We start from the raw sequence: 72,089 nt of genomic DNA on the forward strand, positions 1-72,089 counted from the left end.
AGGTAAAGAAACACACTTTACCTAACTCTATACTAGACCAAGTTGTACTTAACTATTTCCTATGTGTCGGAATATCCTAACATCCCCCCTTAAGAACAACTTGGGATAGGATTGAAGGATTTACAAATATGACACAATAGGAGAAGGAAGGAGGCACTAGAGCCTATCCCCCCTTAGTGACAACTTCCTGAACTCCAACCATAAATCGAAGTTTAGTGAACTTCACCTCTGTGAGAGCCTTTGTAAAGATGTCTGCAACTTGATCATCTGTTGAACAATATTGCACTTCAAGAACACGGTCATGAATGAGCTTTCTGATGAAGTGCATGTGCAGTTCAATGTGTTTGCTGCGCTGATGTTGGACTGGATCTTTGCATAGCTGAATGGCACTTTGATTATCACACCAAAGTGTAGTCGGATGCTGCTGCTGAAAGCCAAACTCTGACAGGATCTGACAAAGCCACAAGGCTTCCTTACTAGCTTCTACGGCACCACGATATTCTGCTTTTGCTGAAGAAAGAGAAATGGCACCTTGTTTCTTGCAAGCCCATGTAATAGGTCCTGAACCAAGAGTGAAGACATAACCTGCAGTAGACTTCCGATCATCAGGGTCACCAGCCCAATCGGAATCAGTGAAACCAACCAATAGAGGAGCTACTTCGGCACTGTAATGGATCCCAATCTGAACTGTACCTCAAACATAACGAAGTATTCTTTTAGCTGCTTTCCAATGACTTTCACGTGGGTTTTGCATAAACCGAGCAACAAGGCCAACGGCAAAGGAAAGGTCAGGACGAGTATGGGTTAGATACAAAAGTTTTCCTACAAGTTGACGATATAAGGTAGCATCAACTTCAGGAGAAGTACAAGTGACTGAAAGTTTGACTCCAGACTGGAAGGGAGAAGGGGCTGGCTTACAGTCTTCCATGTGAAAATGGCGTAGAATATCACAAGCATACTTGGACTGGGAAAGGGAAATACCCTCCTTGGATTGCAAGGCTTGAAGACCGAGAAAATAATGTAAGTGTCCTAAGTCTGTCATTTCAAATTTCTTTTTAAGGCTGGACTTCACATGGTTTATAAGGTTGGGATCACTACCAGTCAGGATAAGATCATCAACATAAAGAACAAGAATGATAAGAGACTTGCCCACTTTCTTGGTGTAGACAGTATTGTCAGAATGACACCTAGAGAAGCCAGATTCTAAAAGAAAGTTATCCATTTTGGCATACCAAGCTCGAGGAGCTTGCTTGAGACCATAAAGGGATTTCTTAAGCCGACATACAAGGTTGGAGTCTGTTTTTATGAAGCCAATGGATTGTTCCATGTAGATTTCTTCATGCAAGTCCCCATGTAAGAAGGCAAATTTAACATCCATCTGATGGACTTCCCATTTGAACGAGGCAGCAAGGGAAAGAACAAGGTGGATAGAGTTCATTTTGGTAACAGGGGAGAAGGTTTCAGTGTATTCAATGCCTTCAACCTGTGAAAAACCTTTAGCAACAAGACGAGCTTTATGTTTATCAACTTTCCCATCTGGTCCATACTTGGTTCTGTAAACCCATTTGCATCTAACAAGTTTTCGTCCCTTTGGTAGAGGAACAAGATCCCATGTATCATTTGCCAATAATGAATGATATTCTTCATTCATAGTTGCTTCCCAATCTGGATGGCCTGAAGCTTCTGCAAAGGTGTCAGGATCATAATTTACTGGAGCTTGAGCCAGTAAAGAAGAGGCTCTGTCAAACTGAGAACGTGTGCGTCACTGATCTGTAGGATCACCGGCAAGATCACCTGCTGCATCTCGAGTAGCACGAACCCATTTTGGAAGCTGAGGAGCTGAAGGAGGATCCTGAGATGGTGGGGGAGGATTGTCATCCTCACTTTCATCATCTGAAGAAGAAATGTTTTCAAAAGTAGAAGAGATAGGGAGAGGTGGCACATCCGCCGGACTAGGCTCGCAGGCCGATATATTTTCATCAAATTTTACATCTCTTCTAATGATAACATTTTTAGACTTAAATGGAATAATTCTATAGCCTTTGACATCTTCAGAATATCCAACAAAAGTACATTTTTCACTCTTAGGTTCTAAAGCTTTATGCTTTTCATCTGGAATATGGGCCCACGCTTCACTTCCAAAAACACGAAAGTGACTTACATCTGGTTTGATTGAGCTCCATGCTTCTTCTGGAGTGATATTCTTTAAAGCCTTAGTAGGAGTGCGATTTATTATGTAATTTGCATAGTTAATTGCTTCTGCCCAAAAACTAAGACCAAGTCCTTTAGATTGTAGCATACAATTAGCCATTTCCTTTAAGGTGCGATTCTTCCTTTCAGCTACACCATTTTGTTGTGGAGTATATGGAACAGTATGTTGCATTTGAATTCCATTCTCAGTGCAAAAGTTGATGAATGTGTTTTTAACATATTCTTCGCCATTATCAGATCTTAGCTTAAGAATTTGATGTCCAGATTGTTTTTCAACAAAGGCCTTGAAGGCCAAAAATGTGTTAAATACTTCACTCTTGAGTGTTAAGAAGTATACCCAAGTGCGTCTGGAGAAATCATCAATGAAAGTTAAGAAATACTTGCAGCCAGAGAAGGAAACAACTGGAAGTGGACCACATAAATCACTATGCACAAGCTGTAAAGGGGCTGACGCGTGCCAAGAGGCACGTTTTCAAAACTGTCCCGATGATGTTTTCCGAGTACACATCCGGAACAAACACCATCTCTGCAAGATACCATAGGAAGACCTGTCACCATATTTTCTTTACATAGATGCTGAAGGGAGCGATAGTTTAAGTGACCAAATCGCTCATGCCAAAGTTTGCTCACTTCATCGTTATGAGCAACAAATACCGAGGGAAGATTTGATGACCCAAAGTTGTGAAACTTATACAACCTTGTAGAATCATCAGCAATGCCAGTAGCTAAAATCTGTTTAGGATCTCTTAGGTCCTTGATTACAACATCATGAGGTGAAAATTCAACGATTTTACCTTCACCTGAATGAGTTATCTGATATACAGATAGAAGGTTGCAGGATAAGGTTGGAACACATAATACATCATTAAACTGACCATTGTCTGGATGAACAGTTCCAGTCCCTACAACACTAAGAGATCTATCATCACCAACATATATATTTTTGGTGTTACAATCATTTAAAGAAGAAAACATGGCTTTGTTTTTTGCCATGTGATAAGAAGCTCCAGAATCAATGAGCCACTCATGAGAATGAGAAGAAGAAGATACATTTAGTGCATATCCAGACCGAGATGCTTGACAACCACATGCAGAAAGTGCCATTCCTGAAGATGAAGTTGAAGTTGAAGATTGCTCCAAATGGATGTTATGTTTCTTCATCGCTGCTTCCAAGGCTTCCATCTTCTTAAAGCATTTGGATTCTAAGTGGCCATCTCGATTACAAAAGTTGCAATGTCTATCAGTCTTCTTCCATTTGTTTTTATTTGTCTTATCATTTTGTTGAAATGATTTTTCATTTTGAGGCTGAGATTGCTTAGGACTCTTGTTTGGTTTAGGACCATTCTTTTTAGGATATGACTTCTTAGGATTCTTTGAATTTGGTTGCTGCTGGGCGGCTAACGCTTTCTTGGAAGAGTTTCCAGGATTAAGAAGACCAAGGTGTAAGAGTTTTTCTTGTTCTCTTATTAAAGAATCACAAAAAGAGTCAAAGGAAGGGGACTTGTAGTCTGTTCCTTGAGAAATGAAGGCTTCTCTTGTAGAATGGAAGGTGGAAACAAACACAGAGTAGGCTGGTCCCAACTTAGTAAGAATGGAATAGATAAGGTTACTATCTTCTTTCTTAACCTTAACACCTTCCAAGAGATATCTAAGGGTCTTGAACTTAGACAAGAAATCTTCAATGCAAGAAAAATTATTAGGGTCCAATGTAAGCAACTCATTTTCAAGTTGATGGGCTCTAAGTTCATTTTTAATCCCAAAAACTTTATTGATTTGTTTCATTGCTTCATCAGGAGTATCAAGTTCTGCAATATGGAATCTAAGATCTGGAGAAATAGACATCCCTATCAATCCACGTGCTTGATCTTGCCTATTTTCCCATTTAGCAGCCTTATCTTCATCCTTCGGTTTCTTTTCTTGGCCCGAGGCTATTCTGTAGAGACCTTTACTTCTAAGTAAATCCTCAATGTAGGACAACCATTGGAAGTAGTTGGTGCTGTCAAGGGTAACTTGGTATTGACTTTCCATTTCAACGGAAACTGAAGCTAAAGATGCTGAAACTAAGTGTTCCAATGGATAGATCTCGAAAAATTATGCTAGTTTAAAAACAACGGCTCTGAAAACAGCTTCCGGATGAAGAAGTTATGGCTTTTGGAAAAAAAGTTGTTGAAGATGCCGACGAAGTGCGGGAATGTGCGGAAATGAAAAATCCGCCCTCACAAAAAGGAGATTTGAACCCAAGACCTCTACTCTCTTAAAATAGCTTTGAACCAATTGAGCTATACAAAAAATTTGAGAGAGAGAGAGAGAGGGGGGGGGGGTGATGCTTTGGGTTGCGTGCTTGCTTTGAGAAAGCTCTTTTTCCCTACAAAACAAAAAACACAAAACCCAACACGGACATGCAAAGAAAACGAACCTTACGGCTCGAAGTTAGCTTTACCCGAAAAACTAAATATTTTCAAAAATGAACCTTGCGGCTCAAAGTTAGCTTTAGCCAGAAACTAAATATTTTCCTCGATGTTTCTGATTTTCCGAGATCACACTAAGGCGCAGGGAAAAGAGCATACGCATGAGAAAAATCCTTCCTTTCTGTTTCTGATTTGCCCAGATCACATAGAGTCGCAGGGCAAAGAGCATATGCAGAAATGAAAGGTATAGATCCGGTAATAAAAAAAGCTAAATAAACCGAAACCGAAATAAACAGAGAGAAAATAACTGTAAACTACAAATAAACATTGTATACCTCCAGATCTTAAAAATGACGCAGCTAGGGCTACCGGAAACCTTTTCGCGTGAAACGAAAGGGGTTCCTCACTGGAACAGATGCTCCCAACACAATAGAGCAGTCCTCTCGGCCCGAAAGTAGTCAGAAACAATAGATCTGGGAAACAATAGTCGAATGCAGTTCTACCGGCTTAAGATTTGGATCACCAACGGACGCGGCCCTCAAATAGCTCTGATACCATGTAGGAATTTACAGGGTAAGTTCCTCAGACAGAACACCAAAGGACACTGCTCACAACCAGATCGCAGATCAATACACCAATATTTTTGACGTGGTGAAAACCCTCAAAGAGGGAAACAGTCCACGACCCGAGGCAACGCGGCCACTTCAGGCAATTTATTAATAAAAGAATGAAAATTTACATAAGCTTCTCTCATAGACGGATTACACTACAAATGACCCTCCATGCGCTTTAAATAGAAATCATGGACCAATCGGGTGTCAAGCCACGGATCAAGTGTCGGTAATACCGAGTAGAGAATGAACCGTCGGATCACTAGGGACGAAAACTTGTTAGATGCAAATGGGTTTACACGTGGGTTTTGCATAAACCCATTTGTACAAAATGTACAAGGTAAAGAAACACACTTTACCTAACTTTATACTAGACCAAGTTGTACTTAACTATTTCCTATGTGTCGGAATATCCTAGACCAAGAATGACCACATAAAAATGAAATTAAGAAAAATGAAAATGTGCAAAGAAAGCTAAATAAAATTTATCAATACTTGCATGATGGGTGACATATGTGATAAAGTCTGTTGGTGGGAAATATTCATAAATAAATTAACCAACAACATCCTCACTTTCACTAATATTCATAAATAAATTAACCCATGACATCCTCACTTTCACTCGCTCTAATGGGCTTGCACTCGCTAGTCTTCAACTGAATCCTTCTTTTAAAAAAACAAGGAAACTTTAATTAGAATTTTATGTCTTTAAATAGGCTGCATTAAAAAAGAATACCATGGGAAACGCCACAGGTTAAGTTTACCATGAGAAACACCATGGGTTGTCAAAACTTTAAAAACCACTAATGTTTACATAAGAGGGCAGGACAAGCGAAGACATAACAACATCTCTTCTATATTAGACTGAGAAACACCTTTCACACAATAACAATTGTCTAAATTATTAATTAACAAGTAAATTATAATAAGTTTTCACCACTTACTTATATATATATATAATATATCACTCCACCAAATTAATTATAATATATTTATTAAATTTAAAAAATATATTTAAAAAAAAAAACTAAAAAAATAAAAGTAAATAAATACTAAAATCTTCAAAGTTGCCCTTTCATTTTCATATAAATACATTCAAACATTTTTATATTTTTCTTAATAAATTAAAATGGCATAAATAAATGTTTATTTTATTTATGCACCTTTAAACTTTTTGATTACTCGATAAATGACACAAAATATATATATTTTAATGAACTTTAACCGCTACTCATCTATCCTGCAAAACTTTACCATGTCAATCATTTTAAAAAATTGCCTTTAAAGAAAACTAGTATAAACTATTGGCTGGCTAACATCAAACATAACATTAGACATCTTTTAAATTGCCTTTAAAGAAAACTAGTATAAACCATTTGTTGACTAACATCAAACATCACATTAGACATCCAAAAATAACAATGTAGCATTAAAGGAAGATCATCTTTACTGAGGGTTGTTGGCTTCCAATAATTCCAATTCCACCTATGTCAGTAACTATCTGAAAGTATAGGAAAAAAACCACCATATCTAGTCGCAACCTTAACTAACTAAAACACTATTCCCAACACACATACACTTTCAACCGACCCAAGGGTAAAAACATCCCTAAGATCACAAAATCTAAACCTAAGTGTACTAAATAACCCAATATGCAACCAACCATTAAAAGACATGGTCCTCCTAGAATTATTACTATGTAAACGCTAGAATAATTATAGTCCCACAGGAGCCAATCACTCATTCCATGAACTAGTCACTTTGAACACCTCAATCCATGCCATGAAACACTCACTGCAATCATTACCACTTAATCATGAAAGATGGCATGTGGGAATACAATGAACGCCTCACCTCAAATACACACCAACCACTTTTCATGCAATGCAAGAATAACACACTCAAAAGTGGACAGAACATGCAACTTATTTTAAAACACATAAGAAAACAATTGTTCAAATATTCTCAATATTATTCTCTGACAAAGTGCAAGCATAGCCATAAAAAAGGACTCCTCCACATAATTTAAAAACCAAATGCCCATATTTTATTATTATAATAAATTAATATTGATATATAAATGAAATTGTATAATAAAAGTATATTTAATTTACAAGGGCAATGATAAAATATATATAAATTTTATTTGGACAATCTATAAATATAATATATTTAATTTGTGTAGGGTTTAATTTTTATTAGGTTATTGAGTTAAATTTTATGGAGAGGGTTTGAATTTGGGAGTTATATATGGGAGATAAGATTGTTCTATGGGCATCTAGGTTTAATTAGACTTTGCACAACTCTAATGACAATATCTCACAAGTGGGTACATGGTTCTTCTATCTAACATTGAGGCTAAGCGCTATCTAACTAGAAAAAAAAGAAAAATAATAATTTAGAAACACATAATGAGTATATTCTTTAATTTATATAGTATCAACAAAGTGTTAGCTATTTCATTCTCACTTAAATAATTGAGTGTGCGGCAAATTATTTTTGTTGGTGTATTAAAATGGGGTGCAACATAAAAACAAAGAACTCTTCCCTTACCCATTTGGATTTAAATCTCATCAAGATTTGTTTTGACAAGAAAGTTGGGGGAGGAGGTTTGGTTGGGGTGAGGCGGGGAAACATTTCTTTAAATGCATTTAGGAACACATGCAAAGTGCACATAGAAGGGATATATGTCTCATTTTATATGGAGCGGGTAAGGTATTGACAATTTCATTTTCACTTAAGGGCTTAAAGGTGAGATTTAAGTGTTTCAAACATTTTAGTTATTTGGATATATTTTTTGGTGGTTAAGAAGAGAAATTGTTATCCTCTCCAAGATTCAATAAGCTAACTGGCATTCGCTATATACCAATAACCCCACTCTAATCGCTGAAGTGTTTAAAGGTTGGACTAGATATTTTCAAAAATTTGAATTCAAAAGATTAGAGGTAGACCAGATATTTCCAAATAGTTAAATTATATATATGAGGAATTGGCAAGTGGATTGGTTTCCTTCTTGCATGACACAAGGTCGATTCCAATCGCTACCACTATAACCTCTAGGTGCCTATGTATACCCCTTCCATAGGTATATGTGAATTGAGAGGGCGAGGATCAAGGTGTACATTTACAATATATTTTCAAAACAATAGATGACAATATATTTATAAAGCACAATTTTTTAATTTTTATTGATGTATTAAATATTAATGCAACAAATTATATTATATAAAATAATTATTTTATAAAAGATATATAAAATGTTTTTTTTTACGATATATTAAAAATTAAAAATATGTATAAAAAATTTAGAAGACCAGAATATATATATAATTTATTAGAAGACCAGAATATATATATAATTTAAAGAATTTGAATAATCTTATAATTAATATGAAATTAGTCAAAGATTTAACATTGCCAAAAATTTATTGAATTTAAATAGTTTGTGGGATAGCTCAATTGATGATGATTGTAAAAATGAAGTGTTATGTGTGAGATCTTGTAATTTTTTTGTTTCTTTTGTGTATCAATTGCAAAGCTGATGTGTTGAAATGTTTTCGAGCATCTCGAGTATGTAATTTTGTTCTTTGATTTTTAGGTTGAATAAAATTATGACCTTTTTCGTCGGGAAAAAAATTGTACACCCTTGTCTTTATCAATTAAACTTCCAAATGAAAATATGTATTTGTAAGAAATTAAAAATTATACATATAAATTGTATTTTATTATTAATATAAATTTTATAAATTTTATGTTGCAAATTTATTTTGTATTTTATTAGGAACATTTTTTTTTTAATTAGAGAAAATTATGTATAAACTAATGTTTCAAAGTTCAAAAAATGTGGTTTATCATAAAAGGAGTATAAATTTTGGCCTATCAACAAAAAATATTAGGAATTTTATTAATCAACAACAAATTAGCCTAAATTGATAATAACAATAATAACAACAAAGAACATACTTATTCTTTAAAGATTTAGGATGAAAACTTCAGACTTTTTTGGGTTGAGAAGGAGAAAATGTCTCCAATATTGGCATGACTTTCCCTGAGTTCTCCATCTTCTTGGATCAAGGCCTTAAGGATTTTGCGCCCCTTTTTTCTATCCTCCTTGATCATCTTGGGGGGTCTTTGAAAGATTGCGTATGAACTCCTAAATGGGGATTTGAAGAACTTGAACTAGATTGAGCATCATCTAGTTGATGATCTGGAATGGATTGCAAATATTTATTGAGGCAGGATTTTGCCAAAGAAATCATGCGTGAAACATCTAGATCCATGTCTTCTAGGAGGTCTTCAATTTCATATTTTTCCATTATTGAATTAGTTAGCTCCTTTGGTATAGAATTTGTAGATTACCTTCCAGATTTGTTTTCTCAAGCTTTATTATGGGTGACAAAGAATTGGGAATACCTCCAATAACTGGGTGTGGGACTGATTAATTAACTTGTTATTCTCGGGTCTTCTATGAAGAGGAGAGAGACACAGACCTGTTTCCAGATCTGGGTTTTTTACTATAATTGTTGGCTCCTTGAGGTGTTAAATTCCCTATCCTTTGGGGGATTTTCGAAAGCCCTCTTGCACTTTATGACTTGATTGATCTGCTAGTAAATCCTTTGCAATCAACGAACAATCTCTAAAAAGATGTCCATATTCATGACAATGCCTGCATCTAAATGACAATTTTTCATAATCTAGTGTGTGTTTCCAAAGATTATTATGATAATAAACATTTATTAAAGTTGAAAGAGGCTGCAAAATATTCATATATACATTGATCCTTGCATATGATCTATATCTCCATCTCTTAGTTTCCTTAGAAACCATTAATGCCTTCAATGATTTCTTCCTCCCAATATCTCTTTGGAAGATAAAATAGTTGAACCCATATTAGGGTAGCATAGAAGTCTTCATTCTCAAGATTGTACCACTTTTTCCAAAATTCCATGAAAAGCCCAACATGATTAAAAAAATAAGACCCTCCTTCAAAAACCCTCATTCTATCTTCCAAGCTATAAAAAATTAAAATAAAGAACCCTTTTGCTCATAGCTCCATATCTATTTGTCCATTGAGGTACCATTTATTTTGGATCCAACTAATCAAGGACTTTTCAAAGGGCCATAATTTGATGAACTTGCTATTCAGAGCATAATCCTGCATATTTTGGATGTATTTCGCAATTTTGTAAGATCTAACCTCATACTTTGGATCTTGCACTGCTTTTAACATGTAATGCCTTTGAACTTTATCTTTCCAGAATGCTCCAAGCATTGGGTTCTCTGAGCGACCATAATCTCCATTACTTCCAACCAAGGCTTGAAAACGATGCAAATGATGAGGAGATTAGAAGAGATTGTTGGCTCATCCAACATTCTTATGAATTCCAGAGACAATTTAAATAAAGAAGGGGTTAATTTCCCTCTCGCAAAATGAGCCATAAACAATTATATTTTTTTTTTACTCAAAACCCCAAAAAATCCTCTTCTTTCTATTATTAATAGACTTTATATAAACTATAGGTTGCAAGTTTATTTTGAAAAAAAAAACCTTCACATTTTAAACTTTCAAACATCTACTTATAAATTTCTTATATCACATTTTGAACTTTCAAACATCTACTTATAAATTTCTTATATCATTATTTACATCGGATCCCTATTAAGTATTTTATATTTCCATGCTATTATTAAATATTTTATTTTTCATCTTTATAGTATAAAATTAAGTTAATAATATTTTATATTTTCATACTATTATTAAGCATTTTATCTTTTTATTTTCATAATATAAAGATTACGTTAGGTTAATATTAAATATTATATTATATCTAGTTATATTTATTGTTTTATTTTTTTGATTTTAAATGATTGATTCCAAATTTTAATATTAATAGTTTAAAGATTATATATCAACTTTATTACTTTTCACAATTCAGTCATTTTAATGAGTATAAATATGTTTATGTATTGTTTTTTTATTAGTTTAAATTTATATTGATTTTGATTATTTTTCATAGCTAAGTTTATATTAATTAGTTGGGAGAATGACATGTTTTCTAATGTCATTTTATATTAATTAGTCGGGAGAATGACATGTTTTCTAATGTCATTTTCTTTGAACATTTCATAAATAATATGTATTATTTATATTTATATATATATATATATTATTTATGAAATGTTCAAAGAAAATATATATATATAATTAATTTTCATTTAAATAAATTTGAAATTAAGAATATTATTATATTAGAAATTAGGAAAATTTATTATAATTTAATTATTAATAAATAATAAAAACAATTATTATTATGTTTTTTTTGTAATTTGAAAAAAATAATGTCATTTTTTATTTTTATTTTATATATATATATATTTTATTATTATTATTATTTTTTTTCGCGATGTGAGCTAAACTTGCTTTTCTGCCACAAGCTTTTTCTTTGTTTTGGATGGTTAACTTTATTTGAGTTATTTATTTGTTTATAAAAGAATATACATTTAGTTTCTATGAGTACCTTTTGACTTTATAAGATTAACTTGTCTGTTAAGTAAAAGAAAATGAAAATGAGCACTTAACTATATAGACATTTTACTCCAAAATTAAAAAGCAATTTCAATTCAAATAATATTAAGAATATACATTCACTTTCTATGAGTAACTTTGATTTTATAAGGTTAACTTGTTTGTTAATAAAAAAAAAATTGAAAATAAGCACTTAACTATGTAGAAATTTTACTACAAAATGAAAAAGCAATTTCAACTCAAATAATATTAAAAATCGATGTAATTGAAATTATATATATATTTTATTAATATTTAATTTAAATTAAATATTATATTTTAATGTTTTTCTCTTTTAATTATGAAAAACTTATTATAATTATTAAAAATTTATTATAATTTAGTTGTGGACAATCATTTGTAAAATTAGTTTGAGTCATTATTATATTTCAAGAAAAATTAAGCTATTTAGAATTAGGTGATTTCTAAGAAGGTTAAGTCAGCATTATTATTTAAGAAAAATTAAGCTATTTAGAATTATTTTGTTGATGATTTTTAAAGGCCCTAGTCTAATCATACTGCTTTTTTGCCCCGAAAATCATGGAAATTCTAGTCATATTTTGATAAAATCTGCGAGGAATATTTTTTAAATCCAAGTTATAATTGTTAAACTTCAATATTTTGGGTTCTCTAGAGGTTTTTGATGGCGTTGAATTTATTTGCACCATCAAAAACATGATTCAAACACTACTAATCCAAGTTATAATTGTTAAACTTCAATATTTTGGGTACTCTAGAGGTTTTTGATGGTGTTAAATCTATTTCCACTATCAAAAACATGATTCAAACACTGCTATTTTTTTGCCTAGATTCCGACCACTTTTGGCATCTGGCCAATTCCTTCGCCTGGCTAGACAACTCCTTTTTAAAGGGACAAGCTTCACTCATATTAAATGCTTATACTTTTGTGTGGTTACCCTATTTTTTTACCTTGAAAAAATATGCTCGAGAAACAATTTTAAGATATATTTTTTAATACTAAAATAAAATATTATTTACTATTTTATTTAATTTAATTTAAAAATTAAATAATTTGTAAAACAAATAAACAATTTTAAGATATATATTTTGAATACTTTACTTGCAAAGTAAAATATTATTTACTATTTTATTTAATTTAATTTAAAAATTAAATAATGTGTAAAATAAATATTTATAATATATTCATGATTCAAAAATAAATAAATTATATGAATTAAGAGGAAAGAAAATACATAAAATAAACAAATATGACCACCGGATTGGAAGAAGCTGATATCACTTAAGTTAGTGGGAAAGAGGTTCATTCCTTCCTTCGCCCACGGTTAAAAATTTCGAACTCTCGGCAGGTTAAAAATAGAAAGACGAAAAAAGGACGGAAGGAATTCACTGTATAATTATACTAGCTCAGTGGGCAGCTATTGTACAGCACATTTGGTTTCAGCCCACAAAGCCACTCGTTTCTTCACATTCATTTCTGCAATCCAATTTCTCCGAAAACCCATCTCGAAGTTTTCGATAACTCCGGAGTTCTGCGATCCAGGAGACTTCTTCGGCATCAAAAACTTATCTATGTTCGAACTTCTTAACTTGAAATCCATCCTGTGGTGGGTTTTCGGATCGGCCGCGGGATTCGATTTTCCCACTTTTTGAAATCCGCGGCGATTCGAACCGTCGGACTGCAAGATGGACGATCTCCCCAATTTGCTGCAGAGGGACTATGGGCTTAAACCCCAAGGCAAATCGGCGCCAATGTCCACGCAGAGGAGCACCCAGGCGAGGATTTCAGGTGTGCAGACCGTTTATGACGATGTGTTTGGGGGTCCCCCAAAGTTTACAGCGCCATCGTTCGCTTCGCAGAGTCAAGAAGGGTATGATGATATATTCAGGAGCTATTCGACCCCGATCAAGAATTCCTCCGTCCCGGTATTTGATGCGCCTGTGTATGATGATGATATATTCGGGGGTTTGAAGGGCATTAGGAACTCTGCGGTTCCTTATGATGATGTTTTTAGCGGGGGATCTACCGGCGGGGGCCTGAACTCTGCGCCATTTGAGGATCTATTGGGGCCGAAGAATTCAAATTTACAGCGATCTGGTGGCAATCAGGGGGGTTCAGGTTTTGAAGATTTGATTCCGGGGTTTAACAACAGCGAGTCCGCAAACAAGACACGGTATGGTGTTTTGTTGAATTCTGTTCTTTGTCATTTTGATCCATCCGACGTTTTTAGGATTTAGGTTTTGTTGTTTTGAAATTGGGCGGCCCTTGATTGTGAATTGAGTTTGATATTTGTGTTTGGGAATTGAGTCTATAGGAGAACCAAGCGCTTCCCCCTTCTTTTTATCTGCTTCTGTTGCAATGTGAGTGACAATGCAGATATTTGAACTTGTGTCCCCTTGCTGGTAATTGCTGCCCAATTGCTATCGCGTCAAATCCTACGTTTGCCTCCATGCTTTGACTGCAACTCAGTTTACAGTTGCAACTCACAAACGCTTAGGTCAACGCTGCCTTGTTTGTGGGCAATAACCACACAATACCTTTGTCGATCATCAAAACATATTGTTATATATCGAGGGTTTCTGCCCAATTTTCCTTTGCAACTGCCTGCCAATTGTCTTTGAAAATTGCTCTTTTCTATCTGCTACGTCAACCGTGCTTGTTTATGAGATATTGCTATACACTCTGCTGACATTTCCTGTAATTCATTTATATTTGTCAACCTATTTCGAAAAATCAGAAATTGAAATTGAGATTTTATTATTGTCCATGAATGACCATAAAAGTTAATGGGACTGCAGAGGAAGTGAATAAAACATCTCCCAGCAAGAGAACAAAATAGAAGTTGACTCTAAATTAAGTAACAGTAAAGCATAGTTAGCTCAATGCGCTAGACCAAAGCAATAAGAAGCCTCCCACAAAGTAAATGGGAGGTAATCGCTCACTTCTTCATTGCCTGTAATAGAGATGTCAACACCAGAGGTCTGTGGAATAATGTACTCAGGTGAGTAGACTGGGCTGTTGGAGTCCTGTCATGTAACCCTTGGTGGACTCTGGCCGGTGCTTGAGAAAGATGTCAAGGACAAAGCAGATATATTCAGGGAAACTGGCAACTATTTGATGAGAACATCTGTAAGGAGGACATGAATTTCTATGTCTGTGCACTATGATTTAGAATTTCAAAGGTTAGAGGACTTTTAAGTTTGCTAACAAATATTCAAAATTTTCAGGCTACACATCACAATCTTCGGTGCAACTGCTTCCTACTAGTATCACAAAAAAATAACATGTGCATGAACTGGGAGTGATTCAAACGAGGCCTTGGCATTGCTAGGCAGTTGCCATTGATGAATCCATAGAGGAAACCCACAGAAGAGCAGAAGTATTATCTGATATCGAGTTTCTACTGTTTTTAGATGTCTGGGAATGTGTTTTATGACATTTTGCAAATTGCGAGAAGAAATACAGGTTTCCATCTTGTTGCCTATGCATTACAACTTCAGTTTCAACTACTTTCCACTAGATCCAATATGCACATTCTGTGCACTTAAAGTAATTAGAATGAGGTGTTGACATTGATTGTGTTACTGCCTCCTGCTAATCCATAGATCAAACCCATGTTCATCAATATGTAGCACGTTTCTGTTTGACATTAAAATTTGTCGCTTAAATTATCGTATGAGACTTGAGTTTTGGTTAATATCAGAATATTGCCCATTCAAAATATGTGTTACATGTTTTATGTTTCTTGCAAATGTTGGTCGACTATGCTGCTTCTGAATATATAATGTTTTACATGGGAAAATTTGATAAAAATGAGAAGCCAGGTTAACAACAATAATCCTGCAAACTCAGTTTTCGGAACCTCCACTACAAACACATATACCCATATCTGATGCACATATTCTCTTTAGAAATTCAGATAAATTTCCTTTTTGTCTCCCCAATTATATATTCATAGAACTTGTAGAAATTTCACCGTAGATTACCTGATAATGTAATATACTAAAGCAAAATACTTAATCTACTTCGACAATCAAACTTGCGGAAGCTTAATCGATTTTGAGCAAGATCAAATAGAACACATATAACAGAGAAGAAGATTCAATCACACATGAAACACATAAGAATACTCTGGGGAAAGCCTTAGCGAAAAACCCCGATCTCTGTATTATCATACAAGTGGAAATATGTCCGGATTACACAAAGCTTTAGCTCACAAGCTATCCAGCTCTCAATGCAATCCCTCAATACAGTTCACAGACTGAACAGACACAACATATGTCTTCCTCCAATCCTCCAAGTCTCCTATTTCCTTGTGCAGTTTCTCTTGGGTCCTCCAGCTGCAACCTGTGTGATTCTCATCTTACACACCACACTGACCTATGAAATAACTGTGCAATCCTGAAGGAGTGAATTCCTTTTGCATGGATGTGTTTCCTTTATAGGAAAATTCTTCCAACTGATAGTACACTGTCCTTTCCTTTAATCTCAACTGGGTCTTTCTCTAAACTAACATGCATGAGTTATTTATGAGAGAATATTTAGTTATCTGGAGAACACTAGTTGCATGCATGAATGCATTAACTGACTGAACTTACAATTAGTTCCTCCAACTGTTTGGAACTAATTTAACTGGACTTAACTCAGTTAACTGAGCTAACTAATTACAACTCAAATACAACTCATCCTTATCTCCTTAATTAAGGGATAACTTCCTCAATCAAAGGGATAATTGTTGCATGTCTTCACAAAGACTTCATGTTTGATTTTCTCCAACTAATTAACTCAAGATGAATTAATTAATTATTTTTCAAACAACTGCTGAGACCAAATTTGAATTTGAATTTAGGGATTAATTAAAATTGGAATATATCCTGAAATGCTATTTATAGCAATGCCATTTTTAACATTTCTATTTTATCATTCCTTATTGCTATTTTCCACATTGGTACTTGAAATGCTATTTATAGCATTTCTTGTTGCTATTTTCAACATAACTAAAATTTTGTATGCTCATCTCAACAACAATTGTACTTCAATTTCTTTTCTTGGGCAAGGGAGTTATCATCTTCTATTTTGGCCTTAATGCTGTAATCCATACTTTACCCTTTTTCATTTCTAATAGTTTTGGATGTTAAATTTTTTTACTTTTTATTTATTTTTTATTTATTTTTTATTTTACTTTAACATTTTTGGGGTAGATTTGCTACATGCTTATAGTAGATATACAGATACAGTAAATACTGACATTTGCTCGCACTTACATAGAGACTTTTTTTTTCTCCTGGCTTAAATTTTTTCGTATTTGGTCTCCCTGCTACATGTTAATATTCACATATAGTTTATGTATTCACACGTACACACAAGATATGGCACACATTCCCCTGAATTAGAAACATAAATATCTAAAAAGCTTTATGTTATTCCCACAAAACAGATTTCAAAACCTACAGCTACATATGCAGACACATCCATGGATAAACCTGGGTTGTCCAAGGCTTTGGCATGGAATCAGAGCAACTTGGCATTCTTCATAGCAGAAGGATGTGCAATTGAAAAAGATTGTTTAGTGATGGTGGTTTTACTCCTTTCCAATTAAAGTATTTGGCCCAACATTCAATTGGCATTCAATATTGTGAGGTAAACGTACTGGAGTATTCTGCTCACTCCATGTGGGCATCAGTTATTCTTCTTCATTCTTGTTGTGGCAAGTTACATTATCCTTTAAAAAATATGACCTGTTGTTGCTCTTGAAATGCTTTCTAAAGCCATGATCAATTCACAAGACAGGAAAAATTTGTGCAGTTCTTTTAAAAATATGACCTGTTGTTGCTCTTGAGATGCTCTCTAAAGCCATGATCAATTCACAAGACAGGAAAATTATGTGCAGTGTATCAAGTTGGTCTCTCTTTCTCTCTCTCAGCAAAAATAGGTAAACTGCAGCAAGCTTAAAAAAATATAAAATAAATATGCTGTTTTCAATTTTTAAACATATAAACTAACAACAACATCGAATAAACACATTGGCACAGAAATATGGGAAAACATCGATATATATGATGCTGTGGATGCCGAAAGAAATGATATATCAAAGTAGATACTGAATCTTGAACCCTGATTACTGTCCAATCAAGTACTCAAAGTGGGCAACTTACAATTAATACATAATGACATCAAATATATAAATGTATCTCATCATCATGAGTCATGTACAATGTCAAATGTAGCAACTAGCTATCTAGTATCAAATCACTGACCCCCTTCTATGAGAAAAGGTCATGGCTTGTTTGCCACTAGTAAGGTCTTGCATCATATTCTTGACATCAATTGGTGGATGTAGCTGTATCGATTTATGTAGAAGGTGGTGTTGATGTTGCCACATCACCTTTCGTGATGTCAAAGGGGTCCCTTTACCTCTCACACTTGTTGCTTCTCCCAAGCCCCATGTGCCTGTTGTTGTTGCTCTTGCCTAGCCCCTTGCGCTTGTTGCTGTTGCTCCTTCTGTAGCCACAGAAGTGCCTCCTCCATAATAAGTACCTCATACTCTATTGAAATTAAGTAGCATTGGGAGGTACTCCCACAAGCTCTTGGTGCTATGCTTGTGAGGGGAAAACCCACAAAATGAAGAGTTTGTGGGCGAGGCACCCAAGTTTGGGGTTTTGACCCAAAGTGGGTGGGCTTGGAACCTAAGAAAAGCAATTTAATATTTTAATTAATGATAGGGTTGAGTTGGCAACACCTTAATGGACCAAGGGGTTCCCTAAGTGACCTATGGACAACTATAAGTAGCCAAAGGATAGGCTAGTCGCATGATGTGGAAAGAGACACACTTGTGTACATAGGACAGCCTCCAAGAGGGTCGTAGGCCTTAGACAAAAGCCGTAGCATCAAAGAGAACAGTAGCAAAGGAAGAACTTTGTTTTAGGAGGCCGAGTGGATTATCTAGCAAAGCAAGTAGAAGCCGCAGCTAGCTAGAGTAGGCCGAGGGTGCTGTAGCAAGGGAGGGTTGCAGGCTGTGGGCTGCAGGGTCACAAGCATGTCGTAGGGCAGAGTAGCTTGGCTGAAGGCTAAAGACAGTGCTGAGGGCCTGTACTTGGGCTGTAGTCTATTAGCAAGCAGGCCGAGGTTGTTGGAAGTAGGTTCAGTAACTGTGACAACAAGGAAAGGGGCTGCTAAAGAGAACTGACAGGGGCTGCTGGCTGTGGAAATTTGGAAAGCAAGGAGTAGGGCTGTGTAACAGAGATTGCAGAAGGACTGGTAACAGCCTAAAGGAAAGGGCTGCAGTATGGCTATTGTTGACAGCTGTAAGAAAGGATTATATAAGGTTTGGTTGCTAAGGACAGCAACAACAAGTAAGTACAGTTGTATACTTCTTGTATTTTTTTCGGTAGATGAGAGCCTAAGGATTTGGCCTCAACCCTTGGTTATTGGATAAATGATTGACTTGGATTTTGGCATTGCATTGGGGATTCTAAAGGGCCATGATCCATGGTACGAGAGCCCTATGGTTTTCTTATTAAATGACTGATAAGGAATAAGAATTGAGCATTAAACTCATGTATACTATCATTGATCTGCTTGCTGTTATATTTTCGTTGTGCAAGTTGTTTTGAAGTTAGGCACTCCTAGTGTGTTTATGTTTTCTAGCTAAAGCATAGATCAGACTTGGGGTGTGTGGAAATTCTAACATACTCTCCTCTCAAACAATATGTTAATATTGTCCAAGGAATGGTGTCTCAATTAGGTATATTCTCCAGCTCCCTCATCCATAGTCAGAGAATGTAGTGGACATATAACAAATCATTAAGACATGGGAAATCCAACCTATAAGAGGGTTATAATAAATTTAGTGAGTCTTGAGGGTAAAAAATTATAACAATTGTAATTGCTTAGTTGAAGTTCTAACTTGTTGCACTTCTTTGAGTGTATTTTTTCAAACACACTCCAATTACGTTCACATATTGAAGTGCTACAAGTTTGATTAAGGACCTGTTAATTTTTGGTATGTTCTATGCTTAAGAGCAATGTACTTCAATTTCTTAATTAGCCCAATATCAATATCTAGTTTAGCAACCACATCAGCATGATAGTAAAATGCAGATAGAACATAAACCGTAGAAGACAAGTCAAGACAAGAGGACACACGACGTGGCACCAGCCAGGGACAAACCCCAATGTGGGGAAACCTTTGATCAATTCTTCTTATATTCTTCAATAGTTCAGAAGAGAGAGATAATACAAAATTTACAAATCTGATAATTTATGACAGCAGCAGTAAAACCCTAACCAGAAAGTCAATGTTGGTCAAACAGGTCATATTTGACCTCCAAATCAGCTTGGTCAAAGCCCAGTCAACTCGGCCTCCAACAACAAGATGAATCAGCCCAAAACAGTCTGAAAAGTCCAGTCAAATGCTGGTCAACGAAAGTCAAACTGCAGCCAGCAACTAGGGCAGTCAACGCTGGTCAAACCAAAGGTCAGATCACCTCGGTTTTTGTGCCCAGATCTGCGGCCTGCCAAGGAGAAGACCCTCACCCAAATCCGCAGTCAAGAGGAGGTCAACGCTGGTCAATGCAACCCAAAACAACAACTTTGAAATTCGGTCAAACTGGTCAACACTGCCCAAATAGAAATCTTCCTTCTTCCTTTGCACGTGTGAGAGATGCTGCCCATATTAGTGTACCCAATCAAGTGAGGAGAGAGAGATGAGTGAATATGAGATGATGGAATAATGACTTGAGGTCTCCTCCTTTTATATGCAACGTTGAGGATGAACTGGGGGTAAAAATCTTTGTTTTGATTGCTGGCTGACCTTGACAATTTGTCAATAATACAAATAAATTCATATCTTCATTTTTACATGTCGGAATTGGATGATCTTTAGATCAATCCTACACCTCTCGGAGAGAGGAATCCAAGAAAAATATCAGCTGTCATAAATAAGGTGACCCATATGGAGTTTGGCCCTAGTTGCCAATTTTAACAGGACCCCATTGGAATTTTTTCAAAAATTGGTGCTTTTGCGCTGTAATTTCACCACCAAACATCTACAACAATTAAGAAAGAAAAAGCTTAAATACCTTAAATTATAATGAAAAATATGAAATAAAGAAAATATAATTCAACTAAAACATATTTAATTAAACTCTGATGGCTTATGTGTCATCAAAATACTCCTTTCATGGACAACATCGGTAAAGCCAAATAGTTTGCTAGGTTTCAATACATTTCAATCTTGTGATTAACTATTCCGTGAGCATTGACATTCGGTGCCATTCTTTAGACACATGTTAGGAGTAAGGTTGCGAGGGAGCCCCCCCCGCCCCCACAAATTGCTCCTGAAGTGTGCGCCTTAAAATATTTGCGCTCCTTTTTTTTGGGGGTGAACGAGGGAGAGGTTGGGAGCATTTGATCCCTGATCGCTCCTGAAGCGATTTTTTAAAGGCGGGAGTGGTCTGGGAACGAACGCTCCCCCGCCTTGGACGGGCAAGGTTGGGGAGGGAAAAATGGAGATAAAAGGCCCTCCTCCCCTCCCATTACTCACCATTGGCACATTGAGAGAGCAAGAGAGGGCTTTTGGAATTAGAACTTGAGTTGAGGAGGAAGATTGAGAGGATTGCTTGAGAGCAATGCACATTGAGAGAGCAAGAGAGGGCTTTTGGAATTAGAACTTGAGTTGAGGAGGAAGATTGAGAGGATTGCTTGAGAGCAATGCACATTGAGAGAGCAAGAGAGGGCTTTTGGAATTAGAACTTGAGTTGAGGAGGAAGATTGAGAGGATTGCTTGAGAGCTTGAGGAGCTTGGGATTAAAGGCCAAAGAGATAGGATCGAGATTCTAATCTAGCATTTGTGTTTTTTATATGTTTATTGCTAAATGAAAATGTTCTCTTCTCTCTTCCCATTCCCATTCCTCCATTTTATTGCAGGCAAGAAACTATAACTCCACCAAAGAACATCATGGCTATATGGCTTGGTATTCTCTTGATGTTGGTTCCTTTTTTTTGTTATGACAAGGCTAGAACCGTGGGACTTGATCATGAAAAAGCAAAAATAACAAATGCTTTGGGTAACATGACAAATTCTTGGAATGAGCATGGGGTATCCTTTGTATCTGATGGATGAACAAATGTAAAAGGCAAGCCATTGATAAATGTTCTTGCTGTGTCTATTGGTGGTGCAATCTTCCTTTCAACATATGATTACTCAGAAAAGTTCAAGACTGCCATCAACATTGCAGAACCATTACTTCAAACAATTGAACATATTGGGCCATACAATGTCATCCAAGTCATCACTGATAATGCTTCTAATTGTAAGGCAACAAGAGCAATTATTGAGGATAGATACCCCAACATATTTTGGTCTGGGTGTTTGGTTCACACAATGAACCTTTTGATGCATGATATTATTAAAAACAAACAACCTCAATATAGATGGATTGGTGATTTGTACAAGAGAGACAAGAGATTGATAAAATTTATTACTAATCATAGCAATACCCATGGGCTTTTCCGCAGTCACTCAAGTTTGGACCTATTGAAGATTGCGAAGACTAGATTTGCTAGCTATTACCTCATCTTCAAGTGCCTTTTGAAGCTAAGAGAGTCATTGGCTAGCATGGTATCAAGTCAACATTGGTAGGTATTAAAGGACAGTGCTCCAACTGCAGTTGACAGGTAAGGTTTTAAACTGGTGGAGGAAATTGCTCTTGATGGTCTATTTTGGGCACGTGTGAGGAAAGTTTTGCAATTCACCAAGCCCATTTATACCATGATTTGTTTCGCAGATATAGATAAACTAGTATTGAGGGAGGTGTATGAGCAAATGGATAGCATGTTGGGGCAAATAAAAGATATTGTTCAGGAAAACGATCCCAACTTGTATGATATGTTTCATGATTTTTTGTGTGCACGGTGGAATAAACTTAATATTCCACTACATGGTCTGGCATATATCCTTATTCCAAAATACTACTCTCCATCTTAGTTGGGCAAATATGCACCTGGGGTGAGGTTAGGGCCAAACCTCATACAGATCCAAAAGTACAAAAAGGATATATGAAATCATTAGACAAGTTGGTCCCTAACAAGGAGTGTGATAATTTGTGTTTTGAATTAGGCAAATACTTCACTAGCATTGGAGTGTTTGGTTCTTTGCATTCAATGGAAGATAGGGACAGATTTGATGCTATCACATGGTGGGATGCATATGGCGGCCAGGGACTTTTGCCAAAATTGGCAAAAAAAAGTGCTCTCACAGGTTGTAAATACTTCTTCTGCAGAGAAGTGTTGGAGCACCTACAACTTCATCCATAATGTGAGAAGAAACAGACTCAATGAAAACCGGGCAGAAAGCTTGGTTTATGTGCATTACAACTTGAGGTTGTTGAGCCATTATTGTGATCGGGCTTGTGAGGATACATCATATTGTACAACTTGGGACAACAACCCAGAGGAAGATAATTTGGAGGATGGTGCTCTACATCTAGAAGAATTGGAAACAAAACTTCTGAAGGATGATGATGAAGCAACAACAACCATGCCACCCCCACCATCCAATAGCAGTGCTCGAGTTCCAACAACTTTGCCTTTGCTGCCACCACCTCCATCTACATCCTCACGTGGAGGGCATGTGCCTTTTGGTTCTGGTCGTCCGACTATGCCTCCTCTCGAGACTCCTAGAAGACCACCACGACCTTCTCAGAAATTAGACATTTCTCGTGGCAAGAGGCCCAAGCATTAGCAATAGATAATAGATTTACTTGTCTTTTCTAGTTTCTAGTAGTTTTTATAACTGTTGACTCTTTCATATTTATTATGATATTTTTTGTAAACAATATATGACAATTTAAGTTTGAAGTTTGAAGTTTGAAGTTGGCAATTATAATTTATAACTCGCTGGTAATGAATTATGAATATGATGCTTTGTGAAAGTTGAAAGTTGAAACATTTCATTTCATGTTAGATATTTTTTGTTGTCATGGTTACAAGTACAACTTTAGTGATCAATGATGATAAATGTTATATATTGAATTTTGAAAGCTTGAAACTTTAAGATTGATGAATCATGAGACTCGATATGTTGTATGTTACTAACTTGTGGACGTGGTTGATGAAGATTATAACTTCTAGATGATTGATGTTATATGGTTCAATGCATGTTTTTATGCTTTTTATTATATCTAATTCATCATTTTGCATGCTTTTGTTGATATATATGCATCAAAATATTTAAAAATATATATTATATAAAAGCAAATCGGGAGCTTTTGAAAATGTAGCTCCTTACTCTTGCTTCTGCTTCTAATTAACCTTGGTTAGGAGCCCTTCCATCACCTCACCATTGAAATCAAAGTGACATGAGTAAGCATAGGTGGGGTTGATGAAAAACTCTGTTGCATGAATGGACTAATGGAGCATCTTGGTCCATCTACTATCTATAAGATTCTAGATTGCCATGTTTTTTTCATATTTAAGGGTATACTTGCCCACATATGGGCCTTCTTTGGCCCTATCCATGGCCTCATACAAGTAGCACATTGTCGGATTATCCCTATCAACCAATTGGTGAACTTTTACCAAAGGTTTTCTAACCATTCACACTTCTTGCATTATTTCCTAGGAGGAGTTGATGTACACTAGTTTAGTGATGGCTCTCTCATCTTGTCTTGTGCTAAATACGTAGTTGTGCCACTCATTACAAACAAATATCTGCTTCAACTTAAACTAATATTGGAGCATAAATTGAAAAGAAAGGAAGCTGCTAGCAAAATGTGTGATTTTAGGACTCAATAACTCCTTGTTTTTGTGATTTTGTGCATTTACACACAAGGCTAAGAACAAATACATGATTATTTATGAATTTTGTGATTCTTCGTGTCCAATCAATGATCTTCTTGATGAAGGACATTTTCCCCATATCCTCAAACATCAAAGGGATGCAATCGGAAACATATGGAGTCTAAAACAATGTGTGGTTCCTCTCCATTAGAAACTTGTAGGAAGCTACATAATTAGTTGCATTGTTTGTTATTACTTGCATAACATGTTGCAAACCGATCTCTTCGATGACCCCATCCATTAATTCACACAACAATGTTGCATCTTTAACATGCATTGATGCGTCAATGGATTTAATAAACATTGTACCCCTAGGACCATGTATTGAGAAATTAAAAGGGTCCTACCCTTCCCATCTATTCAATCATTGGACATCATCGTGCATCTAGTGGCCTCCCATGACTTCTTTAGGTCCTTCCATTTATAATTTTTGTCATTTTTTCACATGAAGAATTGGCCCACACAACTTGCAGGTAGGACACTTTTTGTTTTTGTTTGCTAGCTTGTTTGTGACTTGCGATACTAGCCTATGGTCTAAGAAACCACAACCTAAGGGCATATAAGCCATCGAATTCATCAACTCTTAACATGGTTGGATTTGTTTTGGTGTCGCCTTTTGACCACGTGAGTTTTTGAACTTTGGCCGCCTTACAGGATGAAACCCCCAAAATCCAATCACTCTCTTGGGCCAACAATAGTAATAACATCACACATTGATTGGAAAAATGCCTTTGTCTTTGGAATGCTCAAAAGTATGTTGCTTTAGAAAAGTCATCTCCCCACAACTCTTTTTGCTTCTTGCTCCTCTTTTTCGAACCACTGATCGGATGGAAGGTTGTGCTCCATTTGTGGTTCGTGAAACAAACGAAGGTGAGGTCCTCGTTGAAGGTGAATGTGCGGAGGCATTGTAACTCACCTTGGGTCCTAAATGTGCCTATAGTTCTTGAAGATCTAGCCACCCTACTCGTGGCAAGTTCAGCTTTGGTACCTTCTGCCTCTTACTTTATTTTATCCTTTTCATAAATAACATCATGGGCAGCTTGCATAATATCTGTGGTTGATGCGCTACAAATCCTAACATCATGTTGTGGGATTTTAGCCAAGTAGTACTGCAACTGGCTAATTCCTCCTGTCATAGGTTGCCCACAAAGTTTACAAGACAATATTTCTCAATTTATCCCATCTTCAGGTTCACCATATTGCCAAAATGGGTCCAAAGGCTCTGTCATATTGGCAAGGCAATACTCAAACGTCCAACTTTAAACTTAGGGCAAAAGAAAAAAAGTAGTTTGTTGGTAAGAAAAAAACCTCTAAAGTGTTATCTGAGCAATGGAAAATGATGATAAGAGGCAATCAACATGGACTTTGGAAACCCTGTATAAATCTATAAAAAATTAGTTAAAAGGGTGCAATCTGAGAATATGAAAACTGTAGGCAGAAAGGAGTTGATCCTTGCTCCAACAAAAAACACTTCAATAATGATGAGAACAATGATTTGGCCCTCCTAAAATTGGTTGTTAATGATGGTAAACTCGTATCATTCCCCAACTGCTGTAAAGTCAAGTGACAGAAAAAACCAAAATCGGCCTTTAAGACAATCAAAATCACGGTAGGCATTTTTAATTGTGGAATGATTTTTCAATGAGTTGTCTTTAGTGCGACTTTTTGGAAGCTTTTCCTTTTAATTTCTCTAAAATCTAGTAGGAATTCATTGAAATCACAAATTTGATGGGTAAACCCTGCACAATAGAAGTGCCCTAGGGGTTTTTCAGGGTGCTGAATCCATATATACAGTCAAAACACTAGTTAAAATAACACAAATCAAGATTTCGCCACAAATTTTCCCGCTTGATTTCGGCACCGTAAACTCCAAAAAATCGCACTAAAGACAACTCATTTTTCAATGATGTTTGCCCCTTCTTCTGTAAAACTCGTGATGTCCAATTTTAATAAAACTAATGATTTTTCAGCTAGGTTTTGACATTGTGATGTTTTATGATGTTGGTGAAAATCTTTGATTTTTCAACTATGATATAGATAGATACTTCTACGAGAATGGGAAGCTATTTGAGGCTTGAGATGGTGTTAGGATCAAATAACTGAGGACATCGACGAGAACAACAAGCTATTTTGAGCAAGGTTACTTGGGAGCGGGAGCGAAAACGGGGAGCCGGAGCGACATTTTCAGAAGCTCTCGGTTTGGGAGCGAATTTTTGTATAATATATATTTTTTATATTTTGATGCATATATGTCAACAAAAGCATGTAGAATGATGAATTAGATATAAAAAGCATAGGAACATAGATTGAATCATATAACATCACTCATCTAGAAGTTATAATTTTCATCAACCATGTCCACAAGTTAGTAACATACAACATATTGAGTCTCATGGTTCATCAATCTTAAAGTTTCAAGCTTTCAAAATTCAATATATAACCTTTATCATCATTGATCACCAAAGTTGTACTTGTAAGCTAAATGTAACCTTGACAACAAAGAATATCTAACATGAATGAAATGTTATAAAATGAAATGAAATGAAACAACTTTCAACTTTCACGAAGCATCATATTCATAATTCATTACCAATGAGTTATAATTGCCAACTTCAAACTTAAATTGTCATATATTGTTTACAAAAATTATCATAATAAATATGAAAGAGTCAACAATTATAAAAACTACTAGAAACTAGAAAAGATGAGTAAATCTATTATCTATTGCTAATGCTTGGGCCTCTTGCCGCTGCGAGAAATGTCTAATTTTTGAGTCTTGTTGGAAAATCAAGATCTTTTTCATTAATATCAGCTTCATTAACATAAGATAGAAAAAACATAGCATGTCAAGTCAAGATTTTGTTCGAGCGATGGTTACATTTTTAGTAGGGTCATGATAGAGGAGTTCGACAACCAATGTCACTAACATCAAGGTACATAGAGGGATTGGTGCTCTTCATTAAATACGAGTTTCATACCCTAATACATGACAAAATCTAATGAAAACATTGCAATCCCCCAATCTTGAAAGCCTGAAAAACTGATAAGTCTGCTGGATTTTGAATGAGATTTAAAATTCTACTTTCTCCATATTAAATCCAATAAGGTTGGAACCACTCTCAAACATCCTGAATCATTTCATGGTAATGTTAAAACTTTAAGTAAAAGTGACAAAGGAGAATGTCACTTTTACTTCAAGAATTTAACATTACCATGAATCACGTATCAATACTAGGGCCATAGGCTTGATAATTAGGCTGCCCCACTAAAAAATTATTTATTTCTTTGAAAAAAATTGCATTAGGAACAAGGTTACTTGGGAGCGGGAGCGTCATTTTCAGAAGCTCCCAGTTTGGGAGCGATTTTGAGAGCGTTTATATATATATATATATATTTTGATGCATATATGTCAACAAAAGCATGTAGAATGATGAATTAGATATAAAAAACATAAAAAAACATAGATTGAACCATATAACAACAATCATCTAGAAGTTATAATCTTCATCAATCATGTCCACAAGTTAGTAACATAGTAACATACAACATATTGAGTCTCATGATTCATCGATCTTAAAGTTTCAAGCTTTCAAAATTCAATATATAACATTTATCATCATTGATCACCAAAGTTGTACTTGTAAGCTAAGTGTAACCATTACAACAAATAATATCTAACATGAAATCAAATGTTATAAAATGAAATGAAATGAAACAAATTTCAACTTTCATGAAGCATCATATTCATAATTCATTACAAATGAGTTATAATTGCCAACTTCAAACTTCAAACTTAAATTGTCATATATTGTTTACAAAAAATATCATAATAAATATGAATGAGTCAGTTATAAAAACTACTAGAAACTAGAAAAGACAAGTAAATCTATTATCTATTGCTAATGCTTGGGCCTCTTGCCACCACGAGAAATGTCTAATTTTTTAGTCTTGTTGTAAAATCAGGATCTTTGTCATTAATATCACCCTCTAAGTATTAATATCCAGAGGTATTTTTGTCATTACCTTTGGCTCTGTATAGGGATCTTTGTCATTAATATCACCCTCTAAGCATTAACATAAGATAGAAAAATCATAGCATGTCAAGTCAAGATTTTGTTTGAGTGATGCGTACATTTTTAGGAGGGTCATGATAGAGGAGTTCGACAACCAATGTCACTAACATCAAGGTACATAGAGGGATTGGATCTCTTGATTAAATACGAGTTCCATACCCTAATATATGACAAAATCCAATGGAAACATTGTAATCCCCCCAATCTTGAAATCTTGAAAAACTGATAAGTCTGCTGGATTTTGAATGAAATTGAAAATTCTACTTTCTCCATATGAAATCCAATGAGGTCGGAACCACTCTCAAGCATCCTGAGTCATTTCATGGAAATTAAAAAAATTCAAGTAAAAGGATGAAAATGAAGATTAAGGAGAATGTGACTTTTACTTTAAGAATTTAACATTACCATGAATTGCATATCAATACTAGGGCCATAGGCTTGATCGTTAGGCTGCTCCACTCAAAACTTATTTGTTTCTTTGAAAAAAATTGCATTTGGAATATTACTGCAATTTTTTTTTTGCAAAAAAGACAAAATGCTCCCGAAAAGGCAACCCTGATTTGAAATGTTACTACAAAAAAAAATTGCAAAAAAGGCTAGGGAGTGAAAATTTCGCTCCCGGATTCGCTCCCATGCGGGAGTGATTTTGTGAGTGCGCTCCCTGGTCGCTCCCAAAGGGAGCGCGATTCGGGGGCGGGTTCCGGGGGGGGGAGCTGCTCCCCCACAACCCTGATTTTGAATAATTAATAAAAGCCTTAACAAATAGAAGCCCTTCAATGAATGCAACAATGATGACATCCATTTGCTTAAAATTTCAAATGCATGTTTACAATGATTGGTCATTTTAAACATTCCCAGAAGGGTCAATAAAATTATGCACACAAGCTATTGTCGCCAAGGATAATTGACAGGCATGAAAGAAGTGTGATGGGATATCCCTCCAAAGAGATTTATTGAAGTTGTACTCCAAAAATTATGCTTTTAATCATCCCTTTTTCCATACTGCAGACAATGTTCATCATTGAGTCCTGATCTGGGTAACCTGTGTTTGCTTCTCAAGCCAGGCAAAAGAATCATCCAACCTGTAACTCTTAGCCTAAAATCACAAGGTGCTCTCCAATTAGCATTAATTCTCTTGAGCCATGCCTTCTGACATGTTTAATTTCCTTATCTGCAAATGGTGATCTGTCTGATCCACATAGCACCTGTGTCATATCTATAGATGGGCTCCCTTGCATGGGTTTCATATCTATAGATGGGCTTGCCATTCAGCCAAGGTCCTCTCTTCCAGTTTGTTTCTGGGCATTTTAAGGACACTTTGAATCTGTCCCCTGCTTTAATGACTGCAATAATGTCCATATTTTTTTTAAATATTTCTGATGAGGTATGCTGTTCTGAGCAAGATCTATCCACAAAAACCAATCACTTTTCTCACCATGCTAAAGATTATACCAAGTTATTATATCTTTTCTTGCAAGAAGTTTCCATTTTTAGATCTAACTATTTAACAACAACAAAGGTAAATCTTAACAAAATGTTGTGCAGATTATTTACAAGAGAGAAATTAACTCTATGTAGGAATGTATCTTACATACTATAATGCACATGGCATCATTTAGGAACCTCAGAGTATATTTTTTAGTTCCTTGTGTCAGATTTTGGTGTACTGGGAAATCAGACCCAAATAAATATATTTAATGAATGATTTAGGTTTTGCCATCATTTCTGGGAGGCGTCTTTTGTTTCACTGTAATTTATGACTGTTAGATTTTTATGTATTTCCAGTGTTCAACGGGGACACATCCCCTGGGGTCGGGTGCACGCACCCCTCGCACCTCACGCACCACACGCACCCAGAATGAGGGGACGTCCGGGGGTGCATTTTCCCACTCACCCCTTTTGGGAAGTCGTGGGGAGACGCAGGGAGGTGCGTTTCCCCAATGTGGGGGACGCGAATCCCCAAAAGGGGTGCTTCTGGGCATCAGTCGTGGGGAGACGCAGGGAGGTGCGTTTCCCCAATGTGGGGGACGCGAATCCCCAAAAGGGGTGCTTCTGGGCATCAGTCGTGGGGAGACGCAGGGAGGTGCGTTTCCCCAATGTGGGGGATGCGAATCCCCAAAAGGGGTGCTTCTGGGCATCCCCTTGGTGCGTCCCCCCTCAAATTTGTCCAATAACACTTAATGTAAAAAAAATTGAAAATTCACATATGAAAAAACTTAAAATAAATAAAAAGTAAAACAAAACTTAAAAAAGATAAAAAGCAAAACAAAACTAAAAATTAAATAGTTAAAAGTTAAAACTTACCTAGGTTAACTTACCTATTCATTTCCCAAATTCTCTTGCCCGTTGTCGAGCTCTGCTGAGTGCTCTCTTGCCGCCGTCGAGCTATGCTCTCTTGCCCGCCGTCGAGCTCTTCTAGAATGATGAATGATGAATTTAATTTTTAAATCTATGTAGGTTATAGAATGAAGGATGATGAATGATGAATGATATGGATCAATGTATATGAATATTTCGTTATTGAATTTTATTATTGAATCTCATGGTATGGATTAATGATGAGTATGTCATATGAATGATGTATGTATCAAAATGAATTATGAGGATGGATCAATGTATGTCATTATTTAATTCAATTATGAATTTAAATTTTATGTGTGGATCAATGTATTACTATTAGTCTATTTATGCTTTTATTACTGAATATGAACTTGAATTTTATATATATATATATATATATATATATAATTAAAAATTATATACCCTGACATCCCCCCGCACCCTTGAGGGTACTCCCACACGCCCCCCCCTGTGCGCCTCCCCACACCTGCATCTCCCCACACCCGAGTCTTGGTTGAACATTGTGTATTTTCCAGACAATTGTCACATTATTGCATTTTGACATATCTTTTATTTCTTTAAAATCTTAGTTCAGTTAGTACTCAAATCAATAACGAGTAACCATAATAGTCAGAGAACTAATGCAATTCATCAATTTGAACCTTAATATATGTCACAGGTCAGCAGGAGAGAGTAGGGCAAAGCGTCGTGTGCCTACTGCTTCTCCACAGAAGCCTGCCGAAGATCCTTTTGTTGTGTTAGAACCAGAATTGTCATCAAACTCATCTTCCACGTTATTGCCCGATTCCTTGGAAAAACTGAACATGCCATCACAACCTACAACAACAAGCACAAAGGAAAGAAAAGCTTCAAGCAATGGAACAATGGGGATTGATAACATCACTGCATTTGATGGATTTTCAGTAACAAGGGGTACAGCCTCTTCTCCAATGAGTAAGTCCAGCATAGCTAAGAGCCCATTGAAGACCAGTCATGGTGCTAGTCCTTCTCGTTCAAGCATTAATACAGAATCAGTTGAAGGGAAATCTGTGAAAAGAAGCTCTGTAATTAACAACTCTGTGAAAGATCATAGCAAGGCTCATGGAAGTGTCCCTAGAACAGATATTAGAAAATCCAGTGGTAAAACTGATTTATCTTCAAAATTTTCTTCTCCAAGAAGATACCGGCAACCATTGCATGAAAACTCTACATATGTTAGTAACTTGAAAAGATCATCGCCTCCAAGGAAATCTGAGAGGGGTGCAAATTTTTTCAACGAAGTGTTAGTTACTGTGGGTGAAGTTAAGCTTCTTACAAAACCTACACCACACCCACCACCTTCAAGGCCACCTCCTCCTTTAGTCATCAAGCAGGGACCATCTTCAAAGAAAACTGCAGAGATGTCAGACACTGCTGGGTATTCAAATTCATTTCATAGCCATCAGCCTCACTCAGGTAAAACCGTGAAAAGTTCATCAATTCAAGAACTTGAAGACTTTGTATCTGGTGGATCTCGAGGTCAAGTTGGAGGTGACCCACTGTCACATTGCATAGATGGAAAAGTGGATGGTAGCTTTGCAGCAGCAGCATCAACTGCTGCTATGAAGGAGGCTATGGAGAGAGCTGAAGCAAGAATGAAACAAGCCAAAGAGGCAAGAGGGAACTGGGAAAGAGAAGTGAAGGCAGGTAAGTCTCAAGAAAGAGAAAAACATGATAGAAGAGATGCAAGTGTTGCTGAAGGGATCCAGGGGCAAGAAGAAAAAGAGAGGGTGGTGAAAGCAACTCGGGAGGCTCGTGAACAAGAAGATAAAGAGAAGGCTGCTAAAGCAGCTCGAGAGGCTCGTGAACAAGAAGAGCATGAAAGAGAGAGAAGACAAAGGGAAAAGGAACGTGAAAAGGAAAGAGAACGGGAAAGAGAAAGAGAGAGAGAGAAAGATAGAGTAGCTGTAGAAAGGGCAACCCAAGAGGCACGCCAGAGAGCAGAAAGGGCTGCAGTAGAGAGGGCAACTGCGGAAGCACGAGAGAGAGCAGCTGCAGAGGCTAGAGAGAGAGTAGAAAGAGTTGCTGTTGAGAGAGCAGCTGCAGAGGCGAGGGAAAGAGCAGCTGCAGAGGCAAGAGAAAGAGCGGCTGCAGAGGTGAAAGAAAGAGCAGCAGCTGAAAGAGCTGCTGCAGAAAGAGCAGCAGCAGCAGTTCGTGAAAGGCCAGCATCGGAGAGAGTTGGTAGTGAAAGAACTTCCACAGATACAAGGCTTAGAGCAGAGCGTGCTGCTGTAGAGAGAGCCAATGCTGAGGCTCGAGAACGAGCAGCGGAAAAAGCTGCTGTTGAGAGGGCAGCTGCAGAAGCAAGGGAACGAGCAGAGAGAGCTGTTGCAGAGAGGGCTGCAGCAGCAAAAGAGAGGCAACGGAGAAATGACAATGACCTTGAATCTTTTTTTGGTATGGGTGCTCGGACAGACAGTGCACCGAGGCAAAGAACAGGTACCTCGGTAAGTAATTAATTCAGAGGCCATGATTGTGCATTTTGTTATGGTTTTTATGTAGTTTGGTGGATTTTTTTAAAGCTTATGAAGGCATGCATTTTCCTTTGCAGGATGCTACTGCTGACGTACAATCTCAGAATAGGGGATTTTCTGGTGAAGGCTCTCAGAGAACTTCTGCTGGAACACCACAAAGTCATAGGCGATCAAATTTAGCAACAAATGCAGCTGATGATTGGACATCACTTTTTAGTAAGAAATGGGTTATAAAAGTTTGCCACTGATAATTTTTAATAATGAAGCTATGTCCCTTTCTCAATTGTAGTATACATTGTGTGTTCAGAAAAACATGCTACTTGTAATTTTGCATAGCAATTCTATGCCTGCGTTTTCTTGCCCCATATGTTTATCTGTTTACAGGGCAGGGACTTATCTTTATTTAAATTTTGTCTTGTGAAGCTGCTCCCTCTAGTGAAGAGTTTCAAGAGATTCCCGGCGAAACTGCGGAAAGGAGAAGAGCTAGGCTGGAACGGCATCAACGTACCCTTGAACGTGCGGTATGGTACCTGAATGATGTGTGGGAAACTATAATGAATTGCCACTTACAGCTCTAGTGATGGCCTTGATGACATTGTTGTTTAGGGCCATGTAGATATCTTTAGAAGTTTCTTCTAAATTAAAGCATATATGAATTATGGTAGATGGATTCTCTCTATCAGATTTTAAACTAGCTAAGTGGAACACTGGAATTTTAAGTTGTGTTCAATCTAACTTACAATATCTGATGAAATTTGTCAGGCGAAAGCATTAGCACAAAAGAATGACCGCGATTTGCAAGCACAAAGAGAGCAAGCAGAGAAAAATGTAAGTGTGAATAATTGTCTTGTTTTGTTGAAAACAATCATATAACACCTTAAAGATACAATATGCATGTGCATCAAGAGTGACATGCCTGGATTCCACAGAGTGGTCAGACTAACCCCCCCCTGTCTATATAATCAACCCCAAAATAAATGGATGGTCTTCTGTGTGCTATTTTCTTGTGATGGATGATGATGAGGAAAAGAGTTTGGCTAAGTAATAATGCTGTACTGCCTAACACTATCCCCAGAATAATAGTGTTCTTTAGGGACATTGGCATTGGCCATAAAATCCTTCACACTGCTCTACAGGATTGTTGGTCGCTATTTGGTAAAATGTTCATGGAAATTGTGCTCATGACTGATTCAAGAAACTCTATTTCCTGTTATCCATGTTTAAGTTGCTTTCTTAACGTGTCAATGGAAAGCGGTATAAATAGAAGGCATGTTTTAATTTTTTAAATTGGATTTAAACCATAATTTTTTGCACTTCATTATAGTTCTCACAATATCACATTTTCCCTCTGTCAGTCAAAATTTAAATGGTTGCAAAACACAGCCTTGCTGTTACACCTCATACCTGTATGAAGAACTCTGGCAGCCATATTTACTCTGGTCCTGGAACAAGAAATTGCTTTCAAGAAGCATCCTATTTTGTAAGAAATGATACTATTGCTATGCCAGGTCAACCTGGAGACACTGATACTTGTTTTTGCAGAGACTAGCAGAAACAGTGGATGCTGAAATAAAGCGGTGGGCAACAGGGAAAGAGGGCAATTTGCGGGCCCTGCTTTCAACAATGCAATATGTAAGTATTTATCAGGAAGAATGAAGATGTATTTCTAATTTTATTCCATGTATTATTTTATTGTTTTGGTTCATACAATAGTTCATGCACTGATTCGTATAATTGCAGTTGCATCACATGTATACTTACTTTGGAATCTGGCTATCTTGGCAGATGCATAGCTAGAGTCATAAATTCATACATACACATCAACCTATACTATAAGAAGAAAATCATTGTTTAAAACTTGGGCTTAGACTCAGAACTAGCTGAGAGTCTAACTGGGCTCATTGGACTCTGACTTTAATACATTTATGAAGACCGAACCTAGTTACATTCTAAAACACATGATTGGGGCATACTCCTGATTGGAGGTTCCTCATCTCCAAGAGCTCACTAGCTCAATTCCTCATCCCTGGGAGCTCAACCAAGGGGGAAGAGCACACATCTCAGTGTTTTTGATCAGTCGGGTCCCCTACCTGGAAGGGGTACATCCCTTAATCCAAGCATATCTTTGAAGACTACAAATTTCTTCTTCGACAATGCTTTGGTAAGTATATCAACAATCTGCTCGTCAGCCTGAATATGGTGTAGTCTCACTGCTAATCTTGTACCATGTCTCGAATGAAATGATATCTGATTTCAGTGTGCTTGGATCTGTCATGAAATACGAGATTTGTAGACAATTGGATCCCACTCATATTATCAAAAAATATCACTGTAGTATCCAAGTCTTGCTTAAATAACTCTCCAAAAAGTTTTCTTAACCAGACAACTTCACAACTAGCTAAGCTAGTAGCAATATGCTCAGCTTGAGCAGAACTGAGAGCAATTGATTTCTGTATCCTGCTCATCCAAGAGATCATGGCGGATCCCAAACTAAAACTACAACCTGAAGTGCTTTTTTTGTCAATAATGTTGCTTGCCCAGTCAGCATTCGTATAACGATGCAACTTTATATTGCCAACAGTATGTTGGAGACCAAAGTTAATTGTCCCACGTAGATATCTAAGTACATGTTTAGTAACAACCCAATGATTATGTAAAGGCTTGGTCATGAATTGACTCAAGGTGTTTACAACATAGCAAATATTAGGACGAGTGTTCACTAGGAACATCAATGCTCCGATCAACTGACGATACTTACATGGATGAGATAAATCAGGTCCAACTTCATCACCATAGAGTTTCTTGAAGTTCATTTCCATGGGAGTGCCCATGGATTTGCACTATACCATTCCAAACCTTTCCAATAGCTTTACAACATACTTCCCTTGGGAGGGAATAATTCCGCCATGTCTTTGCCAGACCTCCAAGCCCAAAAAGAAGTGCATCATCCCAAGGTATTTCATTTCAAATTCATATCCAAGCTCCCTCTTACATTGAATCATCAGAGGTTCATTACTTGTAAAAAACAGATCGTCAACATATAATACCAAAATCAAAGGAATACCTTGTACAACTTTGAAGTAAAGGTTTGGATCAACACTGCTCCTCGTGAATCCCAACTTTACTAAGTAGTTGTCAATTCGAGAATACCAAGCCCTAGGGGCTTGCTTTAAGCCATAGAGTGCTTTCTTCAATTTGCATACATGGGTTCTTTTGTCATGTACCTCAAAGCCTTGAGGTTGTTCAACATATACTTCCTCTTGAAGAGCACCAAGAAGAAACGTTGCCTTGACATCCATCTGATGGAGAGTCCACCCTTGACTAGTAGCTCAAGCAATAATAGAGCGAATGGTGGTATAGTGAGAAACAAGAGCAAAGATGTCTTCATAATCAATTCCCTCTTTCTGAGAGAATCGTCGAGCCACAAATCTTGCTTTATATTTTTCAATACTTCCATCCATGCCATGTTTTATTTTGAACAACCACTTTGAAGTCACAACTGATTTGCTTTGAGGTCTAGGAACAACTTCCCATACATCATTTTGCATAATGGATTCATATTCTTCTGTCATGGCATCCTTCCATACTTGGTGCTTTACTGCTTCTTCAAATGATTGAGGTTCACTATGTATGATATAACTCATAGCAACAACATAGTTTTGATATCGACTAGGTTTCTTGCTTTCTCTAAAAGTGCCCCTGGGAGAAGTATGTTTTTCAGCATCCTGTAGAGTATCATGAATCCATAGAGGCCTTTTCCTATATGGAGGAGGATCTAATGGATCCATAGGCTCAACAGGTTCATCTAGGTCCTCATGATCAGGTTCATGAGTAGAGGGATCCACATCATCATTTGTTTCTTTAGAAGAGATAGAAGGACTAATTCTTACTTTTTCACGAGTTGCATCATCATCAAATATTACATCTCTGCTGAAGTCTATTGTTCTTTGACCAGGTATACAAATTCTAAATGTTTTAGAATATTCACAATAGCCCACATGCATACCTTTCTTACCTGAAGCCTCAAGCTTGTTCCTCTTTTCTTTTGGTACATGAAAATAAACAAGACAACCAAAGATCCTTAAATGTCTGGCATCAGGTTTCTTGCCTGTGATTACTTCTTCAAGGGTCTTGTCATATAATGCTTGATGAGGAGTCCTGTTCTGTACATATACAACAATGTTGACAACTTCTCCCCATAGGAACCTTGGCACATTCTGATCATGTAGCCCTTCTAAGCAAAAATTAACCATGTAAAGTGCTAGATTTTGAGTTAGATGACTCAAAAAGGTTAAGATGAAGATTTTTTTTTTTAGCTCCAACATCCACCTAGAGTTGCCATAATTAAATTTGGCCCTACAAACTAGCCCTAGTGGCTTGTCTTGAAGAACTTAGAAAAATAAAAGAGAAGGAAATATAGAAGTTTTTGTAATTTTGGACCAACACAAGGATTCCCAGTGCCTTTTCCCAGTTGGGTGAAGAGTCTTTATTGCTAAATTCAAGAGAATGTGAATTAATGCTTGGAGTAGGGGAGAATCCTAGTTTTCACTTGATAAACCCTAGCTATTTTTTTGGGGAGAAATTAAATAGGGGAAGCTCTCTGGGAGGTCCCCTATGTATTTCAAGGAAGACAAATTTAACATTCAATAATCAACCACGATTTTTCATGAATAATATGCATTTAGACATGGAACAAGAAAACTCTAGTATTAGTTTATTACATTAAAAACAATAAAAATATGCAATTAAACTTACAATTCTTTCATGAAATCACCTTCTTTTAATCCCAAAAAGACATCTACAAGGCAAAAATCAATCTCTAATAGCAATAGCTCCAAAAAGATCACATCAGAGTAGTGAATTACACTAGGCTAAGTCGAGCTTTCTAAAGGAGGTCGGAATTCAAGAGTGATGATGATAAATAAGATTGGAGTGATCCTCTATTTATATGAGTAAATCACTCATTAATTTGCGTAAAATCTCTATGACAAGTTCAATTTTGAGTGTACACGAAGAAAATGGGTTACAAGCCAACCCAATAGCTCAATATAACAAAATAAGCCCCTAAAAGCCCACATGTGCCTCAAATGTCTCCATGTGCCAAAAAATTGCTTTGGCTGCCTTGCGTCATCTCCATGGGGGCTATAAAGACAACATGGTGCAATCTCTCTCAAGTGTTGGGACTCCAAGTGGTGGTACATGTTGATTTTTCCTTGGCACATTAGAATTAGGTTTATGTCTAGAACATGATCACAAACAAACTAAATGCCACAACACAAGCACTTTGCACAACGAAAAATGTACAACAGTGGATCAATGTATTACATAAGAGAAATTTTGAACCTAAAACTTATTATATTACAACTTTAATACAACAAACATAGGGCTTTCGTACCAGGGATCATGGCCCTTACAATTAGCCCTGATATAAGGAAAAATAGGGCTTGAGATCAACAACTTGTGACTATCAAACTGCCATTGTACAAGGCACACTTGACTTACTTGTTGAAGGAGTGCTCAATTCAGCCCTTTCGGTCCACATACCTTGAACACTTGGCATGCCCTTTGCCACCTCAACTGTTGCTCACAAGTACTTTTGCAACTGCAGAATTGCTTGCATCTCTAGCTGACCAAAACACCTTCTATCAATGGCACTGCTCCTCCAATGTCATTGAACTTAGGCTGCCCTCCAATAGTCCTCTTTTGCTCCAAAGGTTTATGTTCTTAGGGTCTTCAATAATTGCCTCCTAACAGTGCCCTAACTGCTCCAAGGGTTACTATTCATGAGCTACAACAAACTGCCTTCTAGCATTGCGTTGGCACACTGAAACTCACTGCACATAAGGTATTCAAAGGCTACCCTCCAACAATGACAATACTGGTCCTTTATCACTGTACTTAGGGCTTACGTAAATTGCTTTCATAACTTCTTTCTTGTTCCACGAAGATGATAATTCTTAGGGCTTACAAACCAGCCCTCACACAGTCCCTTAACACCCTATAGGGTGACTGAACTAGGGCATATAAATTTCTGTCCAAAATCCTATTGGATAGACCTCCACTTCTAGCACTCTCCTCCAACGGTTAGCCCTTAACCTTTCACACTATACCCACCCTCACTTCTGTTCAACTCCTTGAGGTTAGACTCGACCTTATACAACATTGAACCAACCACATCTCTTGATGCCTTGCGACCCTTAAACAATCAACAAACTGAGGCTTTTAGGACCCCTTTGGATGGCTCTACATCCCTTCCTCCATGTGCAAAACTAGAGTGAATTCACCAGACTTCTAGACAAATTTCAATGTGGTTGTGTATGCACAGAAACAACCCTAGCTAGGGAACGAAACAACACAGGAATAGACCTCCAAAACCTTCACTCAACAGACCTACACAAGGCACAAAACTTTAGACCTAACACGTCTTCATACTCGGGCATAACTTGGCCTTCAATTTAGACTTGGGACAACCATACTTGCTCCAAACTCGTTCTTCTTTAGGTCTTGCGATTACCTGAGGCTATTCACACTTCTTGAGGGCAAATTCACATGAGAATATGTGCTTGGATTGATGCCAAACAAGCTCTCCTTTCATCCTTCTTATACTATTTCTTGGTGGGGTCCTTTCTATTGATTTCTAGTAGCATCGGATGTGCTCTAAGCCTCAAAATGTGCAGTGAGGCTAGGACACACGTATTTTAGAATACCTGGAAATCATTTTGGGAAATTCCACCCGGAGATAGTTTTATTAAAATAATTAATTATTTTTAATGGGTGTCTAAGTCTAAACTTAGGAAATACAAGTAATTAAAGGGTATTAATGAAACTGGGTGTGAATCTTGTAGAAGAAGACAGAGATTGAGTCAATATGATCTAAGCCATTGATTAAAATCTAATATGGACTGTTTATTACTCAACTGGAAGATTATAAGAGGGACTTTGATGGGCATTTGGAAAACAGAACAGGGTGATACTCAATTGCTCAAGCATATCGATTTTCTCACTGGCTGAAGTTTGGCAAGAGAAAATTGAATCAAAGGGAGAGTTGTAGGTTGGAGAAAGAGGGCATCAACAATACCAGGGAGTGCAGGAAGTAGAGTAGAGGAGGGACAACATAGAGGCAGTGATGCCGGTACTGCGCAGAAGGTGACACAGTGTGGCAGCAGGCCCTCTCCAGAGTCAGAATTTCACTGTGAAGCATGAGAAAATTGTTTGCAAAATTTCTCATAGAAATTCCTCTTCTATTATGCTAGTTGTATCTTGTACATGAGATTTTGCTGAAGATCAATAAAGAAACCCTCATCTGCTGCACCGGTTTTCCCACATTGGGTTTTTCCAGGGACAATTGTCCAAAAATAACTGTCATTGTGATTGTACTTGTGCTAGTATTTTTCCTTGCATTTACTTTCTGCAGTGTTTTAATTGTGAGGGTTGCAGTAGAATTTATTTCGATATTTGCTGTAGAAACATTGTGAATAACTTATTTTTGAATTAATATGTAGAAAAAATAATATTAGTCATTGTAGTTGGATTTCTATTCAGAAATTTTCACATGGTCTTAGAGGCAAGGAGAAGCAAGAGAGCAAAGCCAAAAGAGCCAACGCTAAACAGAAGTGGGAGTTGCATAGGTAGCAGATTGAATCCCCATAGGGATTGCGCCGTCCAGGAGGGCAAAATTTTCGTGGGAAAATCTTTCTCTGAGTGAGTCAACAAAGAGAAAGATTTCTAGATCGAAGTTTGCCAGTGACAGAAGGAGCAATGCAACAGTCTCAACGCAGCGAAGTCTTCAGGTGGGAGTAGTTTTGCTAGGCAGAAAAGCATAAAAAATTGATAGGAAAAATAACACAAATAAGGATGGAAAATCAAGATGTCTCTAAATGATCTTCCAGATTGGAAGAATAATTCGCATGCTTGTCAAGTTTAGCGTCAGCGAATGTTTGGTACATTGATAGCGGGGTTTCAACTCACATGACTGGAGTACGAGAATACTTCTTGAGCTATCAAGAAGAGGAGATGGCCTTCCAGATCACTATGGGAAACATAACGAAGTGTACTCCAGTAGGGAGAGGTACCAAAACATTTCAGATTAACACAGGAACCAACATCCAAGCTATTAATGCTTTGCATTTGCCCAGGTTAGGAATGAATCTGATTTTAGTGTCCCAGCTACAGGACAAGGGATAACATGTATACTTCATTGGAAGGAAAGTATACATCAAACATCCAAGTTGGAAGAAGATGTGAGAAATTGGAGCTCGAAGCAACAAACTATATAGATTGCACCTCGAGTCTCCAATGACACTGATAGGCAACAATCATAATGGTGAAAAGGAACTGAATGAATTGTGGCATAGGCGAATGGGACAATTACACCATGGAGCATTGAGGATGCTTAGAGAGACTATTACCAGAGTTCCAGTCCTCAGTACTGAGCATGATGATGTATGTAGAGGATGCGTACTAGGGAAGTACACTAAGGCAGTTTTTTCCAAAAGTAACAACAGAGCGAAAGGCATATTGGGATTGATACACTCAGATATTTGTGGCCCAATGTCCACGAGAGCTCTTAGTGGTGGCGAATACTTCGTCACCTTTATTGATGATCACTCTAGAAAAACCTGGATCTATTTCTTAAAGATCAAAGATGAGGTCTTTGATCAGTTCAAAGAGTTTAAGGCTCTCGTAGAGAACATGACAGGGAAAAAGATAAAGGTATTGCGTTCAAATAATGGTGGAGAGTATACGGACAAAGACTTCACAGATTTCTGCGCAAAGGAGGGCATCAAAAGAGAATGGACAACTCCATATAATCCAGAGCAGAATGGAGTAGCAGAGCAAAAGAATAGAACTATTGTTGGGGCGACAAAGGCTATGTTGTATGACCAGGACTTGCCTAGATTCTTATGGGCAGAGGCATGCAACACAATGGTGTATATTCAGAATAGAACTCCTCACAGAGCATTGGGGAAGAAAACGCCTGAAGGGGTTTTCTCAGGGAGAAAGCCGGAAGTGAGTCATCTCTAGATATTCAGAAGTGTGGCATATTGTCACATTCCAGACGAGAAGCATAGTAAACTGGATCAGACTGCAGAAAAGGGGTACCTCGTAGGATATAACGAGACCTCAAAGGCATACAAAATCTACATTCCTAGCAGCAGGAAAATTGTAGTAAGACGAGATGCAAATTTCATGGAGGATAGAGCTTATAGGAAATCTCGAGAGATGCCAACAAAAGATTAGTCAGTGGATGTTCCATTAGTCCAACAACAGCAGGGGCAACAAGGAGGACAAACACTTGGATCGAGCATAGTGACCAGTACCAGTATTTCCTCAGGAGTAGAAGATCTTGGCACTTCTCAGGAGTCACTGCGCAAAAGGTGACGTAGTGAGGGCAGCAAGTCCTCTCCAGAGTCAGAAGCTCACTTGAAGTGTGAGAAAATTTTCTGTAAAATTTCTCACAGAAATTCCTATTTCATTACTTTGGTTGTATCTTGTACATGAGATTTTGCTGAAGATCAATAAAGAAACTCTCATCTGCTGCACCATTTTTCCCACATTTGGTTTTTCTAGGGACAATTGTTCAAAACTAACAGTGTTTCCAGCATTTACTTTCCACAGTGTTTTAATTGTGAGGGCTGCAGTAGAATTTATTTCGATATTTGCTGTAGAAACACCGTGAATAACTTATTTCTGAATTAGTAAGTAGAACAAATAATATCATTCACTGTAGTTGGATTTCTATTCATAATTTTTCACTTTCTCACCAAGGGTCATGACATATAACAAAGCTGACGTAAGTTATCATGCTTGAACACTTTTCCCTCCATCATTGAAGCCCTAGGTGCCCCTTAGCCCTTCAAGGGTTCCCCTCATGCTTTCAATGAATAAAAAATTAATTTTCCACTTGGTCTTTCACCCACAACTTTGGGTACAACGCCGACCACTTGGGTACATTGCCCACAAACCACATTTGTGGGTCAACTCTTCACAAACCTAATACCTCAAGGGTTGTGGGAGTACCTCCTAAGCTACAAATTTCAACAATCCCTCTTAGCAAGGAAGGTACTTCCACCACTTGGAAATATCTATCATCGTTGGAAACACTAGCCCAATCTCTGGCATTCACCATTGCAATGTACCCTGTATAATGAACCACACTATTCTTGGTTTTGTCCCTACCTCCAAAAGCTTCCTGTTTCTTCTTCTTCTGAAATGCTTTCAGGCCATTCCACGGTTCCTCCCTGTTAGCGAAGGTCTCCTTACTCCCAACTAAGCATGTGCTCTTCTTGGGTTGCAAATTCTCCCTCTGAACCATCAAACTTCCTCTTGAACTTGACTCCCTCTGAGTCTTAGGAACTTGTTTCTTTCCTTGATCTATAGGCTTGCTTGTCAACTAGTATAGACCATGGTTCCTAACTCCAATGATATCTCTAACAGAGTTAGAGCATTTGGGCTTGAGTTTTGCTTTCCCATCCCGAAATATCACCTCAAACCCCTTCTCTTCGAACACTGAAACAGACAACACGCTGTATCTGAGCTACAGTACCCACAATACATCTTGAACTCTCAACAACCCACCTGGCTTCATCTTGCATGGCACAACACTTGACCCTTTAACAACTTTCTGACTCTTGTCGCCAACCTCCATGTGCAACTTCGAGTCCCATTCAATTAGAGTCTCAAAAACTTCATGCGAACCTATCATATGCTTTGATGCTCCACTATTCACGTACCATGCAGCCTCGTTGATGACACCCTTAGAGAAATGAGAAACTAGAGCCAAGTCCTCCTTGAAACTAATTGAGAAGTCATCCAACTCACCTGAAGATGCAACAACCCCAACTACTTCCTTCCCCTTTTCTCATTCTCACCCTTCTTCCGCGGACACTTACTTGCATAATGACCATATTCGCCACATGTATAACACTTCAACTCGTTGAAGTCCTTTCCTTTCCCTTCATCTTCCCTGCAAGAGCCACATTATAATCAAAAGTCTTCTTCTTCCTATGAAGGTCCTCGTCTCGTGGATGAAGTCATCCCATAATGTGTTCCAATCTGGCAGTTTATCTCGAGCGATGATCCCTTTGATAAACAACTACCATTCCTTGTAAAAACCCTTCAAAATAGTCCTCACCATTTCAGACTTTGGAACATTAGCTCCTTTGGCAACAAGCTCATCACGAACTTTAGAAAGGCTCGTCAAATATGGAGCCACATCTTCACCATCCAACATCTTTGTGCTCTTGAACTTCTCTCTCATTACTAGTGATTGGTTTTTGTTCTTATTCTGGAACAAGTCCTGAAGAGCTTTCCACATCTCATGGGCAGTGTTCTTCCCGGTCAGATGAGGTATCAAGTGATCTTTGACACCATCTAGGATGGCCAGCTTTGCCTTTGCATCCAATTCTTCATACACTTCCAACTCCTTAGGGATAGATGGCTTCTTAATCTCCTTGTTAGCAAACTCCCAAATCTTGCTCACCAACAAAAGTATCTTGATCCTCTCCTTCAAAGGACTATAGTTAGACAACCCATCCAACCTGCCCTCATACCTCAAACCAGTGGCGAACTTCGCCATGCTGCTAGTCCTTGAACAACAAGGTAACCAACTCCCTCTTGAGCTGTACACTTTGCACACTCTGATTCAGCGGCCCCTTAAAAGTAGCCCTGATACCATGTTGATTTTTCCTTGGCACCTTAGAATCAAGTTTATGTGTAGAACATGATCACAAACACACTCAAATACCACAACACGAGAAATTTTCAATCTAAAACTTGTTATATTACAACTTTAATACAACAAACATAGGGCTCTCGTACTAAGGATCATGGCCCTTACAATTAGCCCTGATACAATAAAAACTAGGGCTTGAGATCAACAACTTATGACTATCAAATTGCCCTTGAACAAGACACACTTGACTTACTTCCTGAAGGGGCGCTCAACTTGCCCCTTTCGGTCCATGTACCTTGAACACCTGACAGGTGCTTTGCCACTTCAACCACTGCTCACAAGTACTTCTGCAACTTCAGAATTGCTTGCATCTCCAGTTGACCAAAACACCTTCTATCAATGACACAACTCCTCTATTATCACTAAACTTTGACTTCCCGCCGTCAGTCCTCTGTTGCTCCAAAGGTTTTTGCTTTTAAGATCTTCAACCACTGCCTCCTAACAGTCCCCTAACTGCTCCAAGGGTTACTGTTCATGGGCTACAACAAACTGCCTTCTAGCAATGATTTGTCGCACCAAAAGTTACTGCACATAAGGTCTTCAAAGCTACCCTCCAACAATGATAAAATTGTTCCTTTATCATTGTACTTAGGGCTCACATAAATTTCCCTCACAATGCCCTTCTTGCTCCACCAAGATGACAGTCTTAGGGCTTAAAAACCAGCCCTCACACAGTCCCTTAACACCCTATAATATCACTGAACTAGGGCATCACAGAACCAACTGCTTCTCCTGAGGCCCTACGACCCTTACACAATCAACAAACCTATGCTTTTAGGCCTCCCTTTGATCTGTAAACTGTTGTGGATATTACAATAGATCTGATAATATTCTATTAAAAATCTGAGATTCTACACTATTACAGTTTTATTTAATTTCTAGATTTGTAAAATTAACTATAATTAGTGCATGCATTTAACAGTAAATCAAGCAGAAAAGTAGAGAATGACAAAATAAGCTCACACACATATAATACACGAGATATGCTTTCTGGGAAACCCTTTCGGGAGAAAACCCAACTGGAAGGTGAGGCCGCTACACCAAGGTCGTGTTGACTACTTCTGTCCGCCCATCTGTTTGTGGATGGAACGCTGTAGATCTCTTCAACTTCGTGTCCATCTTCTCCCTCAATGTAGTCCATAATGCACTGAGAAATCTTGTATCCCTGTCTGAAATGATGCTCTGTATTCCAAAGTGTCCCGAAACCTGTCCAAAGGACAAGTTTGCAGCTTCTTGTTCGCTGATGGACTTTTTACATGGCATTAGAACACACATCTTGCTGAACTTGTCAACTACCACGAACAGGTAGTCATGTCCCTTCCTGGTTGTCGGTAAACCTCCCACAAAGTCCATGGAAATGCTTTCCCAAGGACAAATAGTTACAGGTAAGGGATGATATAGACCTTGTTTCCTATTGCTAGGCTTGCTGGTACAACAAAGCATGCACCCTCTTATGAACTTAGCTACTTGTTCTTACATCTTGGGCCAATACACATACCTCTGCAAGTTAGCCACAATCTTACCTACACCAAAGTGCCTTGCAACCTTGGAGCTGTGAGCCTTTCTAATCAGCTGCAAACGCTCACCTTTAGGAACACATAGCTTATCCAGCTTGTAGAGTAACCCATCCTGGAGATGGTAGTCAACGGTGCTGTTGCCATCATGCACATGACTTTGACTTTGCAACTGCTGCTACACCTCCTTGAAGTCCTCATCTTCTGAATATGATTCTCTGTATGCATCATGGGTGAATGGCTCCATGTGCATAAGAGTCCCCGAAGCTGTAACCTTTGACATGGCTGTCTGGCCTTGAAAGCATATCGAGCAACTTGTTTGTGTTGCCCTTGTTATACTTGATCACCAAATGAAACTATTGTAAAAACCCCATCCACTTGTAATCCTTGGTCTGTTTTAGCTTATTCTGGGCCTGTAGGTACTATAACGGCTGGTGATCCGTGTGGATTATTGTCTCCTTTCCCATCAGATAGTGTTTCCACTTCTTCATAGCTTTACAATGGCATAGAGCTCCTTATCATAGGTAGGGTAGTTAAGAACTGCCTCATGAAATACTTCAGAATGGTAGCAAATGGGCCTTCCTCCTTGCATCAAGACAATTCCCATAGTTGCACCCACTCGCATTTGTCTCCACTTCAAAGGGCAGTTGCAAGTTTTGTAATGTCAGAATTGGTGCTTCATTGATCTTCTTCTTTAACTCATCGAAAGTCTTCTGCTGCCCTTTTCGTAACTGGAAACTCTTGCCACTTGCTGTTATGGCGTGGAGCGGTGTTGTGACTGCTGAAAACGAGGCTATGAATTTCCTCAGGTACTGTGCTGCTCCAATGAAACTCCTAACCTCTGTAACATTAGTAGGCATCGACCATTTCATGATGGCCTCCATCTTGGAAGGATCTATCTTCAATTCTCCTCCACCAATCACATACCCCAGATACACCAAGGACTGCTGTGCAAACTCGGAGTTCTTGAGATTTGCTAGCAGCTGGTGCTTCTTCAATGTTTCCAGAACTTGCGTCAAATGTGAAATATGTTCCTCCCAGGTAGCACTATTTACTAGTATATCATCCAAATAGACAATAACAAATGAATCTATAAAAGGGTGCAGTACATCATTCATTAATCTCATAAATGTAGCTGGTGCATTACATAGGCCAAATGGCATAACTAACCACTCATACAAACCTTGTCTGGTTTTGAAGGTGATCTTCCATGTATCTTCTTCTTTGACTCGAACCTGGTGATATCCAGACTTCAAGTCCAGCTTGGTGAAATACTTTGCTTGCTGCAACTGATCTAGCAGATCGTCTATCCTGGGTAGGGGGTATTTGTTCTTGAGCATGATTTTATTCAACGCCTTGTAATCTATACACATCTGCCAAGTCCCATCCTTCTTTGGCACAATGATGATGGGTGACCCACATGGTGATGTACTTGGTCGAATGACACCCTGTTCTAGCAACTGCTGCAACTGTTTCTTCACCTCACTTGCTTTTATAACAAACTCCCTGTACAACCCAATATTTGGCAATGGGGAGTCTGGAAATGTTTAAACTTTAGTCTTGATTGCCTAAATTCTACATTTTTTAATTTTCTAGAATTTTGATGAAATTGTTTGCTTTTTTGTATTAGTGAGATGTGTACTGTTGATTTTTTTTCTTCATTGGATTTCTCCTATATGATTTGTTATTTCTTTTTGTTTTGTGTCATACCATATCAATTGTTAATTTTTAACCTTAGCAACCTGGCAATTAATTCCTAGCATATCTATGTCTACTGAATAAAAGGACTGCTGAGTTCTTAATATGAGCAAGAAATTATTCAGCGGAAATACATTAAATAACCAATCTCACGTATGCACACACACAAAATTCTGCCTAATCGAGAGCTCTTAATTTCATTAATGAGAACCTACTTGGGGTCCCATACTGGGAAAATGACCCAAATTCAGGAAAATACATGCAACAATCTGGATCTGATCCAATCAAGCCCTAGACTTGGCTGATCTGGATCTCCTTGCTGCTCCTCTTTGCACCTTCCTTGGACCTAGTGCACTTGAGTAGAAGTCCTCCCACCTCTAAGATGCTTCTCTCAATGCCTTGTGCCCCTGTGTGCTGTGTCTTATAAGCTTGAGTTATGATTGAATCCCCAACTCCAATCTCCAAAGTGATTGACGGATGAGATTAGATCTTGCCTCACTTGAGATTGATGGTTGAGATTCATCTGATTATCTAATGCAAATAACCTTTTTATTAGATTAGATTAAACTCACTTTATCTCATGAAAGAATTATTTTAATTATTAAAGTAATTACTAAGGTTCAAGGGTCCATTAGGCGACTTCTGCATGCCCAAACACTTGAGCATGTGCTGAAGTACCTGGCTTAGCTACAAACATCAACATCAAAATTCAAATTTGGATTCGAACTTGCTAACTATGAATCTTATCAGAAGATATAGGAAGCTGATAGCAGGTGGGTGGATGGAGATAGATAATGATATACATGGTTTACATGTAGATGCTGTTAAGTTATTCCAGGGACCCAAAATTAAATTAGTAGGCATCAATCTTGAAAGGTTGTATTATAGAACATGATATCAATAACCAGAAGTATGACTTTTCCAGTGTTATACAGGGCATGCTCCCTAGGGTTGTGACTTTGCTCCCTGCTCTCTTCAAGCTCCTTAGATGACAAAATTCCATGTGAAACGTTTTGCAGCATCCCTAAGAAAGTCAATGTTGGTTAAATGTGTTGTGAACATTTAGCACAAAATGAGCTACGTTTCACACGTGTAGGGGGCACCTGGGTTCTTCCCCTCAAAATCTTGGACCTTTGGGCACCCCCCCGGAAATCTTGGACGTTTGGGCATTCTCCCTAAAATTTGACTTGAAATTTTGTTAAAAGTAAAAAAAAAGAAAACCCTAGAACCTAAAATGCTAACCAGAGTTGCCCTACTTTATCAAACTTTCTATTTTGAAATACGGTTAGATGCATCATTTATGCTTTCATATCTTTAAAATTTTATTTTTCTATAATTTTAGAAATGTGGTTCCCTATGCCAGGGGACTCTGATGTCCCCCACAAAACTCCCTAAAATCTGGGGGCTATGTCCATGTGGCCCTGGGATTTGTTTTCCTGCTTCTGCACCCGCATGTCCTGGAAATTTGGTGGAACATTGGAATTTTCTATATCTCAGTTTCAAGTATGAAAGTATGATATATATATATATATATATATATATATATATATATATATTGTTTCCTATCTGTGTTGTATTGGAACTTTGAAAAGAGTTGCCATATCCATATCCAGAGCAGTTTACAGGCAACTTAGTTATTAAGTATTTACATTCTAAATGTCATTCACTGTTTTATACAACTTTGTCAGCAATGAATTACTTAAATTATATTAATGGTTTGCTATATGTTCAGATCCTTTGGCCAGAGAGTGGTTGGCAACCTGTGTCATTAACGGATGTTATCACTACTGCTTCTGTTAAGAAAGTTTACAGGAAGGCTACATTGTGTGTGCATCCAGATAAAGTGCAGCAGAAAGGTGCTACTATTCAACAGAAATATATTGCTGAGAAGGTGTTTGACCTGTTGAAGGTATTCAATGGTTGGCTTGATTCAAGATTATGAAAATTTCATGAATATTACAAGTGCAAGAAGGAATGTGGTGGCACACTTTGTATCTCTCTTTTAAGTTTTCCTTGTTGACTTTATTGCTATTTGGACTTATTATTGACTGCTACTTTTTCATCCTCTGTTTGGGATACAGGAAGCATGGAACAAATTTAATTCTGAAGAGCTTTTGTAGATTGCAAAGCAGCATCTTTTATATATTTCAAATTTAACTCGAAGTACACTTCCGAGTGCCAGAGGTGGCGGAGGCACATTTCCAATGGTTTGCAGCAGCCAAATTTAGTATCAGGTATCCTGAATGGACCCTGGAGCAATGTGGTGGCATCCGAAAGGTATATAATCAGTTAATGAGCTATGATTTAGTTCAGAAATGAGTAATGCATACCATCTGTATGTATTTGTCTGCTGTTGCAGTTTCAGTTGGCTTATATTGTTTTGGGCTTCTCTGGAAAGAAGATTATTCTATCATATAATAAGAAGATTCTTTTAGCAGTTAGTAGGAATGCCAAATTAAGTCAGTTCCATGACTTGGGATGTTGTGGGGGCGTGTTGATGATATGCAAATTTGGTCCTTCAACTTCCGGTCAAGACTCAAAATGTTGTTCCATTTTCCCTCATACTACAATTTATTCATACATTATGGCTTTGCTCAAAGTACATACCTTTGTTGAACTTTGTAAAAATATCATGGTTGGCTGTATTTCAATGATGGTAATATGAGGGGCATTCGATGTTCAATTCAACCTGGATAGTGTCCTGGTATTTGTCAATCCATAAATGTTCATAATACAGCAAGCATTGTCAATATGTACTGTACAAGTATGTTTGGATGTTCATTCAAACTCTTTGATGAGGGATATAATAATGTTCTTAATGTGGTGGTGTTGCAATTTTGCATCACTGACCACTGCAAGTTGTTACCATGTGAGGAAGTATTGCGGGAGGAAATGTAGAAGGTTTAATTTGGTTGCACTTTAGGGCAAAGGACATGGAAGGGTTAATAGAACCTGTCATCTTAGCATTGCACATCAACTAAATTTCCTCCTTGTAGGTTATTATCTTTACTATGTTATAGGAACCATCAGATCTCATTCTTCTGTATCAAGTCTCTAAAGATAGCATTAAATAATCCAAATTTGGTACACACAGCAAAAAAAATATTTCCCGTTCTCTTTAAGCATATCTTCTTCAACAGGAACCTATATTAATAATTTTAGGAAGAGTGCAATGGACGTGTATTCTATGTCGCTTTGTCTATTTACATTAATGAAAATAATGTTTGTTTATAGCTTGTTATCACGACTCAGTGTAGGTGCAACTCTTGACCAGCACACTGTAGCAGAGGAGGATCCAAGATACCTGATTGTAATGGTGGCTGGTTTTGTTTCAACTGTGACACTGTCAGAAGCATCAAGCCAGATTGGTCCATGTGATCTGCAGGTGGTGATTTAAGAAACATGTCATTTGTTAACATGGTCCTTTCAACTTAGCATACAATCACTTTGGACATCTTCATTATTTCTATTTATGATGTATGATCCAGCAGATACTATGTTTCAGAATATCAGAAAGAATCAAAATAATGAATGGTTGTTCTCAATGGAAGTAGTTTCTTCGGCTAATATTATCTACACTCAACCTGGTTTGTCGCAGTTGGTTTAGTATTATGTTTTGAAATTATTTTTAGTTCCCAATGAATTGTATATTCATCTAAAGTATTAGCTGTGCACTACCTTGAGAGGCTTTATTTTGTGCCAAAATGTCCCAACTATGTGGATTTGGCTTTCAGAATAAAATTTCGATACAAATTCCTCTAGTATTAAGCCATTATTAAGTCGCATCTCTTTGATAGCAGTGCGATGTTCAAGATGAGGATATTCTTGTTCCATTCCTGTTGCATTAGGGGTATAGATATTCTACATGATATTTCTATTTTCTTGTTCATCTATCTGTAAGATCTGTATTTCGGTTAGGGGCAGGAGGGGAATAAAGCTTCACCCTTTCAGCCTCCCTGGATATATTAAAGATTTGACTTAATACATGGTGCACGTTGTGTTTTGACCTGCCCGGGTTGCTTCTTAATTCTGTACAATACCTGATATTTTAAGACAGTTATTTGTTTCCTTTCATCGCAGTAGGCTTATTGCTCTTGTATAAAAGTATAAAAACATATAAAACACATACCTATTTTCTGTGGCAGGGTGCCCTCTTTGCATTCCCAGGGCAAGCAGCATGCAGCCCATCTCTTTTGGAAGTGGTGCTTCCCACTGTTTATGTAATCTTTATTTATCACACTTGTTCTTTCCTAAGTAGTGTCATTTTATTGTTGGGTATTTCATAAATGTGTTATGTTGGGTTTATTATTCTATCAATGTGTGCTCCATTTTTGATAATTTGTGGCAGGAGTTTCTTGGTTTGACACCTTCAAGTAGTAAGTGAACTTTTTATAGGGACCACCTGCAAATTGGGTGCTGCTTACAATTTTGGATAGAAGACACTGGTGACTAATTTTGGTTAAACTTTCTAAAATTTGAGGATGCCAAGCTAAGATTGAAGTGAACCTAACCCATAGCAAATTAGAGCTTTGGAGATATTATAGATCCAATTTTCATCTCAGTTGATGCAAAATTCACAGAGATGCAGCCAATGCAAATTCGCTCTGCCAAGAGAGGCTAAAAGCAACAGGGGACACTTGTTACATTAAGGAAGGGGCAAGTTAGATTGTTATAGGTTGAAATTACAGAGAAGTCAGAGCATAAATCTTAGATATAGCAAGTACAATTGTTGTTATATATGTGCAAGGCCTACATAAGAATGCCATAATTTTTGATAGGAATATATATGTGAAAAGTATGGGAAAATTTGGATAATTGTTGTATTGGATCGGGAAGTTGGTTTATGGGAAAGCCCTGGTTTTGCTAAGATCTGCTTCATAGGAACCATGATCTTTCTAGTATTGAAGGTTTTCAGGTAGGGAGGTTGACGACACTGATCACTTTTGCGAGAAGTTCTTGAATTGTGGATAGGGAGGCTTCCAAGTCTAGTTATTTCCTCTGAATGATTGAATGACTGAAATAGATGTTCAAAATTTGTGTTTTCATTCTTGAATTTCAAGTAATGTTCTTTTTGACTACACAATGAACTTGTCATGGGATTTATAGGCCTCCTTTGCTTGAGATTTGAATTTGGTTCGCCAAATTTTTACAACCATCACCATTTTGGTAACATTTGCAGTGCACATTCACCTACTCACTTGATACAATGCTTCAAATCGTTATGCACATCATAGACTTCTCCCATTGTGGCACAACAATGACAATGGTCAATACATGGCCTTGTAGCTGCCACTTTCTCCCTATTTGAATCTTGTGAACGAATAAATAGAGTATTGGTGAAGTTCAAAAAGGAAGTGGAAGAATAATGAATCACCACCTCCAAACCTTTCTATCATTGTCATTATTAATTATTATTGCTCTTGTTGAGATTGACAAGAAAACCTTCTCTAAATTTCCCTTCAGATGAGGAGGGTTTTGTAGTAGGGATTGAAGCTCTAGGTATTATGAAACATTGCGTTTGAAAGTAGTGACACCGGGGGGAGGCTTTACTTAAGCCCTTGATGAAGTTTCTTATGATGTGACTTGTTGAGAAATCAATGCTTGTAGAAATTAGGGTTTTGATTCCTCTTCTTGATAATTACTTGTGAATTATGTTTTCTTCTTTTACTTCTTTATTAGATTATGTTTCATCAAACAATTACCAAAATTATGTGTACGAAGATCACAAGAACAAGAGACACAAGATGTAGGTGGACAACTATGACAAAACCACTATAAGGGGAAAACTTAGTTAGAACTCTTTCTTCATTAGATTCAAAGATAAGATGAGATAGTCCAAGACTCTTTGACCTAGACACAAACTTCCTCCAATCACCAAGTCAACCCTTTTTCTCCAAATGATAGCTTCCCAACAACAATTTTGACTTAGAATTTCGACCTTGCAACATCAGAATTTCGGCCTCCCCAGCAACAAAACTTCCCAGCAGCGAAACTTCGACTTGCAGCAGAGTTCAAAATTTCGGCCCCAACAAATGCTCAGTAACTTCACACATGTGAAATAAAGATAGCCAAAAACTTCGATTAGGTCTCTCCCAACGCACTTCTTTCTTCTCTAGCAGCTTCACACTCTTTTTTGCCACTTTTTTTTGCCTCTCTTTCTTGTGTATCGAACTTCTTGAGTGAATGTTTGAAATGGATCGAAATACCTCTCTATATATAGCCTTCTTGTGGGTCGAATTGCCCTAATGTAGGTCGACTTCTCAGGGATAGGGCCGACTTGGTGTGGAGGTGTCAAATAACCTATTTGACTCAAAAATAATTCTTTTTACGTGATACAGAAGCCCAAAAAGGGTCTAGTAAAAATGACAATGATTCTATTGACTCAATATAAAACCTAGAAGCCTATAATGGAGGCTCTGACCTAAAAATGATGACCCTAAGCATGAAACCCATGCTTTAATAAGTCATTTTATTAAAATAAAAATTTCTTTGACATTATACAATTATGAACACTGAACCTTGTTACATTCTTCAACGCTCCCTCTTAACTAGTGAGATATTCATAATTACATATATATACAAGTACACGTAAGATCTCAAAAACACATGAGCAATGAAGAGTTCTAGCACACTTAGTGCCACAGACTAGATACCTGACCAGGGTTATTTATTCGAGTAGGATTAAGAGCTCGTGGAAAAAGTGTCTGCTTGGTGAAGTGTCAAATTACCAAAAACAAAGAGAGCCGCATTATAGAACTTGGTGATAACTTTCCAATGGTGCAGACGGTTTGTCACACTGAGTTATGGTTTGATCGCAATGGGCGACGGGAAAATATGGTATTTCTTATAAAAGGGCTTCTTGCCCCCAACTCCAATTCATTTGCATAGTGAGTTGTGAATTTGGAGAGGAGGAGGCCCTAAATCTTTTGGAGATCGTAGCAGACAAACTGACCATCGGAATTCAAATCTGTAAGTTGGAGGTAGGTGGCCTAACCTTACTCATCAATTTTGGTGGACTAGACTTTCAGATTAGTGCTTCAGCTCATTGGGGGAAACCTCAGTTATTCTTTACGGTTGCAACACACTTATGGGACCCTTTTATGTGTTCTAGAATGCAGAAACTTGTTCAAGAAGTGCATCCCACGCTGTTTTGGGGGCTAAAGTTCCGTTTTGGGCTAAAGGGAAAAACAAGTCTAAGGGTTTTTGTTGAGCTGAAGCTAAGAAACAGGAGTGCATGCCTTTGATTCTGAACTGACAAAACATAATGGTATTTTGCAAGTATGGTAGATCTAAAGTTGGTATGGCAAGAACAAGATTTCGAGACTCTTCATGCTGAGATTTAGGGGAACCAAGTAGTTAGAAGGGTTTTGGCACAATATGGGTTACCTAAGTTTTTGGAGAGCCTATTGCTGAGGGATGGTGAGTACCTAATGTTTAGGATCGTAAGGTATTGGGATCCGGATCAGGAGGCCTTTGTGGTACAGGGGCATAGGATCAAGATCACTATCTAGGACATTTTTTGATATGATTGCCCCCCTTGGGGGTGGTGGGGGAGATTCATCCAGTGCTGCCTCGTGGGAGGCATATAAGGGAGTTTGTGGATCATCACTGCATATCAAGTGCTTGTGCAAAGGGCACAACCATCCAGGTTTATGACTTAGAGAGATTCGAGACATGAGCTACAACCATAACAGTGGTGCATATTTTGGGTAGCCATACCTTTCATCACATTACTGGGGGGAAAATGATGTTTGTGGAGAGTGTACTGGAGGGGACCTACTATGGGTGGGCCCGATGATATTGTCGTTGAAATGACAATTGAGTTTATGCATGTGACGAACCAACGATAATTGTTCATTTGGGACAATGGTATGCTCATTTTTCTTTGAGAAGATCTCGACCATTTGACCTCATGTATAGATCTGTGATCGGTGCCCACAAGAGCCAAGGATGTGCTGCTGGGGGCGACTACTATGATGAGGTGGAGGAGGGGGAGTCAGACAGGTTTTCCAACCTGAGATTTTCGCTCATTGGGACCAAATGCCATTGTACATAGACGACTATCCATATAGTGGAATGAACTACCAGGGAGATCCTGACTTACCACTTCCACTAGGACGAGCATGGGGTCCAGATGGTAAGTGATAGTTTTTATATATTGGTTGCATGTAAAGTTTAGAAAATATATGTATGTGGTACTGATTTCCAAACTTGTGGTATGCATATAACATCGGTGGGGTTGCAGATTAGAGAGGTTGAACATCACGACATAGATCAGATAATGATGCACCATTGGAGGATCTCCGTTGTAGGTTCGACGTGCCATTGACCAGGGTGACAGAGTGGGTGGAATGAGTTTTAAGATCAATATATAGATGAGTGCATCGAACTTCTCTTGAAATTGCGAGGTATCACGATGCACATAGCTATGGCCGATCAGGCAGTTCGAGACTTACGGGTGGGTGGTATCATGCCATTGGCTTGGGATCTTCTATATGACAATGACTAGGCATAGGGACATCTGGGCCCTTATTTTTTTGTGTGTAACATACTATGGCATGTCATATGTATTTAGAGTAGTGGACTCCAAACACTATATGTTGGTTATGATCATACATAATATGGTTATGCATCTTTTTGTGACAATTGTGGTTTGCCATTTGTTTATGCTATGGGTGTCTTTGTATATGCATGTGATAAATGGTAATCTAGAATGTTATTTGCAATGGTATCTACATGGTGATTTTTGGCTCTAGGAACATCACTGAATGTGATGGATTCAAATTCATGTGCCAAAAGCTTATCTCGAAGATATTTTCTAAATAGGATATGATTACGCACATGATAAACACCATTCAATTGCATGGCAAGTAGCAAGGAATCAAGACAAACATGAAGGTGAAAGATGCAATGAGAAAGGGCATCGATTAACAAACTTATCACTGAGTTATATTTGGCTTGGTTATTGGTGGTAGATCTAATGTAGACATCCGTTGGAGTGGACTAACGAATGCCAAGGGGTGAATATGGCCAAAGTTATCGATGCTAGATTCCTGGAGAAGCGACTCGCACCATCGACATAACAAATAGGTGTGGATGATGGATTCATCTGGAAGACACAAAAAGACAATAAATGAGATGATGGGGGATGAAAGCTACCTAGATGTAGAAAATAAGAGTACATGCATTTCAATGGGAAATGCTATGGGTAAAATTTCATCAAGTAGAGTGCATTGCAAGGGTTAGGAATGATTTTCCTTTTGGACCCTCTAAAGGGTATGTCCCCTTGTCCAAACACTTACTAATGATGTAAGGACCTAACCAGAATGGTTCAAACTTCCCATGCCCCAGGACATCATTAGCTTGGTCATAGACAAGAACAAGATCACCTTCATGAAAGGTATGAGGGTGGAATTTGTGGTCAGACGAAGATTTGGTGCACTTTTTGGCGGCTTCAATGGTTTGCAATGAAACACGACGGTATTCATTGGCGTTTTCAAGCATGATGAGTCTTTGTTCTAAAGGTGGGTGTCTGGGAGGTGTTCGATGGCAAGGTGGAGGGAGGGGATTTCATACTCGATTGGTAAGACTACCTCCTCTCTGAAAACAAGGTGGAAAGGAGTGAAACCAGTGGCGGTTTTTACAAATGTTCTATAGGCCCACAATGGAGGGAAAAACATAAGATGCCAGTTGGTCTTGTGTTATTCATCGTCCGCTAAAGAATAGTTAAGAATCTTATTGACAACTTCAACTTGGCCATTGCCTTGGGGATAATAAGACGATGAATATTGGTGTTCAAAAGCCAACATTGAGGATAACTAACGCCATATCTCATCTTTAAAATGTCGGCCATGGTCGGAGACCAATTGCTTCAGAATCCTGAATCGAGCAATAACATGGTTAAAGAAGAATAGGGTTGTAGTGGTTGCGGTGTTATTGAATGTGGGCATGACTTCAACCCATTTGGTGAAATAGTTGACGACCACGATAATATACTTATGGTTATTAGTAGATGGAGGTCGACACTCCATAAAGTCAATAGCCCATTTACAGAAAGGATTGGCTACAATGACAAGATGGAGGGGAACAGGGGGAGCTCGAGACTTAGGGGCGTATAATTGACAATTGGGACAATGTTTAACTGCCTCAATGCAATCGCTAAAGATAGGAGGCCAAAAGTATCCAACACGCATAACTTTTTGGGCAATGGTCATTCCAGAGAGATGACCACCACAAGCACCACTGTGACAGGGATTGAGCACTTTCTCAACTTCAACATGGGTGAGACAACGACGAATGACAATATTGACACCGCGACTATAGAAATCGTCATCGGTGAGGAGATATCGAGGGGCTTGATGTCAAATACGTCGTCAACCATCACGAGTAAGATGGGGGGACAATTTATGGGTTCAAAAATAGGTGAGGATGTCGCCATACCAAGGATCATCTGAGGTTATAGCGAACAAGTGTTCATCTAGAAGGTTATCATTTAACAGTGGATCGGGCGCACCGATAGGAAATTCAGAAATGAGTTCAACAGGTGTGACAAATTCGAGATCAAATTCTTGAAGGATAATGATCCAACGTGCATACTTCCCATTGACGATTTGTTGACTCAACAGGAAGACCATGGGGTTGGAATTGGTCACAACTTTCGTGGTATGTGTGATGATATAATGACGAAGCTTTTGAATAGAGAACACAATGGCTAGCACTAGCTTTTCTTCATGGGAATAGGACATAGGGAGTCCAGTAAGGTTTTTATTGACATAATAAATGATGTGTTCATTCCCAGACGCATTTTCTTGGATTGGGACCCCGACAATTGAATAGGTGGAAGATGAGATATTCAAGATGAAGTCCCTTTCAAAATCAGGTGGACTAATCAAGGGAGCAGAAGTGAGAGCACGTTTGAGGGTATCGAAAGATTATTGAGCTTGGTCATACCAAAAGAAAGGTATTTTGGAATGAAGGAATTTTAGGAATCAATGAGTAGTGGTGGCATAGTTAGGAATAAACAGACGAAGAAAGTTGGCTTTGTAACCGACATAGGGTGTAAGGAGGAAGAAGCTCACGACTGGCTTGAACTTTGAGAGGGTCAAGAGTAATACCATTTTTGGACACGATGGAGTCCAAAAGATGGCTAGACAGAATGCAAAAGACACACTTAAGGGGATTAAGGTGAATTTTATACTTGCGACATCGAAGGAAAATTGTACGCAAATCAGCGAGATGTTGCGACCGCAGTCTGGATCGAGCAGTGAGATTGCCGAGATATGCAAGGATTATATGAGCCAGGTCATGAAAACATTAGGACATGGCGCGCTAAAAAGTGGCCCCAACATTCTTTAAACTGAAAGGTATGACCCTATAAGCAAAATTTCCCCATGGACTAGTGAAGGCGGTTTTAAGTTGATCAACATGACAGATACATATCTGGTTATATCTGGAGAATCCATCCATAAAGGAAAGAACCTCATGCCTCACACACTCATCAATGATTTGGTCTATGAAAGGTGTGGGAAAGTTGTCTTTGGGACAAGCTTTGTTCAAATCACAAAACTCCGTGTATACACGAATGATGCCTTGCTTCTTTAGAACGGGAACAAGATTGAACACCCATGTGGTGTATTCAACAGGATAAATGAAACCAGTCTGCTTGACCTTATTGATTTCAGCTTTGATTACATCGTGATTGGAAGGATGGATAGGCCTTTTTTTTGGCAGACAAGAATGGCATCAGACCAAGTGTCGATGTGATGTTCAACAATGGTGGGATCAAGTTTGGGCATCTTAGAATAAGACCAGGCGAAAACATCATGGAATTCTTTGAATAACTTAGTGTAGCATCAATTTCTTCCGGGGTGCACTATGCCCCCAAGGTGATATTTTCTTCGATCCTTGGTTTATTTGAAATGTTAATTTTGATGGTAGGAGAGATATTAGCCATGTTTCCTTCTTCAAAAGCATCTGGCGCAGGAATGAGATTTTTAAACCAATCAACCTCACCATGGATGAAGTCTTTGGATTCCATAACAGATTGGTTATGGGTTTGCTGTGGAAGGAAGTATGCATGATGATGCATATCATCCCAAGGATAGTCAAGGGTGGTCATGGTTTCCATGATGTTTTCATTAAAATGGAAGATGGGTAGACGAGAGGAAGATCGACCACATGACGAAGAGGAGCTACCTGAGGCATCTTCATGAGAGACCTAGATAGATGACTAGTAGATGTAATGTCCACTAATGTTGAGATTGAAGTGTTTGACGAAGGTGGTTCGACTGAATTACAATATGATACATCAAGAGAGTCCCAGTAGATCAATCCCATGGATGACGACAAGTAGAGAATAGGGGCGAAGCTATCCATCATCTCATCATCAGGGGGGGGAAACACAAAGGTGGGTTGGGAAGCCTCTTGTTCTGGCATAACAACGGGACCAAAATTTGTAGGTGGAGGGGAGAGTGAGTCACTACGAGTAATATATAATTCACAAAGCACTTGAAGTGTATCACAAAATTCTTCGAGACGGGGATAGTGATGGGAATAATGGCCATAATTATCACACAAATCACAAGGGTGATTCGTGCGTAAGGATCTGTTCTTCTTAGCTGACTCGGGTAAGGTGACATGGACCTCAGGAATGTTAGAGTTAGGAAAGGTATCAGAGACCACATTCTTAATATGAGGGAGCTTAGGACAATTATTGGTGGCATGCCCAACAACATCACACAAAGCGCATGGAGGAGTAGGCTTTGGAGGCTTAGGAGGAGCTGGAGTTGTTTGAGGTGCCTTGTCTTTGGGTCCATTTTTCTGGGTTTGCCCCCCTCACCAGATGCTTTCACAACCAGAGTGGGTTCCTGTTGAGGTAGTTGTGGAACTGAAGTAAAGGAAGGGGTAAGAACAACAAGTTGAACCAGGGTCAAAACTACGTAAAGTTTGTGTTGATCAGGAGGAGTGTTTGTGGGAGGATTAATGTACCAAACTGAGATCCCCAAGGTAATTTTAGGTAGACTCAACATAACCATAACAGGGGTAGAAAATATTCCTGGGGGCGGGAATACGAAAGGTATCTGACCTAAGGGGTAATGACCTAGGGTAACTGCTCCTAGATGGTTAAGACCTGGGAAAATGGTTCTGGGCGAAAAAAGACTAGGAGAGATACCAACAAAAGGAAATGGACCTTGAGGAATTATACCTGAAGGCTGGGTTGAGTTGGGAGCAGGAGGTTATGGAGGGGCTAACTACTGTGAAGGTGTACCAGACCATTTATGAGCGGCCCATGATGCTTGAAGTATGAAAACATTGGATGATCTAGGCTTAAAAGCGGTAGGCGGTGGGACATAATAAGCTCCAAGCATCATGGAATCTTTGTAGACTCCATGAGAGACATTGGTGAGGGACGAGACAGTCTTATTACCAGTCATTGATGAGATGGTGGTTTGAGGAGATGTCTGAGATTGAGGGTCGTAGTAAGTCAACTGATCGATATTGACGATCTTTCCATTGTGAGGAAATCACATCTTGTATAGAATGACAGATACGACAACAATAATGGCATATGTGTAACTACGACCCAAGAGGATGTTGTAATCCAAGGGGGCATCAATGACTTCGATGTCAATTAAGATAGTCTTTCCTGCAACAGTAATTGGAAAGTTGTGATACAAGATGAGGGGTTGCGAAGGATGACCGTCCCAAGAACGAAGAGTGATGGTGGATGGGTACAAGTCAGGGGAACCAAGTTGCTTCCAAACACTAGTGGCCGTCACATAGGTGGAGGCACCTTTGTCTTTGATACAGCCCCGAACAATGGCATTCTTTATGGAGGTTGGTATTTGAAAAAAAACTAATGAAGGGGGGGATGTTCTGCTTTGTCAACATCAAAGACAATCATATGATTGTCAGAGGGATGGGCACGTCTGGAGGACTTCTAGTGTTGACATAGCAACAGGAAACTGCGCCAAGTCATCTACTATGTTATAGGTATCGGTAGATTTAGAAGAAGCAACATTTTGACGTAATGGACCTTTGGGGATGTTGGGGGGAACCTCAACTTTAGGTAGAGGGATCTGTAAGGTGCCATTTGGTGATGACAGAGGGTCAATGGACTCTTTGGGTTGGGGATTAGTCACTGAATTGGAAGGGGGCTTGTCATATTGGCGCGATTGAATCTGGATTTTGACTTGTTCAATGTTGACTTGGTCAGAGTTCATCAAGAGGATCTGGTAATTATTTTGGCTATATTGTGAAGGTTGAGGGGCTGCATTACCCTATGTGGGCTGGGCAGCGACATATCCTTGATGGGGAAATTGATTTGTATGCACAAACGGTTGTGATGTAGCAACATGAGGAGGAGGTAGAGCAATGCGCTGAGGTCCTCTAGAAGCAACTGCTTAAGCTTGCCATGCTTGTCGCATTTGAGGTAAAATGGGACACTCGTGAGTATAATGGCCAAATATGCCGCAATAGGCACGAGGTTTATTTGTATGAAGAGCCTTATTTTGCTTGGGTTGTCCGTCATGTTGTTGGGTTGCGAGATTAGGTTGGTTACCTTGGGGGGGGGCATTAAGTAGTGGACCTTGTTTCCTTGGTTACCTTGAGATGGATGGTTCCGACTACCTTTCCCCTTATTCCTTTGCTTGGGGTTGGGGGGGTTGGTTGCGCTCTGTTGAGCATACTCTTTACCTTGAGGAGGCGGTTGCTGTTGTGGAAGAGGTGGAGGTGGCATGGGTTGCTGGGGCATTGGTGCCGACGGGGTTGGACCACTAGGTGGTGCATATGGGTAAAAGGAATTGGGGGAAACATTGGGATAACCAGGTGGAGCAACAATTAATCCGAACATCGACTGATGCGGGTGGGGGCAAAGGCCACAAACTCTCTGCGACAAATGCCCGAGGAGCGCAATGATGTAGACAAAGATGACTCAATAAACTAAAGTGTGATTATAAGAGAAAAGGAGCAACAAACAACAAACACCTAATGTAGTGGTGCCAAGTGTAAACTAACTATATGGATATGCTACTCTAATTCAAGAAAACACGTCCTACCAAAGAAAAATGACCTCTAGCTTATAAGTGATCTAAATCCTCAAACAAGTCCTAAATTGACTGTTTTAGATGGCCTTCCAAAATACTTCTTACTTGACGAAATCTCATACCCGTAAGCAGAGTTGTTCAAAGAAATGTGGAATAGAGAACCAATTGCTTCCCACTACGGTTATCTTCATCCCATGGGGGTGGTCGAGTCTTGAGCTTCTTGGTGATCAACCACTGCACGAGATTCCCTGCCATGGGTTGGTAGCTCTGAGGAGAACCACTCGCACAATGACCTAACCTAACCCCCTCTGAATCAGGTTTCTGACGCATTTTGGCTTTGGACCGTGAGATGGTGAAGGATTTCAAGCTCCCTAATATGTCAACTTCTATGTCTCAATGTAAGTGATCGATAAGTGTTATTGGCAGCCTATCCCACCGATCTTACACCTAATTACATAGATTGTTTGTCCTTGGTTCCCAAGTGGGCTTAATTTTATGTTGTTGAATTATTAAGGTGTAGTGTTTCAAGTCTTGGATTGGCGGTGTTGACCAAACACACATTCGCTTTGGGTGTGAGTGTGTGAAAATGATGTGTCAAGTGGATGAGTTAATTGAATATGTTTTATGATGTTATGTATTGTTGAAAATAAAGTGCTAAAAATTTGTAAATAATGTTGAAAATGGACATTAAAATGAACAACAAATCAAGCACACAAAACCCCACCCAAGAAGGATATCAAGAAACTAAGTAAGAGATGGCAAACAAGAAACTCAAAGACACATAAATGGCCAAATGATCTAATGTTTAAGGGACTAAGATCTAAAGATACTAATATACTGTAAATGGTGCAGACAAACAACAAAAATCAGAGGTGAAAAATGTTGCAAAGGATAGGTAAGAAGCTTCAAAAACTTAAGACACTCAAGGGGATCCTAAGGGGGAAAGGAAACAATAAAATCTAAAGGGAGTAAAATGATGAAACAACCTATTCAAAAGGGATGTATAATAGTGGACGAAACCTTAGAAATCAGCAGTTGAAAATGCTATATCCTAGACTACTCAACTCAACAAATCTCTTCCTACAAGATGGATGTGTTCACTAAACCCTAGGGGGATTTTTGCTTCCTCAATGAGAAATTACTAAGATAATCTAGTTCCAAGGGTTACTCGGGAGAGAAAATAAACCCTTCCTAGTCCACACACAACACTGTCGACAATTCAAAAAAATTTCTGAAAAAGTGCAAAATGCAGTTCCGCCCTACAAAGAGCATTGGAGTGTAGAATCTGGCCAAAAAGTGCATTCCAGAATGTAGATATGGGGCCAAAAAGTGTGTTTTTCTTCCAAGAGTCTCTGTCAGCAGATCGTGCCTATATTGTGTCATCTCCTTCTCGACTGGTACCTGTGACCTGCGAAAAGATGCAGAAAACCAACAGAATCCAAGAATTTTCCAGAAAACAAAGTAGATCCAAAAAGAGAAATCGAGAGGCTAAAAATAATTGGAAAAACACTGAAAATCTTTGAAACAATAGTCACCAAGGATTTGAATTACTACACCAGTGGAGTCGCCATTTCTTAGTGTAAAGATTTTAGAAAGGTGTACCAAAAATGCTTCACTAAGTCACTAATGACAAGTGACCCTAGCAATAAAATATCGTTGTTTATGTTTCAGATCTTCAATGATAAAATAAGAAACCTTGCAACAAAGAGGTCATATGCAATCCAAAACAAAGAACAACAAGAAATAACTGACACAATAACCCAATAGAAGAAGAATTTAAATGAATAATATTTTTATTAGAAAACACCTAGTGAAGGATATCTACAATAAGGGTTTGTAAATCCCCTTTTGTGGGATGGGTCCTTTGATGTCCTTGTGCTTCAACAATCCATTTTTCGCTTTCAATATGTAAAAACCAAGACCAAAAGTTGAATTCAAATGAGAGCTCAAATGTGAAAAGACGATAGTGGTGACGATGATAGTGATCATGGTGAAGAATAAATGGAAAACCCTCTCATTTATAATGAAGTATTGGGTTGATCTCGAAAATTGAAAATAATAAAATATTATTGACCAAATCAAGATCTAACCATTAGGAATACTTTATTATATTTTTTGGAGAGGGAAAATATATCAAAATGACCAAATATCGTTGTTTAAAAATAATTAATATATAAAATGATTTATTAATTAGTTCGCAAGGATTAAGAAATGTGTGAAATTGAAATTATTATTAAATAATGGTTTAACAAGTATTTCAAAAATAGAATTAAGAAATAGTAAATAAATAGTGATTTATTTAATTATTCAAAGGTGATTTTGTCAAATGTGACAAGGAATAATTATCAAGTAATCATTTAATAATTATTCCTAGAGAAAATGAAATAAATAATGATTTATTCAATTATTCTCATGAGGTTTTCTAATTTTAATCAGAAATAATTTAATAAAAGTGGTTTACTAAATCATTTTCTATGGTGAAAGTGATTTTACTATGGTAAAATTAATCCTACATGGTTTATTCTGATCCACCTAGTTAGAAATGTTTAGGTGATCATTTTTTAGGTGATAACACTAGAGCTACTAAGATCGAGATTTCTTTAATAAAAAGAGCATCAATCCTAGTTTCTTTTCCTATTTTTGTTCAATCTTGCTAGTGATGTGCGTCACTTTATAGTTTAGTCTCTCTTCAACGAGGGAATGAGTTGGTTGGTTAGGGCCCAACCAATCCAACTCGTTGACCCTCTGTTATCTAACATAGTGTGGTTTGTTTCTTTAAATACAATATCACGGTGTGTAATGTAAAGATTACATTGTATATTTTCATAGCTTGTATGGTATCTTGTGAGTTATTTTTGAGAACTTTCTTTTCCTGAAGCTATAAGGTGTGTGTGGTTTTTGTTGAGAAATCCATGAGGGCATCAACTTAAAACTTACTTTAATTGATTTCTTTTTTCAATTTAGATTGTTCTTATCATCAAGACTAATGCCAATCAATAGACAAAGGATGACACAAGATGTAGGCGCATAACCAGAGAAAAACTCCTAGGTAGGGGAAAACCCAGTCAAGAACTCTTCCTTCAGTAAATTCAAATCACAGTGAGACAACCAGGACTAAAGGACCTTCCTTCTCCACCAAGTTAGCCTCCAATAAAGATGCTTCAACAATCTTTTCCTATGTAACTTCGTCTTGATATATATCTGACTTGTAACATCTTAAATACCTCATATCTCAGACCTGTAGTAAGCTTATTTGACCTAGAACTTCCCAAAATATCTTGACCTACAATCCTAAAAATATCTCGGCCCTGTAGTAGCATATGTGACATAAGATATCATCATCCTTTCCTTCTTTACTTTGTACTTATCTTTCTATCTGAATTGTAGACTTCAATATGTGTCATCATGTCATACTTTGAGTAGGTTGAATAACTCTTTATATATAGCCTCTTTTAGCTATCCATACTTCTTGAACCTGACTTGATCTCTCTTGGTGTCTCTTTGGAACTGATGTAGGTGGAGAAGGAAACATGATATTTTGACTAAATAAAATTTGTCTTTCTTGACTTTCCCAAGAAGGGTTTCTTACAAATAACGATTTCGACTTTGACTCAAAAATCCAATAAACATTCAATGGAGGCTTGACCTATTGACTATTGACCCAAGCATCAAAACCCATGCTTTAATAAGTCAACTTAATAATAATACAACTTTTTTTCGACAAATATATTACATCTTGACTGAAGTGTAATTATGAAGATCGACACTGGTTACATTTTTCAACACTCCCTCTTAACTAGGGAGGTATTCATAATTAAATATATATAGAGGTACATGGAAGATATCGAAATGAACTATGAAAATTTCTAGCACGCTCAATGCTACACATTAGATACTTGACCATGGTAATCTATGAGAGTGGGACTAAGTTGACTCAAGCTTTCAGCCTGTCTAGGTACCATCAGGGTTACTCACTAACCATCAACCTAGGGATATAGGTTAATATCAAAAGTCAGAGCTCCAACACCAACGACACCCTCCCTCTTTAGGATCTAGACATCAACACATAGGTTGTCCAGATGTTCGCCCAATCATCCACCATTAGATGCTTCTGTTGATTTTTGTGTAGCTTGGGAGGTACTCCAAGCCCTAGTGTTTGAGGGTTGGAGGTCAAAGCGCCACAAGTAGGCTTGTGGGCTTAGAACCCAAAGTTGAGGTTTTACATCCATAGATGTTTGGGCCAAAACCGTGATGAATGTGATGGATGAGGATGATAGTAGATGACGAGACAAATCCAACACATCGAGAATCGTCCAATTCTGAGTTGTCGTTGTTGAGTTATGAATTTTTGAAGTTAAAGAGTGGGCATGAACAACAAGTGTCAAGGTCGGCTTGATGTTAATAAGCCTTGTGACAGGTTGTCAAGCCCACACATGTGATTTGATGGAGCCCTTGTATTGTGTATAAATATAAGGTGGAGGAAAGTCATTTAACACATCCAAGAAGCTAGCTCGGGTGATGGTAACGCGAGTACATGAACACAAGTGCAGGAATGCACGAGTGCAGGAACGCACAAGTGCAGGAACACACGAGTGAAAGAACATGCAAAGTGCAGGAACGTGCGAGTGCACGAACGCACGAGTGCAAGAACGCAAGTACATGAATGTGAGTTCATGAATGCGTGAGTGCAGGAACATGAGTACAAGAATGCGTGAGTATAGGAACGAGCTAGGTATGTATTGTATTGATGTGTTAAGGTTGAATTGATGCTAGTGGATGATGTCCTAGGACATGACATTTTGGAAGCCCGTTAGCAGCGATGTGGAAGTGCTTCCTAGGTGTTGGATGCCCTAACTAGGAGCAGACACTACAACAAGGATTGGTCACTCGTGGACTATTGGAGGGCAACGTGAGAGTGGACCGAGTGTGGACATGATTGGGCACTTATGGTCTGCTGGAGAAAAGTGAGATAGTGTCCAAGTTGGAGCCCAGTGAGAAACACCTTAATGGACAAAGGTAGTTGCGAGAGAGGCAATTGTTGAGCTCAAGGGTCTGATCAACTAGGAGTAGTTTGTGAAGCCCGAGACGTGTGCGTGGAGAAGGAAATCTACAACAGATGATGGGCAATACTCCTAGCTCGTGTTCATTGTAGGATATGGACATCTTGCATTGATAAGTGGCAGCCCTCTGTGCCTTATGTTGGTCTTCATCGCAGTAGTGCAAGAAGACCATAGTGGGTTGAAGTCCCTGAGTAGCTAAGGAGAAACAATGGACAATTGAAAGTTGTTCACAAGTGGAGCTGTGAAAAACTTGACAGGAGTCTCAATGTGTTGATGGACGAACGATCAACTAGTGAGCAGATTGGATAACCAAGGTTCAGTGGCCAGATGGACTTGGAGCATTGATAGAGGCAGGAGCTGCAGATCGGGGGTCGAAGTTCCAGGCAATTACAGGGTACTATCGAAAGGAGCTGAGAGAGTCAACTTCATCATATAGATGGTCAGAGTATCTTGTTGAGGGTAGATTGGTTGTCGATGGACTGACACCAAGCCCTAATTTTGTATCTTGTACTAGTGGATGTATGATGGCCATTATCCCTAGTACGAGAGCCCTAGATTGTTGTATTATATGTTGTTTAATATAATGAAGTTGGGTTTAAAATTGTAAAAAGTTGTCCATATTTTGTGCATGTGTGATTTACTGCTGTTTATATTCCATTGTGAAAAGTAGTTCTGTTGAGATTCTTGGTTTGGTAGCGTCAGAGATTTTAAGATTCTGTCCTAAACCCAAGATCGTGGAAATTCAATAGATTCAACTCTCCATATCAAACTAGATATATCCATTTGTCCAAACATGCTTTTAGAGTGTTCAACATTTTTATGGAGATATTTACCTATATAAACATAACCCCAATCAATAATAAACTTTCAAATATAAGTAAACACAAGCCTTTGGGGTCCTTTGATGCTACTATCATCAAGTGATCCATAATTTGTCGGAAGCTTTCTTCTTCTTTTATTTCTTTAGCAGCACCAAATACATCTTTAGATTTCCTCAAGTATTTTGTTTGCAACTTCACTAATGTTTATTGATAGTACTTTCATTCATTTGGCTTCATTCTTACTTTAAGGAATTCACTGACACAATATGTCCTCCCTCTTAACTAGGAGATATACTCTTTCTTCTATCCAGTCTCCCTCTCAACTTAGGGAGATTAACAATTTCATAAAATCAGAGAAACTTCATCCTTTCAAGGCTTCATTCATTCTTACGACATCAAGGTTATCTTGATATCATGCTTATACAAACATCTTTATCATCTTGAAGATAATGTACCTGCAAAATTTTTATAGCAAGTACAACCAAAAGAAAATATACGAAATATGACATTAACTATATCAAAATCAAGTCATCAAAACATTCAAACTTTAGACATTAGATACCTAAACCTAGTTAGGTTCATAATAAGAAAAGGTTACATCTTTTTATACTTTAGATTTCAACAAATTGCTAGGGTTTTGTCATAAACCCTAGACATCAATTACAAAGCCTTAGTTAATTTACTTTCAAGTTAGATTTTTTTTAGGGTTTTTATTATAAACCCTAGATAAATTGATAATCAATTTATCCTATTGGCATATGTATATATAAGGTTTTCATTATTGAAACTTATATCAATACTTAGGTAAACCCTAGAAACCAATATTACTATATCGAAGTTAGATACACAACAATATCGATAAAGTTAGGGTTTCCATTGAAGGGAAGCATACATTCCAGGGTTTCATTCCTATGATCTTCTTTTACAAGGGTTTTGTTCATAACCTTGTTGAAAATGCAACAAGAAAATCTAGTTTTGACTTTGCCTTGGTCAAACTAGATTAAAATTCGAATTTCAATTTTAGCATAATACTTGGAGGTAGTTAACTAATGTGACATGGCACTTGTTACTCAGTTAATTCAAGTTGGAGACACTTGAGTTCAGTTAAGTATGATTTATTGCTAATTTCAGTTAATTTGAGTTATTGTGAGTTAAACTAGTTCTAACTGCTAGAGAACTAGTGGAAGGTCCAATAGCGGGGTGTGTAGTGAGTCACACTTCAATGATCATCCAATTAACTAATTAATCAACCAAGAATAATTGATGCATGCAGAGAATTCAAGTTACCCAGTTGAGATTGGAGTTCAAGGGAAATGTACTATTAATTGTAGACTATTCCAAGTTGTACAAGTGGTGCATGCAGTTATAGATTGGCCTAAAGGAATTGTTCAATCTAGATTGAGGATTTTTTCCTAAATAATAGGGGCCTAATTCCTCAAGGAGAAACGCAAAGAAATAGGAGCTTGGTAGGCTGAGAAATTGGTTAAGTATTGGCCAAAGTTAGTTTGTGAAGCAGTGAGATAGACTATACTAGTGCAGAGGTTGCTAAGGCTTGAGAAAAAATTGTATTTCTTCTCTATTCTTTGATTAATGCAATACAGATAGTAAGGGGTTTTGAGCAGTTGCTTTCCCCTAGATAAATCTCTATGTATGTGTGTTGAATCATGATGCATGTTTATGATTTCCTTTCTCGATCGTGAATTTCTTTCCACAAATGAGTAGAGTAGATTTGAGTCTTATGTTTTGGTAAATTACATGAGCAATTTTGAATATACATAGAAATTCTAGATCGTATTAGAGCAGGATTAATAGTGGAGAAGAGAATTCGAAGTTTTTATTGCAGGAGGATCAAATTTGCAGGATCAATTCTTCAGAGCTAGCAGGATGGCATTCTATGGTCTAAGGCTTGAGTATGCCCTTGAGGGTAGCTCAAACTTTGTTTCTTGGAAGGACCGCATGGAGGCAGTACTGGAAGACAATGGGTTGAAGGAATTTGTCGAGCATGAAATTCCAAAACTAGGATCATCTAACCTCAAGGATATAGTAGAATGGAGAAAGTGTGTAGCCAAGGTGAGGAGAATCATATTGGAGGGTGTGAAGGACCACATCGTATCCAATCTCCATAGGAAAGAAGCCCCATATGCAATGTGGCAAGCACTGATATATTTGTTCCAGAACAACAACAACCATAAGAAATTGGTGCTCAAAGATAAGCTTTAAAATATCAAGATGCAAAAGACTGAATCTATTCAACAATACCTGAGCTGGTTCACACAATGTTGTGATGAAATGGAGGTGTTGGGGTTATTGTTGTGGAGGATGATCTCATAAGCCTAGCCCTTCCAGGACTTCCCAAGAGATGACACAACTACCAAGATTCGGTAAATGAGAGGGAGAAGCTACCAAATTGGGAACACCTTTGGTTCAATTGGGTACAAGAGGAGATTAGGAGAAATACTAGAGATGTGACCGCATACAAGTATGAGGATAAGGAGAATTGTGCCTTGGTTGGAAAGGAAAAGAAAGGGGAAAAGAAGAAATCCCAATCCAAAGAAGAATATGGTCAAGGGGGAAAGAAGAAAGACTTTTCCAAAATAAAGTGCTTTCATTGTGATGAACTAAGACACTATGCCACAAAGTGTTGACATAAGAAGGTAGGCAAGAAGCCCTTAGGAGG

General features: G+C 37.9%; 1 protein-coding gene across 4 annotated transcripts; it reads left to right on the top strand.

The window, feature by feature from the left end:
- Positions 1-13,149: 13,149 nt before the first annotated feature.
- Positions 13,150-51,239, top strand: LOC149248144 (uncharacterized). 4 transcript variants are annotated; one of them, XM_089458353.1, is made up of 9 exons: positions 14,014-14,904; positions 15,003-15,240; positions 31,708-33,514; positions 33,619-33,757; positions 33,965-34,062; positions 34,304-34,369; positions 35,084-35,173; positions 50,220-50,396; positions 50,569-51,239. In XM_089458353.1, the coding sequence occupies exons 3-9, from the start codon at positions 31,853-31,855 to the stop codon at positions 50,605-50,607; spliced, it is 2,271 nt and encodes a 756-aa protein (XP_089314479.1). In that variant the 5' UTR covers positions 14,014-14,904; positions 15,003-15,240; positions 31,708-31,852; the 3' UTR covers positions 50,608-51,239. The 4 variants fall into 4 exon arrangements, with proteins under 4 accessions (XP_089314478.1, XP_089314477.1, XP_089314479.1 ...); XM_089458351.1 differs by lacking the exons at positions 14,014-14,904; positions 15,003-15,240 and adding an exon at positions 13,156-13,948; XM_089458354.1 differs by lacking the exon at positions 14,014-14,904 and having other exon boundaries at positions 14,998-15,240.
- Positions 51,240-72,089: the final 20,850 nt, after the last annotated feature.

The sequence above is a fragment of the Pinus tabuliformis genome, chromosome 7 (assembly GCF_031772625.1).
Source record: "Pinus tabuliformis cultivar Carrire ecotype Pingquan chromosome 7, CPIR1, whole genome shotgun sequence".
NCBI classification, from domain to species: domain Eukaryota; kingdom Viridiplantae; phylum Streptophyta; class Pinopsida; order Pinales; family Pinaceae; genus Pinus; species Pinus tabuliformis.

Bases quoted from the DNA above. Each gene is read 5' to 3' on its own strand.
- LOC149248144 (XM_089458351.1), top strand. From the start codon at position 13,461: ATGGACGATCTCCCCAATTTGCTGCAGAGGGACTATGGGCTTAAACCC. The intron at 34,063-34,303 runs GTATGGTACCTG...GAAATTTGTCAG, and splicing joins AACGTACCCTTGAACGTGCG to GCGAAAGCATTAGCACAAAA. The intron at 34,370-35,083 runs GTAAGTGTGAAT...TTGTTTTTGCAG, and splicing joins GAGAGCAAGCAGAGAAAAAT to AGACTAGCAGAAACAGTGGA.